This window comes from Herpailurus yagouaroundi, unplaced genomic scaffold, assembly GCF_014898765.1.
Source record: "Herpailurus yagouaroundi ecotype Mexico unplaced genomic scaffold, PumYag 191, whole genome shotgun sequence".
Classification (NCBI taxonomy): Eukaryota; Metazoa; Chordata; class Mammalia; order Carnivora; family Felidae; genus Herpailurus; species Herpailurus yagouaroundi.
Window position 1 is genome coordinate 3,409,536 of NW_024412422.1, and position 72,089 is coordinate 3,481,624.

The 72,089-nt window shown below is 47.2% G+C and overlaps 1 long non-coding RNA gene across 1 annotated transcript; it reads right to left on the bottom strand.

The window, feature by feature from the left end:
• Window positions 1-24,067: 24,067 nt before the first annotated feature.
• On the bottom strand, window positions 24,068-27,138 carry LOC121010210 (uncharacterized). Its single transcript, XR_005781046.1, has 2 exons — window positions 27,013-27,138; window positions 24,068-25,937 (listed from the first exon to the last, which is right to left on the bottom strand). It is a non-coding gene; the product is annotated as an uncharacterized LOC121010210 (long non-coding RNA).
• Between the last annotated feature and the right edge of the window lie 44,951 nt (window positions 27,139-72,089).

The following is a 72,089-nucleotide window of genomic DNA, read 5'->3' on the forward strand; positions in this document are numbered from 1 at the left end:
GGCAGTTCGTGGGTTCGAGCCCTGCCTCAGGCTCTGTGCTGACAGCTCACAGCCTGGAGCCTGCTTCGGATTCTGTCTCTCTCTCTCTGCCCTTCCCCTGCTCATACTCTGTCTCTCTCCGGTCTCTCAAAAATGAATGGAAATGTAAAAAAAACATTTTTTTTGTTTTGCAATAAAATAAATAAAAGGAAGGATGCGCTCTCTCTCCTTGGCTACTTATTCTAGAAGCCGCGCTCAGTTTGGCCACAGTTCCCATTCTGTCTCAGCCATCCGTTTGCAGATTGTAGCTGAGGACTTTCTCTGTGTGTCAGACGGTGCTAACGACACGGCAGCCAACGTCATAGCTGCAGGTCTCCTCTCCGGAGTGGACAGTCCAGGTGAATGCAGCCTTTTCTGCTCCCTTTACAAAGCATCATGGTTTTTGGTTGTGGTTTTTTTAATTTGGGGGCTGTGCTGAGGGAAGGGAAACAAGGGGTGGGCGGGAACACCCTCGCGTGACCCTCAGCACCCGGGTGGGTTCCGCGCAGTACAAGGAGAGCTGCGGTGGGGCCAGCACAGAGAGTTCCGGGGACCGCAGCTGTCCTCCTGACCCCCATCTCCGCCGCCTGGGCAGCCCGCAGGTCCCCTGCAGATGTGACAGCGTGGGCATTACCAGCAATCAGGAACGGAGGCCCGTCTCTGCGCCCGGCGCTCCCGGCAGAGCCCGAACGTTTTCCCTCTGGGCTCGGAGAATAAAGGCCTCGCTGGCAGTCAGATAATCGCCTGGCCGCCTGTCGTTCCACCTTTCTGGAATTTGGAGGGGAGGAGTTCCTTTTCCGGAGGCCACCAGAGCTGACCTTGGGGCCGAGATGCAGCTCTTGATGGACCTGTCTGTGAACGGTGCCAAACGGAGCGGCGTCTTCCTTCCCAGGGCCTCAGGTCTAGCTTCCCTTGGACGCTTGGGGGTCATCCTGTTCTGTTCGGCTTCAAAGGACAGAGAAACAGGACGAATGCCCTCCCCGCGAGAAGTCATCCCGGGCCAGGTTATCACTTCACACACAGCCCACGTGCTCTCCTGAGGGCGCCCAGCAGCCACACTGCGCGGGTCTGTTGCCACGTGACCACGCCCTCACCCTGGCCCCAGCTGATTGGCCAGTGGTGGGCACATGACCTGGGAGCAACCAATCCTCAGGTTGCTGGCAAACCACATGCGCGGTGGCTTCAAAAGGGTGAGCTAGTTCAGTGCTTTCCAAGAGGAAGGGTGGCCGCGCTGGGGGCACGGAGAACAGTTCTAGTTGGTGCACATATGATTTTTAGTTTTTACTTTTGTACACATGTGATTTTTTAAAACTTTAATTGTTACGCTTTTATTTTGGTCTGTATCAGGAAAATGCTGGCTCCCGTTTATGGTACTGAATAAAAATTCCCTTTATGATACATAATATTAAATTCACAAACAATTGATTTTTTTTTTTTTAATGTGTAGTGTAAATTTTAGCCCGGCTTTTAGAAGTCTGTGGCAAATAAGGCAAGAGAGGAAGGCAAATGATCGGCAGGTGATGAAGTCCCAAGGCCACATTCCTCCCTCAGGAATTGGAAGTGAGAGGCAGGGGTAATTGGTGATGGGTGTCCTTGGGGTTGAGTCAAGGCCACAGCAAACCAAAGCCATGTGCAGGCTGCAGCTGTGAGGGAGAGGGCAAAAACGAAGAGGGCGGGAAAACTGGTTGGCGGTAAACGAGATTTTAGTAAACGTGCATCAGGAGTTGGGAGACAGAGAAACAATGGAAACAAAGGTAGAGATGGAGAGACTGAGACAAAAAGACAGCTGGATGGAGAGAGAAACTGAGACAGGCAGAAATGCCCTGTTACCTACCTCCCGGGACTACCTGGGTCTGCCTCCACTCCGCACATGTCCTTCCAGTGAACCCTGCTTGCTTCTTGAGATACCCTGAGTGGGTCTGCATTCACATCAGAAAAGCTAACATAAATGGATGGATAGGAAAAAATCGTAGTTTAAAGATTCTTGGGCACCGGCCAGCACATGTAAATCGACAATGGCAGGCAATGAGAAGCCATTGAGGGTTCTTGAGAGAGAAACGGGGAGGTACTTGGGTGAGCTAGGTAGGCTTAGGGAGAAATTTAAGGAGATACTGACTTGTAAGCTCAGATATCCAATACCAGTAGATGGATCATTTCCACTGCTCCTCTGTGAACTTCATGGACTTCACCCAGCAGAAGAAGTACCAACAAGGGTATGAGGTCCTACTCTAGCCAAACCCCCAGGTAGCCATCTCTAGAACTTTGCTACTCTGGAAGCAAACCGAAAGAACCAGTTGGTATATATAATTTAAATTCTGCTAATGTGTATTTACTATCTGCACCCAATTATCACCAATCAATATAACAGTTATTACTTAATGGGTGAAAATTGTAATTCCAGTGCCCCAGATCGGCATAGGGCGTTGCAGCTAATTGGGACAGAACTTAATTCAGCAGTGTAATGAAAATGTAAATTCCCACACATTAATCAAACAATTATTTCTATAACCGCTAGACAGCTGATCCTAAACCTAATTAGGAAATAAACAAAGTTAATCAGTGAGCAGACAACACTTACTAATCATATATGTGTCACAAGAAAAGAAATATAAGGCAGTCATTCATTAAAACATCCCAAACCCAAACCATTCTGCCATCTTTAATAATACGGCCTCTCGGCTTCAAAGAGGCAATATACGAGTTTTTATTAGAGCATTTTTTCTGCTTTAGGGTCTAGGAGACACCAGGAAACAAAGATATGTATTACCATGTACGATAAATAAGGGTGCCCCTTTAAATAACAGAACCAAGAGCTGGAAATGTACTTAAGTGATATGGTGGACACAGTGGGCTCGCTTCGAGCTTAATTATCAGAGTGCAGTTCTCTTTAAGTGAGAGGGAGGAAAGGAAGCTCATTCCATTAGAGACATAAAAACTGGAAGACGCCGTAAACCAAAGCCAATGGCACTTCTCTGTCTACACTGCACATCTTTAGCTTCTTGTCAAAACTGCTGCCCGGTACAGTTCTAGGCCCCAAACACGGATTCTTCCCCTCAACTTGCCTGGGCTGCTGATTGGTTCTTGGGGCTTTTACTGTCCCGGATGCCTCTGTGAGGCTCTGCCCGACCATCATGTGGATCTGAGGCTGGTGCAAGCTCATCTGGAAATTTCCCAAGGGAAGTTTGTGCTCGCCTCTTGGAAGCAGCAAATGCACAGAATGGAGACATTTGGGAGGCTGCTGGGTGAGGAACACCTAATCTGAGAATTCCCCTTGGAAGAATCTGGATTCCCTCATTATCACACTGCACAGCTGAACCTAACACCAGCTAACACAGACGGAGGGTTGCCAGTGAGCTCTGCCAGTGCCCTACATGGTGCTATGGTCTGAATGTTTGTGTCCTCCCAAATTCATATGTTGAAATCCTAACCCTCAAGGTGATGGTGCTAGGAGGTGGGGACTTAGGGCTCTTATAAGAGAGACTCCAGAGAGCTCCCTCGCTCCTTCCGCCACGTGAGGACAAAGCCAGAAGCCTGCGACCCAGAAGAGGACCCTCACCTGGCCATGCTGGCCCCATATTCTCAGATTTCCATTGTCCAGAACTGTGGGCAATAAATTTCTGCTGTTTATAAGCCACTCCCTCCGTCTGTGGCATGTTGTTATAGAAGCCTGAACAGACTAAGAGACTTACATTAATGTGTAATATCCCTCACAACAACCCCATGGAATAGGTACCATTGTTATCAGCTCCATTTATACGGATGAAGAAACTGAGGCACCGAGAGTTCAAGCAGCTTGGCCTATCATGCAACTTGCAAGTGGTCGGTAGAGCCAGAATTTGAACCTTTGTAGTCAGCTTCCACAGCCCACGGTTGACTACGTTCGCTGGCTGAGTTTGGGTTTCCCTACATGCCCCATTTGTGTTCCCAGAACACTTTGTGTTGCTCCAATTGTATCGTTTATCAATTGGTGTTACTGGGAAATTGTTTGTCAATGGGTATCACTTCCTACAGCGCACGCTGCAAAAGATGCCAAAGGTTCTATGATGAAAATCCCCCTTGTAACTCCTGCCCTCACCTGCCCAGTCCCCCTCCCCTAGAGGCTGCCAATGGATCTTTCAATCCAAATACAAGCAATTACATTGTTTCAGTTGGAGTTTCCTCCAAAACAGACCTTAAGGTCAATATTGGGTGCAAGCAGTTCATTTGGGAGATCATCCCCAGCAGCAGAGTGAAAAAAGTGGGGGGATGAGACAGAAAAGCGAGGAAATCCAAGTGTGAGTGAAGGAGCAGGTTTGCCACTGTGGGTAGCTGAGGCTGAATCCACATCTCTCAGTTGTTTCAACTGAAGGCGAGGGAACTGAGGTATTTATCCATCGATGCCCACCTGTTATTGGTTGAAGGACACTTCAAGGTGTTAACCCTCCAGAAAAAGCCTCTGTGTGCACTGGAACAGCCTGCAGACAAATCTTATATACATATATGTTATGGTCTCAGTACAGGTGGTAAAATAATACACACACTTCTCTGTATCCTTCTTCAACCTAACAATAAATGGTAGTGATCTTTCCGTATCAGTACATAAAGAACAACGTGATATTCTTGTGTAGATATGCTGTCATTTATCTGATCAGTCACCTAACTTTGGTCACTTGGGCAATTTCCAAACTTTTGCTATTACCAATATGCTAAAGTGAATAACTCAGTACACGAGTCATTTTCTCCATGGATGGTTACATCTGCAGGTTACTTTCTAAAATTGGAATTGCTGACTCAAAGGGAATTTGCAGTGACAATGCTGCGAAACTGCCCGGTTAAGGGGTTGTACCTAAACTCCAGGCAATGAATGAGAGTATCCTGCTCTGTGATAATAAACAATGTACTTGTCTTTCTTTCCCTCTATATTTTGAGCTATTTGGGGATAGCAACCATTTTGAAGAACACATAGTAACTCTCCATAAATATTTGGATGGGTGGAGAGGTGAGTGGATGGGTGCGTGGATTGGTGGGTGGGTGGATGAGTGGAAGGAAGGAGGGTAGGAAGGAAGGATGGATGGATGGATGGATGGGTGGATGGGTGGATGGGTGGAATAGTAGATGAGTTACCCCAAATGTTTCATTCTTGTAGGGGCCAAGACTCAATGTAAATAAATAAATAAGAACTAGAAATTAATTACACTGAATTTCCTTTATTATATACTCTCATAGCACCTTTTGTAATCTCTGGAAGTGGCAGGAAGAAATTCAGCCGTGCTTGGCCGGAGGCAGGGCACTCACAGTGGCCGCGTTAGTATAAGCCAGGGCAGCTCAGCTTCCTGAGACGTACTGGGCTGGCCATTGTCAGCTGCTCTGCTGCTTGTTCATGAAAACAGAGCTGTCCCTCACTCTGAAGTCTGCAGAATTTCAGTAGGGGGAGGTTCAAGTACACTGTTCTTACTTCAGTTTTATTTTTTTTAACGTTTCTTTTTTTTTTTATTTTTTGGGGGGGACAGAGAGAGACAGAGCATGAACGGGGGAGGGGCAGGGAGAGAGGGAGACACAGAATCGGAAACAGGCTCCAGGCTCCGAGCCATCAGCCCAGAGCCGGATGCGGGGCTCGAACTCACGGACCGCGAGATCGTGACCTGGCTGAAGTCGGACGCTTAACCGACTGCGCCACCCAGGCGCCCCCTTACTTCAGTTTTAAATTACAGATCCACTAAAATAGCCAAATTGTGTACAAATGCCTTTATCCACACCGTACATCACATGGAGAAAATATCGATTGTTCGTAGCAGAGAAGAATACTATATATAATTTGGGGTGTGGCTTTGAGATGATGGGAAGGGAAAGCCCACCCCCACCCTTGGCCTGTGTCACCATGCCCCCACACCCCACACTGCTTCACTGCTTCTCTGATCAACTTTCTGTCTCCAGAGCCCAAATCCGTCCTTTTTGAAAGCTTTGCTGCTTTATTTTTCCAAGGACACGGGTGGCTCAGGGACTGGATGAAGAATTTGGCTCCCCTCCCTGCTTATGCCTGAACAGATCTCCTTAAGCTGCGTTTTGGGTTTATTTCTTGGAATTTTTGTCAGCCAGGCAGACCCCAGGGAGGAGCACGTGGGAGCTTCGGGAGAAGAGTGGAGTCCCACGTTCAGAGCCAAAGCAGCTCCATTGTTAAAACAGCATACAAAATGACATTCACCTTTCCCAGTGTAAGCCTAGCATTTACATTTCTTAGTGCAACTTCAGAAAATGCCAGTAAACAGGAAATGAAAGTCACCCAGGCCCTCATACAGAGATTGTAACTCTTAACATTTTGGTCAACAATTTCATGGTCTTGGGGCACCTGGGTGGCCCAGTCAGTTAAGCGTCTGACTCTTGATTTTGGCTCAGGTCATGATATCAGGGTTTCTGAGATCAAGCCCCGCTGTCAGTGTAGAGCCTGCTTGATTCTCTCTCTCCCTCTCTCTGTCCTTTCATTTCTCTCTCTCTCTTTTTTTTCTTTTGTTATATTTTAGTGTTTTTTTTCAATATATGAAGTTTATTGTCAAATTGGTTTCCGTCTCTCTCTCTCTCTCAAAATAAATAAGCATTAAAACAAAACAGAACAACTTCTATCCATGTGGCCATTGTTCATCATGAAAATGGCGTCATATTGTGCAAACTGTTGGGCCCACTTTTCTTCTGTTCGATGTGTAATGACAGCCCTCTCCTCTCTTTTTCGAACAGACTGCTATTACTTTTCACCACCGCAGGATAGTCCGTTGGATGGCTATAACTTAGCTGATTTAACCATCTCCTCGGGTTGGCTATTTTTTTTTTTAATTTTTTTTTTCAACGTTTATTTATTTTTGGGACAGAGAGAGACAGAGCATGAACGGGGGAGGGGCAGAGAGAGAGGGAGACACAGAATCGGAAACAGGCTCCAGGCTCTGAGCCGTCCGCCCAGAGCCTGACGCGGGGATCGAACTCACGGACCGCGAGATCGTGACCTGGCTGAAGTCGGACGCTTAACCGACTGCGCCACCCAGGCGCCCCTCCTCGGGTTGGCTATTGACGTTGCCCCCTTTTATTATTCTAAAATGTACGGGTGGCAAGAATTATGGTCTTTTCAAGAGCTTTTCCTTCCCCCAAACATCTCTGAGGTTTCTCCAGGGCAACCACACCGTAGCTGGTGCCTGTCATGAAAGAGGAAACACAGCCTTCGTTGCAAAAGGACATGGGGTGCTCCTCCTTCACGACTGCTCTAAGGGGAGCCCGTGGTACCCTGGGAGGTGATCTGGGGCTTTGCGGCTGCCCTGATGCCTCCTGGCATTCTGGTCCTTTGCAATTCCCACTGTGACCTCTACCTTGCGCTTGGCTGATCTGTCCCCATCTGGGAACAAACCCTTTCTTTAACTCCCACGGTGTAGCCAAGACAAGACCACCAAGTTTGCCAAGAAGTTGCTGAACATTCAGGAGGGATTGACAACCAAGGATGCAGTTTATCTCTGCTGTAGAGGTGGCTTCTCTCAGAACCCTCCCCTCCCCCCACAAGGCTGCCAGCCCACCTTCTGGGCCTTCACCGGCTGCCCCTCACCCACCTGCTGTCCCGCCTCCGGGAACCAGAGGCCGCTGATCCCGCCCACCAGGGGGTGCCTCAGAGCTTGCCTGCACCCCTGGATGGGGCTCCCCTTGTCAAAAACAGCCAGCTGCACTGGCCGCCTTTCCTGTCTGCAATTTGACAGTGGGAATTGTGGAAATAAATGAAGACCACCCAAATAAAAATAAGCAAAAGCTATTTATTCAGAGTTGGCGATAAAACAAAGGAGTCGGCCGCCATCACTTGCCGTCGGCAGAAACTCAAAGGCAGGCAGAGGAGTGGGAAAGCTTTATAGTGGAAACAAGGGATGGGCTCAGGTCTACCCCTTCCTCAACCCCCACCCCCAGAGTGGAGGCTGTTGGCACAGGAAGCTGGAGGCAGACTAGCTGGAAGGGAGTTTTCTAAGTGATCGGTTAGGGAGGTTTGTTTGTTTGTTTTCCCCCTCTGGTTGGTCCTCCTTTGCAAGTAGGGGCAAAGTTAGGGAAGCTGGACATAAGTTTTTTTGTTTTTTTGTTGTTGTTGTTGTTTTTAAGCTGGCAGTTCTTGATGAAGTCCTTACGTGTGAGGCTAACTGTGGCAGAGTTTGTATCCCCGGCTGGTGACTGCAGAGATTGTGAATCAGAGTCCCGTTTTTTTTTTTGTTTGTTTGTTTTTTAACGTTTATTTACTTTTGAGACAGAGAGAGACAGAGCATGAACGGGGGAGGGTCAGAGAGAGAGAGGGAGACACAGAATCTGAAACAGGCTCCCGGCTCTGAGCTGTCCGCACGGAGCCCGACGCGGGGCTTGAACTCACAAGCCGTGAGATCATGACCTGAGCCGAAGTCGGACGCTTAACCGACTGAGCCACCCAGGCGCCGCCAGAGTCCCGTTTTTTGTAGACGCTCTGATCATTGTTATTTATAAGTTCGGCCTCCGAATTGTCCCACTGTGAGAAGCCTCACTGGGTACCAACGGGGCGGGGAGGCCAGGTTCTTTGGCCCCAACACAAGGCGGTGGCATCAGAGTAAGATCATGCCGCATCAGTCCCTTTCCCAAAGTCTGAGTGATTCAGTCTTCGGGAGTACTGTAAGAAAGAAGAATTTCTGCTTACACCAGCACTTGCCTAAACTGACATTAGATACCCAAACTGATTGTCCTGTCTCATCGCAAAGAGTTGTAACCAGCCGCAGCTGATCCGGGACCACAAGCTCTAGTGACCCTGAGCACCAGCCCTCGCTAGAAGTGACTGAAGACTTTCCTGACCACCAGATCTGTGTACGGACCAAGGAACCCGTTCTCCCCGTCCACAAGGCTAGCTTCCAATCCATGAGTAGCACATTCCCACGAAAATCCCTCCCTGACACTAAACGCTTCTGACTCCATCCCCTCTGTGCGTAATCTGCTCAGGGAAATTTCTCACTGGCGTTTCTGTTTCAGTTTATTTATTTATTTATTTATTTATTTAGAGAGAGACAGAGACAGCGTGAGTGGTGGAGGGGCAGAGAGAGAGAGGGAGAAGAGAGAACCCCAAGCAGGCTCTGCAACGCCAGCACAGAGCCTGACACGGGGCTCGAACTCATGAAACTGGGGGATCATGACCTAAGCTGAAACCAAGAGTCCGACGCTTAGCCCCCTGAGCCACCGAGGCGCCCCCTCACTGGTGTTCTTCTGCATGACAGGTCAATAGACTCAATTTTGGCATTTTTTGTAAACTCTTGCATTTATGTTATTTTTGACAACACCACCTACATGACCTCAACTACACAGTCTAGGTTGGATTTCCCCCGAGCTGGACCAGGTTCTTTTGGAAGCCGGAAGTTATCCTTCCTGCAGCCACCGCGACCTGTGCCCCAGCTCTCGATCAGCAACGCTCATCAGAAGCACACAGCAATCCCTGAAGGTGTGCAGTGCCATTCAGGCCTCCTGTAGGAGCTGGCTAAACCCCCTACTCACCCTAAATGAAGCAAAGTCTCCAGAGAAGGAGGAGGAGCTTAGCTTGACCATCTGTGTTCAGGATAACAGCTAATTCACAGGTTTCCCTGTAACAATTGACATCCAATTGGGTTGCTCTCGTGTAGCTGGCGGGCCTGTTCAGGTGGTGTTTCCAGAACAGGGGGGGCCGGCTTGCCCCAAAGGGCATTTAAATCCCCACCATTTGCCAGGCAGAAGACTTTCTCCAGTTGCGAAATGAGAGTTTTTCCAGCTTCCGCTAGTCCCAGCCGCGTTTTTAATCTTTGTGAGGATCAGGCAGGGCACTCTATGAAAGTAGGAGGGTGTAATCCCGCACTTTTCGATGGATAGATTTTCCTAGTACCTTTAAAATGGAGTTTTAGGGGCGCCTGGGTGGCGCAGTCGGTTGAGCGTCCGACTTCAGCCAGGTCACGATCTCGCGGTCCGTGAGTTCGAGCCCCACGTCGGGCTCTGGGCTGATGGCTCAGAGCCTGGAGCCTGTTTCCGATTCTGTGTCTCCCTCTCTCTCTGCCCCTCCCCCATTCATGCTCTGTCTCTCTCTGTCCCAAAAATAAATAAACGTTGAAAAAAAAATAAAAAAAAAATAAAAAATAAAATGGAGTTTTAACTGGCCTACAAAAAAGCAAAAGTTTTACATAAGATGATATCGTAAATCGTATGAGATCAGGAGACAGATTTGTTCATCTCTCATTTGGACAGAATAGTTTCCCCAGAGCCTTGGTAATAGTGGATACCCAATAAATACATTCGGACTGAGTGAATGAAGTTGATTGCTCGGGAGTGTTATAGATTAAGAGAAAGATTTGGGGACCGGGTACTCAAGAACGGCTGAGCATACATGTGTAGAAGGAGACAGAAGGGGAGGAAGGAAGGGGAGGGGAGGGAAGGTGAGAAAAGAGGGGGTGGGGAAGAGAGAGAGGAAGCTACATGATAGATGATAGATGGATAGATAGATAGATAGATAGTAAGGTCTTCAAAGGAAACCCTGATCTAATTTATCAACACACTGAAAGTTCAGAGAGGATAGATGAGAGATGAATTCAGACATGAGAACAAAGAAAAAGGCGGGGACCTTTCCATTGCTGTGTGGCCTTAGGCAAGTGACTTCACCTTCCTGACCTTGGTTTACTCATCTGCAAAATGAGGATCACTTCACAGAGTCTTACGGAGCTCATCCATGTAAAGTGCTAATCAGAGGAGTTAGCACAGAATAAATCCATACAAATATGAGCTGCAAAAAAAAAAAAAAAAAGATCATATTTCGCCAAATCTACAATGCCATTGGTTGTAAGACGCGGGTTATTTCGTGAGCTGCTAGAAAGGAGAAAATGGTGCCCATCACCCTATGATACAACATTTTCATGTCATTCGATGGGAAGAGACATCCTGATTTCAGACATGTTAAAATGTGGGAGAAAATGTGCAGCTTAGAACCAATGAAGTAAAATACAAAGATAAAATTCATCTCTTTCTCAGTTACGCTCTCTGGGACAATTTTGTGACTCTGACAGTCTTTCTTAAGCACCCCTTCATCCACAAAGCATAGACCCCCCCCCCAACAGAACTTCTAGAACCTTCTCACATTAGAGAGAGCCAAGGCCACCTGGCTTTCTGGCACAAAGGCTGAAGGAAAAGTGAGGTGAGTGGACCTTCTCCTCTGACCCAGACTGAGGACATGATCATCCAGCCACACAGCCTATGTTTACACAACTGGCTGGCTCACTGAGCTTTTGGTATTCATCCTACAGGACTCAGACTTGTCGCATTAAGGAAAGAAGCCAGCTTTACAAGACACTCAGATCCTGACCCCGCTCTCTGTGATCTTTGGCAACTGCCCAGGGTCTGGATTCTTAACCTCCCTGGAAAGCCATGATTCATGCCCTTCTTCTCAGAACTTGACATCAACCTCCCAGAATCTGCTGAGGCCTCTCCGGCGGGAAATCAAAGAGTGTGTGCTTTTCAGAACCGTGACCTTCTGCCAGAAACAGAGGTTGAGGGCCAGGCCCGCCAGCAAGGAGATGCGCGAATGGACACATCCAGAGTGACCGTGTGGGGATATTCGTGGGTCCCAAAGTTTCCCTCCAGGCATAGCACTTACCCTATTTTCTCCACAGGGCATAGCAGGGACCAGGGATTATTTATTTCTCAGTCTTTCCTGGGCACTGCCATTTCTCCTACTGCCCTACCAGGAGCACATTCTGTTTATTAAAAAAAAAAAAAATTTTTTTTTCTTAAGTTTATTTATTTTGAGAGAGAGAGAGAGAGAGAGTATGTGTGAGCAGGGTAGGGGCAGAGAGAGAAAGGGAGAGAGAGAATCCCAAGCAGGCTCCGCACTGTCAGCACAAAGCACGATATGGGGCTTGAACTCATGAACCGTGAGATCGTGACCCGAGCTGAAACCAAGAGTCGGGTGCTTAATTGGCTGAGCCACCCAGAAGCCCCACCGGGGCACATTCTAATGAGCTGAAATTCCCCTGCTGATTGCTACCCATTAATCCAGGATGAAGAGCAGGGCATCAGTGGCTCTCTCTCCCTTGTGAGAGCCCTGGCTCTCTCTCCCATATCAGAGGGATCTCAGTGCTTGCTGCTTGGCTCTCAAGCTTCCACAAGCTGCTTCCTTGCTCCACCCTGTGACATAGGATATAGGCGCTGGCCTGGGTTGGGGATGCGTTTGAGCATCGATCGTAATACCATGATCTTTCCACTTGGCATCCCCACGGTCCTGTGACATCTCAGGCTCTGCCATTGGCACAGTGTCATCATGCCAGGCCCTCTCTTCCCTTTGGGTGAGTTCTCTCCCAGAGTGATGGCAGGGGTCCCATTCTAGGCTCAAGCCCAGTGCCTCCTTGCCGATCAAATTAAAATCCACGTCTATAGGAAATTATTTTGTTTGCAAGAAAATAAGTTACAGATCAATCCAAAGCATGACCAAGGGGAGGGGATGTCAGGGAATTCGAGCTGGAAGCAGACACGCTTATGCCCGAGCCAGACCCCTAGCACAGCCCCAAAGGCCCTGGAAAGTCAATCTTTCCATGATTTGTGATTAGATTTCCATTTGGAGTTAACATCTTTCCGACCGCTGAGATCTAAAAAGGCCTCTGGCCCAAACAGCGGGAAGACAGGGAACAATCAGCATCGTTATTAATGCCCTGTATGTAATTTCAAGAGAAAATGGTCAGGAATTGGTGGTGAGGAAGGAGGCGGCCACACAGACCAACACCCCCATGTCCTTCGCCAGTGGCTGTGATTGGTTATGTCCCCGGTTTGAAAGAGTCCCGAGCGCACCCCCTCCCTAAGGCAACCCTCTCCCTGCCTGCAGGAGCCAGGGGGTGCATTAACAGGAAACCGAGGTGATTAGCACAAAATTGAAATATCCCTCCTGAGATACCAGCAGAAACTACAATTCTCCCGCACTTGACTGATTCTGGCCTGAGAACCATTGACTTTTCACTCCTCACTACGTTCTGCTACAGGACGTTCCAGCCCCATCTGGCCGCTGAGCCATAAATACTGTTCTCTACCACCTGACCACGAGTCCCAGAGAGGGCCTGGGATTCCACATGGAGAGCTCAGACGATGTACAGACTGTGTGTCCTTCTCAGGGCCCTGGGAGCCAGGGACATGTGAGGGACCCACTACTGAAGGGATGCCACACCCCGGGAGTGGACAGAATCTACAGCAAACCACGAGATACCTGGGCCCGCATTTCTCAGGGCGCAGAGCTCACATGCAGGTGGCTTGGGAGCAGAGTGGGGAAATAATACTGAGAAAAAGCCACTCCCTTTTGGGGCTGAAAGTGTAGTGAGAAAATAGTTTCCCTTTTCAATTAATTCCCTTTCATCGTCCTGATGCGGTCAAGTCCGAAGAGTCTCTGGTGATAATTGGTCTCCAACACCTAACACCTGCCAATCTGTCCTGACTTAACCCAGAACCACCAGGCCCCTGGGAAGATCTTTAGGCAGGCAGCGGTCTCTAGCCAGAATTCGGCAACTCTCTTTTAGTTAAGACTTAACACCTGGAAATGGCTCAGCATCTGTTGGTTAAAGGAGTCTCGGGGCCAGCCAGGTTCTACGGGAGAAGACCACACAAGGGCGTAAATATTGGGAGCGTGGTTCATTCAGGTCTGCTAATACGCACACATCTGCTGTGTTGTAGAGTCTGATCCACCCACTTTACCGTACGGTCAGGGACCCCCTTTGCGGTTTAAAAAAAAAAAAAATGTTTATTTGTTTCTTTTTGAGGGAGCGAGATCGGCAGAGAGAGAAGGAGAGAGAGAGAGAATCCCAAGCAGTCTCCCCACTGTCAGCACAGAGCCCGACGCAGGGCTCGAACTCACAAACCGTGAGATCATGACCCGAGCCGGAGTCGGACACTCAACCCGCTGAGCCACCCGGGCACGCTTCCCCCCACCCTCTTTGCAGTTTTTAAAAACTGTGTGTCATCTGTTCCAGACATGTCTTTAAGCAGCACGTAGCATCCCAGCCTGACTTTGCACTGGGCGCAGAAATCATTAAGGCACAATCTAACGGAAGGCTGCCGAGACCCAGAGTCGCGGCTGACTCTTTGGCCCCCGTTGGACCCCACCTGGCACCAGACGCGGAGCAGTGACCCTGGGCTCAGCCGGTGCTCAGCAGTGGAGGGAAGAAAGTGGGGAGAAGGAAGAAAGAGGGGTGGAGGCCCACACATGTGGGCTGGCAGCCTTTGGGGTCTCTCGATAGCCAGGGTGGTGACAATGACAATGGCGACAGCTATGGTTCTCTTGTTCTTGTGGCACGCCAGCCTCCATCTTTAGCGTGTCATCTGCCTTTCCGCATTTAGTCCCAGGAGACAGGTGTTTTGAAGCCCGTTCTTCAGAGGAAACCAGCTCATTGGGGTGAGGGAGCTATCCTGAGCACCCAGGGCTATTAAATCAAGTAGATAGGATCCCAACTCAAGCTTGTCTGGATCTGAAGGCTGTGCCTCTAAGTAACACACCAGGGAGATTTCTCTGACTCTCAGACCCCCTACCCCCAGATTCCCGTTGGTCTCATTCAGCCCTCTTTGGGTGTGACAACCATACACGCGAATTTAAAAGCCCCTTCTCCGAGTTCTCAGAGCCCCCTCCCACCTCCATCCCTTGCTATGGTTATTGCCTATTTCCCTGCCCGTGATCCCTCCAGGACATAGGCTCCCAAAGACAGGACCACGTCTACCGGGTCCCCATTGTCCCCATAGCCACAGAGGCATTCCATTCACACACGTGGCGCATGAACGAGTGGATGAGTCCGCTCAGCTTTGCACGAGGGACCCTGAGGAATGAGAACGTAGGATCGCGTCCCTTGCCTGCCCTCAAGGAAGTACAATTTTAGTGCCAAGCTCCGGAGTAGTAGAGATACTAGGATCAAGGTCAGAAGTCTGAGGGGTGAGTCCTGCCCCACCAGTGCTTCCGGCTCTGAGTTGCAGCAGGTCAGTTAACAGGCTGCAACCTCCACATCCCCATCTGTGAAAGGGGAATGATGTTTTCCGGGCGGGTTCTCATGGGCTCAAATAAGATAATATATGGAAGCATCTAGTATGAGCCAGTGAATGAATGAATGCGTCAATGAGTGAGTGATTGAATGAACATACCCAACGTCTCTCATGTGCCAAGCACTGGGTGGAGAAGAAGGGGTTACAGAGTCGAGGGGCTAAGACCTTGAACCCTAGGGTCAGAATATATGTATACCTGAACTCCAGCTCTGTAACTCGCTTGCTGCATGACCCTCTCCAACTCTGTTTCTTCCTCTGTAAAATGGAAATAATGAGGGGCACCATCTTCCCAGCCTACAGAAAGCGTCAGCTGTCATTAGAGATCCAGAGCCGGCTAAGTTAAGTTCGCACAGGGCAGTGGAGAGGTAGCCCTGGGCCCCCGTTTTCCTGCCCCCAGGGCGCTGGCCTTGAGAGGCTGTGAATGCCCCTGTCTTGGCAACTGCTAATTCTGGAAGGTCTCCAAGTGTAACTCAGACCCCGCGCGGAGAGAATCTGCAAATGAGGCCTCCCATAAATCACAGCTGACCACTCCAATCAGCCGCCTTGTGCCGCTTTCAGTTCCAATAAAACCAGGCCCTGTCGCCCGCCCCATTACTCCATCCTCTCTCCACGATCAGTGACCCTGGAAGTGAGATGGCTCTGGGGCTAATGTTCCGAGACCCGTGTCCCTGCCGTCTCTGTAAATGAGTTGTGAAGAACTCACGAGTCTCTATGCCACTGTGAGTCCGCCCTCCGCCTCCCCATCCACTTAGACCAGTTGATTCACCTCTTCGATTTAATAAAAACAGCGTCCTCCCAGGCTCCCTCCAAGGCCGGAGGCAGGCAGGAGCCCTCCAAAGTTTAAACCAGGCCAGCCCTTAATTAGTCGGCAACATCAATATCACTTTTTCCCTGAGATTTGCATTTCAAAGTAAATTCCACATCTTGGGCTGTCAGCATCCAGGAGCCTGGCAGAAGGTTTGTTATGTGCAGCAGAAAAAAAAATCTCACCACGGAGTGCCTGGGATTCCAGAGACTCAGCAACTTTGCCGAGGCCTCTTCCTCTCAGCTGCTGACTTCATGCCAAGGCCCCCGATTGGCTCCGTTTCTCCCCATTCCGTCGGTGGGGCTGATCTGCACACTCCGAGGCCTGGGTGGACAGGAGGCCACATCCCTACAAATTGTAAACTGAGGGTCGACTTCCCTAGCAGATGTGTTTGTCTAGACAAAAAAAAAGGTACACAAAAATAAATCTCCATTTCTGGGGGCACCTGGGTGGCAAAGTCAGTTGAGCATCCGACTCTTGATCTCAGCTCAGGTCATGATCTCACGGTTGTGAGTGCGAGCCCCACATCGGGCTCTGCGCTGATGGTGCGGAGGCTGCTTGGGATCCTGTCTCTCCTTCTCTCTGCCCCTCCCCTACGTGTGTGCATGTGCACGCGTTCTCGCTCTCTCTCTCAAAATAACTAAATAAACAAACTTTAAAACAATCTCCATTTCTGGCTTCTCCTGGAAAATGCCTGACCTGGCCACACCAAGGCTCACCTTTTCTCCTGTGGCATCCGTGTGAGCTGAGCGGCCGCTGCTTTTAGATGGGCCTGGACCCTCTGGTTTTGCAAAACCGTAGGGAATGGTGCCTGCCTGGCCCTTTCATCTGCTGTGCGTCTGGCCCCCGTGCAAACTCCATGTTTTGTCCCTTCTTATAGGGGCTGGATCGGAGGAGGCAGGGCCGGTTCCGAGAGGTGTTGGAGAAAGAGGCAGGAACTTAACGATGGCCCATAGACCGTTCAGAGGTGAGACAGGGGTTACCCCTTGAGAAGAGGAGGGCAATGGAGGTGGGGCAGGGAAAGCCTCATGGGGTATAAAGGAAAAGCCTACTCGAGACACTCAAGCTGTGCCCCTCCCTGCTGCCTCCCCATCCTCTCTCTTCCTCTGGCTCAGACTTCGGGAGAATCTACGAGGGTGGGGGTAGGGTAGAAGGTGCGTGCATGAGTGTCCCTGCCCGGATCTGTCATTCGCCTGATGGTCACCCTGGACAAGTCTCTCTGGGCTTTGGTTTCTACTTCCGGAAAATGAAGTCATTGCATTGGGTTACTGACCTCTGAGCGTCCCTTCAGCTCCTTGTCACTTGTCCCAAAGAGGAGGCTGAGTGACTAGAGGGTCTCTCAGCTCTGGAGGAGGACAGAATGGCCCTGCCCAGTGGATTTAAATACCTCACCCTCCAATATCATCTCCGTCACCCGTCTCCATCTGTGGATAGAAGTGAACATTTTCTGAATCTGAGGTAAAGGACTTTGCCCATCGTGCAGCTTCAACGTTTATTTATTTTTGGGACAGAGAGAGACAGAGCATGAACGGGGGAGGGGCAGAGAGAGAGGGAGACACAGAATCGGAAACAGGCTCCAGGCTCCGAGCCATCAGCCCAGAGCCCGACGCGGGGCTCGAACTCACGGACCGCGAGATCGTGACCTGGCTGAAGTCGGACGCTCAACCGACTGCGCCACCCAGGCGCCCCTCCCATCGTGCAGCTTCAAGTCGAGCACCCAGCCCATGGTGCCAGGAAACTGCACCCCTACGCCCACGCCCCCGCCCAGAGACATTTTGGCATTAACATTGAGCTCCCTGCTGGGGGCTTGGACCTCCCCGTGCTCTTCCACCTGCTAGTCCACCAACAATTCTTAACTTTTCACTCAACACACATGTATGAAATTTGTTGTAAGTACCTTTTATGTGCCAGAAAGTATGCAAGATCCTAGGGCTTTGGTGTCTACGGGGAGGGTAGAGAGAATTTCGTTGCTGATGTCCCCCCCCCTCTATGCCACCCCCACCCACCCAGCGCTCCCCACAGTCAGAGGAAAGGATGGAGGCAATGATCATTTACTGAGAACTTGTTACGTGCTTGATGCTTGACCTGCTCACTCTTCCACTGATGTTTCACAACCGAACTTCATAGATGCTATGATCATCCCCATTTTGCAGATGAGGAAAGTAAGGCTCAGAGAGGTGAAGCCTCTTAACTGAAAGTCACCTCGCTCTCAAACAGTAGAGAATGAGTCTGTCCAGTAAAGTCCTTGTTCTTGGGGACTAAACTGCATTGGCTTCCATCATAGTAAAAAATAAATAATAAGTTAAAAAATGAAATCAGAATTCTAAGAGTCCGTGGTTCCCTCTGGTTCCACTGTGCTTGAAACATAAGCATATTGATCATATTGATTGTTTTTATTGATTTTTAAAAGTAATTTCTACACCCAACATGGGGATTGAACTTACAAACCTGAGGTCCAGAGTTGCATGTTCTTCTGACTGAGCCAGGCAGGCATCTTTCACATTGACTGTTTATAAGTCACTTTCAAGTCCTTAAGAGTAAAGATGGGGACTTGTTCGTTTATGAATCCCTATAACCCAGTAAAATGTCTAGTGCATATAGTAGGTGCTTAAAGCAAGTTGGATGAGGGGTACCTGGCTGGCTCAGTCAGTGGAGTGTGTGACTCTTGACCTCGGGGTTGTGGGTTTGAGGCCCACACTGGGTGGAGATTACTTAAAAAAATAAAACCTAAAAAAAGAAAGGAAGAAAGAAAGCAAAACAAGCAAGTTGGATGAATTGAGTTGGACTGAATCTAACTGAACAGAGGCAATGGAATCAAATGGGATTGAATGGAATGAAATCGAATCAAATCGAATCGCATCGCATTCTTGCCAAGAGATTATGGAGCAGAGAGACCACAGAAAATGCTATGACCTCTTGCCTACTGGGCCTGTAATCAGCGAGGATTCTTTTGAGTTGCAAGTGATGGAGAGCCAACCCAAAATAACTTCAACAAAAACTGAAATATATTGGCTACTGAAACTGGGGCTTCCGGATGGACTTTGGGGTTCAGACATAGCTGGGCCTGGGAGTTTCAAACTGGACTCTGTCAGGGAGCCCGGCTTCTTCATCTCTCTTCTCTCTTTGGCTCTCGTGATGTGATGAGGAACAACTGTTGGGAGCCCCGGATTCATACTGTTCTGGCCACCTGTCTCAGCGGGAAAACCGTCTTTCCCAAGAGCTCCGGTAGAAAGCTCCGAGGAAGGGCTCTGCTTGGCCAGCCTGGTTCACCAAACTCACCATCGAACAAATCCCTGTGGCCAGAAGGAGAGACTCTAATCAACTACACGTGGCCACACGTCCCTCGTTGGGGGGGGACCAGAGTGGGGTCGGCCCAACCGAGCCGCATGAAGTCCACCCCCCACTGCCCCAGAAAGAGGAGTTGGGACTACAAGGAGAAGAAAGCCCGGAAGCTTCGAGCAGGAGCACATCTAAAAAGTTCACACTCCAGTGAACACCCCTTTCGGGTGGCTGCTTGAAATACAAACCCCGGGGCGCCTGGGTGGCTCAGTCGGTTGAGCGCCCGACTTCGGCTCAGGTCACGATCTCGCGGTCCGTGAGTTCGAGCCCCGCGTCGGGCTCTGGGCTGATGGCTCGGAGCCTGGAGCCTGCTTCCGGTTCTGTGTCTCCCTCTCTCTCTGCCCCTCCCCCGTTCATGCTCTGTCTCTCTCTGTCTCAAAAATAAATAAACGTTAAAAAAAAATTAAAAAAAAAAAAAAGAAATACAAACCCCACCTTTCTGGGAGCTTGCCGAGTCTGTCTGCCTTTGGTCACTTCTTTCTATCTAGGACTGTCAACACTGTGTTAAAGTGACTCTGAATAGAGACGAGATTGTGAAGCCCCTCCCTCCTGATGCAGGTGCCAAAGAAAAATGATTTATTTCCCTTCATCTGGAGGCCGAAACCCAGACATTGGCTTCAGCTCCCATTCTGCAGAGGAGGGAGCCCCATCCTGGGGCATGTTTCTTTCTGCCTCTCCGGAAGCCGGTGGCTATGGTTAGGAAATTGCCTTTGGATTTTTCCAGAATTATTCCCTAGTTCTCAAATATCCATCCAGAGCACCTTCACAGTTGGTGAGGATTCCTGACACTCTTCCACGCAGAGGGGTTTTTTTTATGTTTATTTATTTTTTTGAGGGAGGGAGACAGAGCGTGAGTGGGGGAGGGGCAGAGAGAAAGAGAGAGAGAGAGAGAGAAGGAGGGAGACACAGAATCCGAAGAGGGCTCCAGGCTCTGAGCTGTCAGCACAGAGCCTGACATGGGGCTCGAACTCACAAACCATGAGATCGTGACCTGAGCCTAACCCACTGACCCACCCGGTCACCCCACAAAATAACAAAGCTTTTAAAATTTAAGTGTGATAGGGGCGCCTGGGTGGCGCAGTCGGTTAAGCGTCCGACTTCAGCCAGGTCACGATCTCGCGGTCCGTGAGTTCGAGCCCCGCGTCGGGCTCTGGGCTGGTGGCTCGGAGCCTGGAGCCTGTTTCCGATTCTGTGTCTCCCTCTCTCTCTGCCCCTCCCCCGTTCAGGCTCTGTCTCTCTCTGTCCCAAAAATAAATAAATGTTGAAAAAAAAATTTAAAAAAAATAAAATAAAATTTAAGTGTGATAGATGAAAAATATCTTCATGTTTGATTGTTTACATCTTTTACCCTCTTCCACCGGCTGAAGATAATCCTGTGGTTGCCTGTTTAACATTCTGTCTTTCTCCCCCACACTAGTAGAAATACTTCTGTGTTAACCATCTGGATTCTTGAGTTTTTACAGAGCAAAATTGTGTATAAAAAGAACCGGATAAGTAAGGACAAGGGATTCTCATTCTTGTGAGAGAAAAAGAATAAAGATACAAGGAAATGGGGAGGAGGAGGAGGAGGAGGAGGAGGAGGAGGAGGAGGAGGAGGAAGAGGAGGAGAAGCAAGGTCCTCAGGCAACTGAGTGTCAGTGGAAACGGGGTGGTTCAGAAGTATCAGGAAAACATGAAGATGCAAGAAAATAAAAATGGGGAAAGAGGACTTTTTGAAGGGTTGCTAAGGATTACAAAATCGAGTCCTCTTTGATGGTCTCTGAGAAGCTCTAATGAAGATTTGTGTTGCCTTCAAGATATATATAAGAAGATGGGGCGCCTGGGTGGCTCAGTCGGTTAAGCGTCCGACTTCGGCTCAGGTCATGATCTCAAGGTTGATGAGTTCGAGCCCCGCGTCGGGCTCTGTGCTGACAGCTCGGAGCCTGGAGCCTGCTTCGGATTCTGTGTCTCCCTCTCTCTCTCTCTGCCCCTCCCCCATTCGTGCTCTGTCCCTCTCTCTCAAAAATAAATAAACATTAAAAAAATTTACAAAAAGAGAGAGAGAGAGATCACAAGATTATATGTAGTATTCCCGTGTATCTCTTGTTTACCTAACCAATTCCCTATTGGTGGAAGTTTGGGTTCCTTTCCATCAATATCATAAATAACATTGCAGTGAACATCCTTGTAACTAAATCTCTGTACCCCTCCAAGGGGATTTCCTTGGGGATCGTTCATTGGGTCCACAGTGGGCCCAAGTAAGCCACAGACAAAGCCAAGGCCTGAGGGACTCAGCCCCAGTATTTCCTAAGAATATGACTTTATGAAATCTATGTAACCTGAGCCTCAGTTTCCTTATCTGGGAAATGGGGCTAGACATTCCTACTTCACCAGGTTGCTGCGAGAAGCAAAATAACATGTAGAATTGCCTTGATAATCTGAAGCAAGCTCTGTAGGTACGAGCACCTCTTCTCCCCCACCTCCCTGCATTATTTGGATGTTCAAACTATATTCACGGATTGTCTTGATGATAATAGAAATTAAATGTATATTTAAAAGTCTGAATCGTGTATTTGCATTAGCTATTAAAGAATTAATTTGAAAAATCAGGCAGTTTCTCAGTCTCCACCAAATTCTCCTGTTTCTGTCTCATTGAAGCCCTTATCACTACATGGTTTTTAATTATTTAGCTGATTATTTTATCTTCACTCCAGAATTTCATCAGGTTTTTGAGAGCAGGTACCTGTTGAGTCATATTCTCTGCCATATCCCCAGTGCCTAGCACAACCTGGAATGTGTTCCATAAATATTTGGTGATGTATGTGCAGAGAGAGAGGGATTGAGAGAGAGAGGGGGGAGGGAGGGAGGGAGGGAGGGATGGAAGGATGGACGGATGGACGGACGGACGGATGGAGAGAGGCAAGAACTACACAGATCAAGTTCTTAACCACGTCCCTGACCTTCATATTTCCTTTTCTCTTACTGTCTCGTTGTCTCTCATATCCTACTCTCTTCCCCACCCCCCCACCCCCACACCCCTCCCCCACTCCCCATGCTCTGCAAGTCAACTGGGCAGAATGGTTCAAAACAGGGACCTGTTCATCACCCTGTTCTCATTGCTCTTCTGGGTTTGGAATCTGGTCCCACTTTCTGGGATCATGGACCACTCTGCCCTGGCCTTGTCCATGTGTCCACCTGGGGCTGCCCGGGAACCCTTGCCGGTCCAACCCCTCGCCCCGTGGAGCCGGGCAGCGCCCCTCCCACTGAGAAGCCCGCTCACCAGTCACCGAGGGGACCTCTAGATTCAGAGATGGGTGGGAGGGAAGGGGGAGGGATAGTGGAATTGAGGATGCTTTTGAGACCTCAGCAATGGCTGGGCTATTGCTGGAGACGGCATTTTCATCCCTCCTTCCAGGCTCCAAGCGCTCTTCTGGGAATATTGGTTTTGGCATCTACAGGAAGCTGGCAGCAAGCAATGGGCCTAGAAGGCTGCTGGAGGGCACGGCCAACAGGCAGCTACTTTCCCAGAGAGTCCAGCTCCTCCCTGCTAGCTCACAGTCTCCTGGCGGAGGGGCTTCCTTTACTCTTGAAGGGGAACAGACTATGCTCCCCCTAAACAGGCCTCTTGGGTGTAAGTCTATTTTAGGCTGTGTTAAAAAGAAAACCACAGGCCCAAAATGGCGTCACTTATGCTGAGGCCCCACATCAGCAAAGCAAGACTTAATACCTAACCTAACTGTGGTTTCAATTTTACAGGAATGTGACGTTTAACCAGCCAACCTGGAAATTCCTGGTCAGCACTGGGAAACTGATTGATAGATCCCTTTCGTTCCCCTTAGGAGGGCAACTTTGCCTCAAACAACGCATTCTTTGCTCATCTTTTCCTATTCCCCTACCCCAATCACCCTCTGCCTTTCAAAACCTTTCCTTTTGTACAGCTCAGTGGAGCTCCTTTCTACTTGCTGGATGGAATGCCGCCTGATTCAGGAATCATTTCATAAAACCAATAGATCTTCAAGTTGACTCAGCTGAATTTTTGTTATTTAACAGCTGATAATTTTTAAGAAACGGCAGATGTAGGAAAAGCTTTAAAAACTGAGGGAAGTGGAAATCACTCTTCCATACGAGACATTGACGTTTGTGGGGGACATCTCCATTTGTAAGGGTATCTCTCAGCATCAGGAGGAGAAAGGTGACTGGAAATCTCTAGAAACTCCTATCAATGGAGAAAGCAGGGACTTAAATCTGCACGACTACCTCACCCTTCTTTCCTGTGCCTTTTCTGGTCACCTCCCATAACTGGCCTCCCTCCCCTCTCCACCTTTTGTGCTTAGCTGGAGAGGTTGTTTACGGTGGTGGTTTGGGCCATTTGGGGAAGTTACTCCGTTTTCCTGGGTTGATCCCATGTATGTAGGAGGTATGCATGTGATCAAACTTCTGCTTGTTTTTCTCCTGGTGATCTTTCATTGCAGGGAGCGTCTCAGCCGAGAACCTCGAAGGGTAGAGGGAAAATTATACTTCGTCCTCAACGGTCTCCCCAAGCGTCTGTCCACTCCAGTCAGTCTCATTCTCCTCTCTCCTCTCGTATTATCTCTGATCTCCCTCCCTCTACTGTCCTCTCTTGTCTTCCCGTGCCTCTCCTAGCTCACATATTCCTCCACAGGTGGCACAATGTCACCCAACAGTCTGAGAAACCTCCAGGTCAAGGGACACCCCCCCCCCAGCATCTTGGGGAGGCCACCTGGCTAATGGGTCCAGTCTCAGTCCACCCTGTCCTGTAGATAATCATGAATGGATTTGGAGATCTGTGAGCACCCCACTCCCCATATAATATATCCACTTTCCCGAAGAAAATCCCATTGCATTTCTCACTTTACCAACGGAGGCCATGGAAGAATCCTAGAGTCAGGCTTAACAGTCTTTTATTAATGCATGAATGACTTGGGATACGTGACCTTACTCCCAACCAAGCCTCAGTTTCCTCTTCCGTAAGAGTAATGACTTTCAAACTCTACTTTTCAGAGCCCCAAGCTCCTGGGTATCCGCTCAGATGAGAAGACAGTTCTGGGAGTCAAGGGCCCAGATCCCACCTCTGTTTCCATTTCGGGGATGCTGTGTCCATCTGAACCACACACATGGAACTTCCAGGACGAGTTTCAGTGGCCCAAGTGACTCTGCAGCTTTACAGAAACGCTGAGGTGTTTGCTCCCGTTGTCTGAAATGTGCTCTGAAATACATCATAGTTAAGACACAGTGTCCAATGAGACAACCATCTCCCGAGCCATCAGCTCCAATCTGGACCAGGACAGGCAGCTCTGTGGGACGACAGCAGCCCTCCGTCGATCTTGTTCTCTCTCCCGCGCTCCTCCACCTGGACGGGAGCACTGTTTTTCCTGGATGATTCCGTGCTCCCTGGCTCCCATGCCACCTCCATCGGTGACAACCTCATAATCATGACAGTAACAATAGTAGCTAATTGTTACAACGGGGAATGTTAAACCTAGTGGGTCACAGCCGTGCTAAACTCTCCAGAGACACTCGACGATTTCACTCTCTGCCCGGTCCATCAGCCAGATAGTGTTGTTCTATCATAGTCACACCATTTACTCCCTGTGTGGTCTGGGCTATTTAGGTAGCCCCTCTGAGCCTCCGTTTCCCCGTCTGTAAAATGGGAATCATGAAGACACCTGCCTCATGGGCTGTTGGTGGGGCGGGTCTATGCGTGCAAAGGGCTTGGCCCAAAGACTGGCTCGTGGAGGTGAAAGCTAGCTCTTCAGAGAAGTTAAGTGATTTGTTCAGGGACACACAGCCAGCATCAGGGCCCAGATTTTCCTGCACCTATAAGTGCTCTCAGTTAGTATGCTATGCTTAAAAATCAGAGCTCTCTGCAGCTGATAGCGCCAGGGGAAAATCTTTGCCTTCCCTTAATTAGATTAAAAGATCCATCATGAGCATGTAAACCAGCAAGCCATAATCCACGGACGCTGCTGCATTTTAAACAGAAATTCAGAGCGAGCGGTTCAGATGGGACTGAGCAGCTGGTGGCTGCTGATGGCTCACACTGTCGTTAACCAGCAGATCAGTCCTTCCTCCGGGGAGGGTGAGGGCTGATGGGCATTTGCAGTGCAGGGGTCGGGGGGCGGGCTGGAGGCTTAGTAAGGCCCCCTCCACGTGGGCGAGCCCCCTTGTATGATGTGTGCACGCCACATCTCTTAACTCTGACTTCGAAAGCAGGGAAAGGAGATGGATCTCTCAGCAACATGCTTCCCAAAGCTGGCTGAGTATCACGTCACTTGGGAGACTTGACAAAAATGGACATCGTCGGGCCCCCGTGTCAGACCTGGTGATTCAAATGCTTCAGCATGGGTCCTGAAGACCTGTATTTCTAGGGCGTCATCACAAAATGTATCAGAGGCAGCAGAGAACTACCGTGTTGTGTTCTTGAGTCCTCACATTTCTAAGGGTTTGGGATTTTTAAACCTATTTTGTTGAGGAGGTTCCTGAGACCCAGGGAGATTGAGCAAATTTGCTCAAGGCCACACCACTAGTATATCAGGATTCATTCTACCCTGAGAAAGAGAAAACTCAAAATTTAAAGACGGCTTAAACAAACACAACGGGAGCGTCTTTCTCGCTCACCGAGTCAGAAACTGCTGTGAAGGAGTCCAGGGGCCCAGGTTCTTTCTAGCTCGTTGTTCTCATACTTTAACACGAGGCTTCCTCTTTGTGGCTCAAAATGGTTGCTCCAGCTCCAGTCATCACGCCCACCTTCCACCTTCCAGGAAGAAGGAAAAAGAAGATGCTTTCCATTCCAGACACTGAGGGGCTTCGGTCGCTTATGACATGTGGGTGAGAGGGAAAGGGTACAGGATAAGGTTGGGGAATAGACAGCAAAGCAGGGTATTAGACTGGTCTTGTTTTTGTTTTTTTGGTTTTTTTTGTATTGCACTTCAAGGACTTGGTGTGTTCTTTAAGCCTTCTGTGAATAGTCATTTTTACAAACAAGTATTTACTTGGGGATCTGGTCATTTAATTTGTAAAATAGCGTTGTAGATTTTTAGGTCCTTTTGAAAAGAAATGTGTATTCATCATAGAAAAAAATTGAAAATATCATTGGGCACTAAGAATAAAAGAAAACTTCATCTCTCATCCATAGACCATAAGAACCACCTCTTTGATCTTTATCCTTTTCATTGCTTATATATTATACGTTAAAACATTTTTTTTATTGCAAAAATGGGATCATATGGTGTCCACTGTTTCATAGCCTGATTTTAAAATATTAACTGTGGACATGATTCAAAAAAAGAAGAAGTTTTTTTTCTAGGAATTTAAGGCACCAGTGCCTCTTATATCTCATTGGCCGTAACAGACTCACATGGTCATGTCCAGCTATCAGGGAGATCGGGAAATATAGTCCTTATCCCCCATTTCAAAATCGAGAGTAGGGATTTCAAGTAGCAACTGGGGATTTCAGGAGCAAAACTCGTGTTTTGTTTGTTTGTTTTTGCATCTTAATAACACTCAACGAGACAGGTGCTGTCATCTCTGTCCCGTCGATGAAGAAACTGACACTCAGAAGAGTGAGTGGCTTGCTCGAATCTGACGGCTCTCCCATGGTCAGAGTCAGGGTTGAAACCCAGGAGGGTTTCCTCTGAATTCTGTGACTTCCCCCTTCCCCCACGTGACACTCTAACACCAGCAGAAGACACGGGAAGAAGCCCCTGTGAAGGCTTCGCCACAGGAAGGACACCTTCTTGCGCCCACACATCTGGGGAAAAACGTCACCGCTTCGCCATCACCCAGGCTCGGGAAGGGGAGAGGTGGGCTGGTCTGCAATGTGAACCAACCTCTGGCGATCGCTGGGGAAACGCCAAGATGGGACGCGTGTCCCCCAGCTCGCTGGGACCCTCAGGCTTGGCTACCGTCGATGGAGGCACCCTCTGGCTTTCTTTCCCCGAGGGCTGTTGCTCCTCCGGTATGATCTCGTCAACCTGAAAACAAGAAGCAAATGAGCATCTATTTTAATTCCGCGAGCACCGATTCGATTCCGGTAGATCCCCAGGCTGTGCTCCCACTTGGAGGGTGGAGGCAGGAGGTTTTTACGCGGAAAAGGAAAAGGGTTGCCGATGACACGAGTTAAGAGGGAAGAACGTGGTCAGTCTGAGGCTGACAGGCTGAGCTGCTTTGGGGGTACACGCTGATGGCTCTTTGCTGCTGTTAACAAGTAAAAAGATTGCCGGGATGTGTGAGTTCACTGTCCTGTTGACTTCTCTGAACGATGGCTCGCGAAACACCTGTTTTTCCCAGTATGTCAAGTTTTCATAATCTGAAGTAGCCGCCCCTCTATTGTCTGTGACAGAGAGAATCCCAGGGGGCCAAAAATCACATGCTTTCTCCATGGACATCAATACCTTCTGCTCACTTGAAAGGGACATTCTTTCCCTCAGACAACGCCGTGGGCTCGCTTGTGGAAGAAATTCTCGGCTTTCCTCCTTCGCCTCTCCCTCCTCCTCCTCCTCCTCCTCCTCCTCCTCCTCCTCCTTTTTTGATCCACACACTGAACTGGATGACACATATTCCCAAGCTGTGTGACGTGTCACCTGCCTCCACGAAAGGCAAAGGAAGAGACAGAGAAGAGAGACATCATTGTCTCGCACAGGGGTTGTGCGAACTTTGTCTGTAAAGGATCAGATAGAAAACACCTGAGGCTTTCTGGGCCACAAGGTTTCTGTTAGGACTGCTCAGCTCTGCCGGTAGAGCATGAAACAGCCGTAGACAAAACGTCAGTGAACGGCTGTGTGCTGATAAAACTTTATTTACCAAAATAGGTGAAGGCCTGATTAACCCACGGGCCGTCGTTTGCTGACCCCTGACCTACTGGGTACACGCGCAGATTGGCATCCATCAACGCTTCCTACAAATCCCATCTTCTAGGGTGGATGGGAATTATCTGTCCAATCTCCTTGGGCCTCAGTTTTCTCAGCTCTCAAAAGGGAATAGATAGACCTGCCCCCTGCAATTGCGGTAATAAATTCCCTCTGTTCCCCACACGGGTCAAACTTGCTCTGACCTCAGGGCCTTTGCACTTGCCGTGCTAACCTTTCTACCCCTAAGTGCCCTTCCTTCCAGCTCTTGTATGCTGGTTCCATCTCACCATTCAGTCTCTTAATCTTAGAGGCTTCCCGGGCACCTCTGTTCCAAAGTAGTGAGTCTTACAACCTGGCACGTAGCAGATGCAGAAGCTGACTTGTGTAAAGGACCTTGATTCTTTTTTGGATGAGGAAAGATACGATCTTTGCAGCCCAGGAATTTCCCACACTGGGAATGCTATCTTTTTCCCTTTTCCAGAATCTTCAGAGCAGGTCATAGGTGGGATCTAAACCTCAAGGCGAGGAAGAATCAACAACCTTTTTCCCAGCCTGCACTTTTCAACCATGGGCACTTCCTCCTTCAATTGGAATGACTGTGTGGGCTGGCAGATCAAAGAAAATGAAGGAGCGATCTTCAGGGCCCTTCAACCAAACCAAGAGTATAGAGTGTTCCTGTCTGGTGACCCATCCCGCCCCACTGACGAGCCTTCCTGAGTCACCCAGAATTTTCCACCTAGATTTATGAAATCCATTTTCCCTGAGACAGACTAAGCAGTTTATAGAGAACCAATATCATTAGGTTAATGATGCCCCATAAATTATTACCCACGCAGCCCAGTTAATCCCACAGATGGGGCATTAGTGGTGGAGGGTCAGTTGCTGGCTTTTCAGAGTTTCCTGGGATGACCTTGGCTCAGGCAGATGGCACATCCTAAGAACGGCTTGCGTCCTCCACATCCAGGGTTCAATCCCCACTCCATAATAATCTTCCATCAGCCACTTTGGGGCTCCCACCGCAGCCTGGGTGAGATGCCCCAAATGAGCGTCACGGAATAGGAATGATTTTCTGTCTCGTTTTATCCTTGGCCATGACTTTTCACTTCCCGCTGATGTCTGATTTATTCATCTGTTTATGAAGCGACCCGTTTGGCTGAAAGCGACAGCCATAGGCATTTGATCAAATAGAGCTGCAAATCTCATCTTCCACCATCCTGAATTTTTATTCCGTCATTACTTAACAAAATAGAATTAAGTTGGGGAGAAAGTGAGCTCCTGCATTATGCATTGGCCTCATTTCATTGGTCTTTATGTTCTCTCTTGGGGTTGCGGTGTTTTCATGTTATCCAGGGTTCCCAGAGGAAAGCGGCTCTGTCTCCAGTGCCTGAGTTCCATCTCATCTCCAATAACTGTCATCCTCCGTGCTGATTTGCCAGGGTTCAGAAAGTCGGCAGAGATGTCCGAGGGGCATGGATCTCACAAGCATCGGATTGTCTTTAGCCAAGGTGGTTCCCATGGGACAGCACTCTAGAATGGTTCTCCGTAGACTGACAGAGCTCCCTGAATTCTAACCTCCTTAGAATCAAGTCTGTGTTTTCGATCCACCCTGTACATCCGGCTATTCCTAAGCCAAGGAGGCATGGAGCTGCGTGGAGCAGACACTATCAGTACCATTGTCACGGTCAAAATTTTCAGAAACTGATTATCAAAGTCTTTGCCAGATGCCAGGCACTTTATTAAGGGTTTTTACATATTTATCCCCACTCTATGGATAGGAAAACCTACGAGGAGGCAGAATAGGATTAAGTTCTCGTCTACGTGCCCCCAGAGCCAGGTTCTTAACAACTGTAGGATCCTGCCTCACAAAAAGCTACTGTCTTTCTTGCAAAGGAGGAAGAGAAAGTAATTAATGTCTACTGGGCGTCTGTGGACCAGCCACCTTTCCGCATTATCTCATTTCATTCTTAAAAGTCCCCTGTGACATATGCACTAATCCATCTTACAGGCAGGCAAATTGGGGCTTAAAAGCATGAAGATAATCTGATTCTAAATCCGGATAACAATGATACGCAGCCACATCGGGGGTCCTTAAAGGAGAGGTATCATCACATAATCTGTACAGCAGAGGGCTAGGTCCTGAGATGGCCTTTGGGGCACTCGTGAATCTTAGTATGTAAGACACGGTGCACAAGTGTGCATGGGATTATTTTCTAAGGAAAGCTCCACAGCTTGGACCAGACACGTGAAAGGATTCGAACCCAAAACTGGTTAAGAGATAACTGGTCTGGAAGGTGGGAAGCTACGCAGGGGATGACTTTAAACCCTTGTTAACTTTAGGCCGTCAGCCATCAGTGCACATATTTTCGGTACTTACTCTGCATGAATGCCATGAAAAATACAAAGACTGTGACCCACCTGTGTCTCAAAGGAGACAAATCACAGGAGGAACAAGATCCGGGTCTGGTCATTTCCCTGCTTAAACCCCTTCGCTGGTTTTTCCAGACTTTTCACTGTGACCCACAAACAAGGCTCAGAGTTGGTTTTCTCTCATCCTTCAGGACTCAGAATGAAGGTCATTTCACAAAGACTCTTTTGGAACTTGTGTGACTCTAGCAGATGGTGGGATCCCCCATTAGTTCTTATCACAGTCTATGATCGTTTTGTCTGTGTGTTTACTTACTCACCGTCTGTCTCCCCAGCTAGAAGAAAGCTCGTGGCGGCTGGGACTCGTCCACCCTGTTCACCACCTGCACGACTTACCACCATGCCCGACACAGAGTCGGTGACCAACAATATGGAATGAATGAATGGGCACGTCATTTACCCCCTCTGAGCCTCAGTCTCCTCACCCACGAAGTGAAGGCTTGGACTATGGGTGGTTTCCAAATTATGCTCCCCAGGTCCCATATGCCTCCACAAAATGCCTCAAGACCCCAAAGGAGAAAAAGAGGTACATAAGGTGGTGTTCCCAGTCTCCTAGCCCCACCCCATCTATGTATCTTAAATATTGCCACTTGGGGGGGCGCCTGGGTGTCTCAGTCGGTTGAGCGTCTGACTCCGGCTTAGGTCATGATCTCGCAGTTTGTGACTTCGAGCCCTGCATCGGGCTCTGTGCTGACAGCTTGGAGCCTGGAGCCAGCTTCGGATTCTGTGTCTCCCTCTCTCTCTGCCCCTTCCCTGCTCATGCTCTATCTCTCTCTGTCTCTCAAAAATGAATCAACGTTAAAAATAAATAAAAAACAATAAATAAAATAAAATAAATATTGCCACTTGGGGTAGGATTTCATGTGAATGAAAAAGAAATCTTCAGCTTAAAGGTAAGGTTCTAAACTGTTGGATGCTGAGGATCTTTTCGGCTCTATGGTCTATGACCTGTGACTATCAACCACTATGGGTGTCACAGAGAAGGAGCCCCAGCATGTGGGAGAGGAAAGAGTTGTCACCTGGCTGGGCCATCAGGAAGACCCGATCAAGGGAAGACTTGAATCAGACCTCGGAGGACAAATTGGGAAAACCGGAACAGGCAGGCATGGCATCTTGAGCCATGGCAGTGAACGGTACCTAGAGGGGGGTAGAGGAAGAATAGCTCCCTAAGACCAGAGTCTCGAAAGATGCTCCCTGGATCAGCAGCATCATCATCAACTGGAACTTGTTAGAAATGCTAAGTCTCCAGCTCCACCCCAGGCCTACTAAACCAGAAACTCTGGGCACTGGGACCCAGAAATCTGTATTTTAATAAGTCCTCCAGATGATTCTATGCACCCTCAAGTCCTAAGGTCATAAGGGTAAGGCACAAGGGTGAGCTGTCTGCCCAAATCCAACTACAGAGCGATCGCGACATAGTCCCAGGGGATAACCTGATTCACCTTAATTTTCTCAGCCCTGGCTGCCCATGACAACCACCTGGAAAGATTTTCGAACTCCAAATGCCGGGCCACATGAAGAGCAATTAAGCCAGAATCTCGAGGGATGGTGCCAAGGCATCTGTATCTTTTTAAACCTCCCCTTGCAATTCCACTGCACAGACATGGTTGAGAAGCATGGCGTCTGTACTTTTTTGTAGAACGCATGGCAAGGGTAGCCAGGACATAGTATACCTGGAAATTCTGCTTGATAACTAGCTTTCTGGGGTTCACTGAGCTGCTGCAGAGAGGTTGATGGTGATAGTGCTCAGGAAGGGGAATTAATGTATTACAAAGGGGAGAGGCATTGAGTTAATTGGTAAATGTATCTCGTCAGTAGTTCTACGTGAGGGAGAGAGAAAGAGAGGGGGTAGGAGGAGAGGAAAGGTATAACCTTGTGGTTGGGTAAGTTATCTCTTGTTGCTAGAAATAGAATGTATTCTCTTGGGAGAATTAGATGGAAAGTCTTAATGGTAAAGAATAGACTGAATGCCAAGGACATCCCAAGAGAAAGGGTTTTGAGGGGAATTGGGGAGGATGTTATGCAGAAGACGAGGGCAAGATCAAACCTGTGTCACAGAGGTCAGGACTCTGAGATCTGGGGTTCAAATGCCATCCCTCCCATTTCATAGCTATGTGATGCCCCTCCATTCCAGTCTGTTCGTTTGTAAAATAGGGGTAACAATAATTTCTATCTCACGATTAAATGGGTTAATCCGTGCAATGTGTTTACGGCAGTTGTAATAGTACTTGTTGTTGTTGTTGTTGTTGTTGTTGTTGTTTTATAGGGTTATGGATAAAAAGGGATGCACTGAACCAGGAACCTCAGGATTTCTTGGCGTGGGGCATGCATGCTTCTTTTCTTCCCCCAAGAACATGGCTGTGACTCTGGCAAATAAGCCATGGGTACGTGAATCCATGTAGTCTCACGGATTCTACCTGTGTTGACTTCTTAACAGGTGCAGTGATTGTTGCTTCAACTGCTGTCCAGCTTCTGGCCATCATCAAAGAGCGTCAAATCAGCCCTAAGGGTGTAGGAAGAGCTCAGAGACTGCCCGCCAACATAGTGGCTGAGTTGACATCAGAACCCTCTCCACACTCCGAGCACATAGGAATGCTGGATAAAATATAACATCAAAAGCTTCAAATACATAGCTTGGATCAAAAATAAACATAAAGGAAAAGAGAATCCCAGGTGTCAGAAAGGATGAGCAAACGAAATGAGCCATACGGTCCATGTGGTATCAGAACTACATATACCTAGAAAGTCATAATACCAATGCCTGGAGAGCAGAGTTGCATCCACAGGATAGGAGCTAGTAAAGCCCAAAGCAGGGAAACATAAAGGGCTTTCCATCCGTGAAAGGGACACTGGAAAGCTCTGCCCACTGGCTTAAGCACATGGCTGGCAGGCAAGTTGGCCACCCCAGACCACAGGGGGTAAAAGAGTCATGGGGAGAAATTTAAATATCAAGGCTGTGCCATGAGCTTCCCCAATCTTGGCCCCTGGGAATCCCAAAGAAAAAATTCCCACTGAAGATGAGTTCGCAGTGAAAAATTGTAAAGCACATAGGAAGCCAAGCCCCCGTGAGAGTCAGAAGATACAACTGATCAAGGAATTCACACCATAGGAACTATATGAACAAGTCTATTTAAAAGTCTCTTTGAGGGGCGCCTGGGTGGCGCAGTCGGTTAAGCATCCAACTTCAGCCAGGTCACGATCTCGCGGTCCATGAGTTCGAGCCCCACGTCGGGCTCTGGGCTGATGGCTCGGAGCCTGGAGCCTGTTTCCGATTCTGTGTCTCCCTCTCTCTCTGCCCCTCCCCCATTCATGCTCTGTCTCTCTCTGTCCCAAAAATAAATTAAAAAAAAAAAGTCTCTTTGAGGTTATTTGAGGATATGTTCAACAAAATAAAGGGAAGAAATAGAGTCAGCAGCAGCTACAGATCATTAATCATGAGACACAAAGACTGCATGAAGGAGATTTATGTGGTAAGCACTGGGTGGTCTCGTGTTTGGTCTCTGCCTGCTGACTTCAAGGATGTGAGGCAGAGGAGTGAGGAAAGGACCCTCACACCTGTGTAAGCGGATACAGTCTTTCCAGAAAAGGCAAGTTACCGGTATGGTTCAGAAGCCTTGCATTTTTTGTACACACTTTGGAGAGATTCACTTTTAGGGATTTATTCTAGAGAAATAATAATGGGTATGAGCAAAGATTAGCTATGAGGATTTTTTTTTGGTGCTAAAAAATTGGAAACATTCTAAATGTCCAACAGCAAGAGATTTGTCAAATAAATGAGGATAGATCCAGATGTTGGGATTCTAGGCAGGCATTAAAATGGATAGTGTAGAAGGATGTTTAATGGCACGGAAAGATGTTCATAACGTTGGAAGTAAAAAGGCAGACTTTTGTTGTGATTGCATGGGCAATGAAAATTCTATGTTTATACATGTAAGATAAATACTGTGGCTTGATATTTAATTGTGGAAACTGAATTACGAGAAAAAGATATAATACTAGAAACAAAAGTCACAAATAGAATTCTCTTTGAGGGGTAATATGTCAGTGATGGAAAGATACTACTGGCCTCATTGAAAAATAAAAATTGCCTTTAATGGAAAAAGATAGGGAACCTTTGGAGACGTTGCACGATGCAGAAAATAACAGAACCCCTCACTGATAGACAGGGATTTCCAGTTTTCCTGACGTTCTCCTTGAGGAAGGCAGCTGTCAATAATAAGACTGTGTGGGGTAAAGTGTCTTCCTATGCATTGCTCCCAGCCTCCCCTGTGTCCCTTCTGGAGACTCTGGCTACCTGTCTGCTTCAAGTCAGGTGACAGTAACTGATTCAAAAGAGTCCAGTTCATTCCTGGTAGTTCACTGAGAGGCTGGATTAAGAGATGGAATCTTCAAGAACATTCCACAAAGTACCACGGCTGCCAGAGGTCCCATGGCCAGAGGCCGACTGGACTATAGATTTTTTTTTCTGTCCTTCTCTGTTTATATCTTCCAAATATATTACTCTGTGAAGTAGTCATGACAAGCTCTAGGGTAACAAAATAAGCCCTAACTCAGCAGCATGCCACAAAAACCTTTTTTTTTTTTTTTTTCTAAACTAAAGCCCTGACGCCATCTTGTGACTATTTCCATTTAGCATACGTGGCTCTGAAGGTTGAGGCAGCAGAAGAAGAGAAGGCACAGAAGTGGCATGCCTGCCCCTAAATCCCTTACGACAGAAGACACACATGTCGTTTCAGCTTACGCTTCATTGGTCGAACTAATCCCATGGCAAGGCACTGAGAACTGTGTTCTTTACTTGCACCGGGAAGTCTACTAAACCACATGTAGAGGACACTGGTAATCCTGATCTTTCTCTCTAACGAATACGATTTTTAACACACACGCCAGGGTGGGGGCTGTTGTCCCATTAGAGCTAATCTCTAAAGGAAAGTGTGTGCTATCTCTCCAGGGAACCATTCACGAAGGTCACTGGCTTCTGTAAAGTAAGTGGATGATTTTCTAGGTCTTAGGAAGCTGTCAGCAATCCCTTTGCCAACCGCCTCCCGCAGACACCTAAACCTCCCTGTTCTGGAAGAAACCAAATTCAGGACACAAATCCCTGTATTACACGATGGGCGTGGGCCAGTTGGCCCTGAAGCACAACAATGCTACCCTTGGCCCCAGAAACTTCTCTCCTTCTACACTGCCACCATCCATGTGGCCTCAGGATGGCTGCTTCTGCTTGAGACGTCGGCCTCCCATGAGGTATTTCTCTAGTGCAACAACTTTATCAAGAAAGAACCCCTTTCCTCACAACTTTCACACCCAGCACACTTACCTTATATCTCATGGGCCAACGTTGCCCACATGTACACACTTAAACCGATCACCAGCCAGAGTTGTGAAATTACCGTGATTGTATTGAAATAACCAGCATGCATCCCCCTGGAGTTGGGAGAGCGGCCATGAGTGCCCAATATCTAGATCAAACCGGGGTTCTATTAGCAAGAAAGAAGGGAGAAGTGGTTGGTGAGGGAAAATTGACAGTCTTCTACAGACGGAATAGGCAATGCTTGTTGCAGGTTGGGTTTCATCTACACAGTCACTCAATAAATGTTTCTTGAGTGACTACTCGGTGCCAGGCGTCATGATGAGAATTCTGGAATCAGAGAGGATCCAGCCACAGCCCCTACCTTCCAAGGATTTTCAGTCCAGGAGAATTGATCAGATGTGTAATTAAATAATCACAACAGGTGGTGATAAATGTCTGGCCATCTACAGAAGCATGGAAGAGAGCATGGAGGAGAGACTTGAAGGCAATCAGGGAAGGTTTCACAGAGGAGGTGACATTTAAACTGGACCTTGAAGGCTGAGGAAGAGTTCACCAGTTAGACAATAGAGAAAGAACAATCCAGGGAAAGGCAGAAATGAATGAATGAATGAAAAAGACAATATAAGAAGATTTTTCAAAGAAAAAGAGAGGGCAGGGTCAGCTTTGTGAGGGCCTAACCAGAAAGGGACTTTGAGAATGTTAAGAGGAGTCCGTGAGTTGTACCGTCTATGATTACACGCACTACTGACTGTGTAACTTCAGTGTAATTGCAGGGAAAGAAAATGAAGTACAGGAAACCCTTCCAAACACAGACCTCTATGGGCATGAAGTATCTTAGGAACAGTCAAAATCAGGTACAGTGGTACAGTGGGTCCTAATATGGTAGAACTTAGGAACCACCACCGTCCCATCTTGGATCTTTCCAAAGAGTTAACTCTGGGTGGCCAGTCCTCTTTCAGGCTATGGGGGAGACTGGAGAGGCTTAATAAAAGCAAATGGGAAGAGCTGGAGGAGGAAGCTGGCCAGTCCCCATGGAGAGCGCATAGGGATTGCCAGGTGGCCCTGGGAATCTGGAAATGCATGACTACAGTGTACTGACTGGGGGCTCTACCGGCCTCTGATATTTCCTTAGCTTTTTTTTTTTTTTTTTCTGAAAATGATAATTAGCTGTCTCCAATGATTAAAATACAAGCTCACTTGGAGGCAGGGGGATGGATAATTTGACCTCTTAAGACCTTCTTTCAGCCTTTTATTTCAGGAGACAGTATGGTAGGCGGAAGGGGATATCATAAGGAATATATTTGCTTTGCTCCAGGTTCCTGGCTCAGTGCTTCAAAAACCCTTGACGTTTCCTGAGTGATGACAGTATCTCTTGTTATTGATAACGAGCCCTTTTGGCGGGAGTGGGAGGGGGGTGCCAGGAGGTGGAGAGCTGGTTGACAGCGGAAACATCCAAGTGATTGGACCTTTCAGGCCCACACCCCACCTCTGGAGAGGGGACAGGGGCTGGAGATTGGGTTCAACCACATGGTTTAAGTTAAATTAGTGATTTAATTCATCATGCCCACATAATGAAACCTTGACGAGAGCTCTTGGGCGCCAAAGCTTGGGGGAGCTTCCAGGTTGGAGCACACATCGATGTGTTTGGAGGGTGACAAACCCGGATTCCAGGGGGAGAGAGCAAGGAAGCTCTGTGCCCCCCCCCCCCGCCCCACCTACCTCACCTTACACATCTCTTCTATTTGATTGTTCTTGAGTTGCACCCCTTGTTGTAAAACTAACTGGAAGTATGATGCATTATGTGAATTCTAGAAACCATCTTCATGAATCACCAAACATGAAAGGTAGTCGTGGGAGCCCCCAAATGTGTCGTCGAAGCATGGGTGGCTAGGAGACGCCTGGGGGTTGTGGTTCGTGTCTGAAATGGAGGCAGTCTTGTGGGACTGAACCCCTTCACCCGTGGGGTATGCACTAACTCAGGGTGGCGTCAGAATTGCATTGAACCGTAGGACATCTGGCTGGTGTTAGAGAGTTGTTAGAACCTAGGGAATGATGGTGATGGCAGACATTTATCGACCACTTATTAAGTGCCACGTGTGTACAAATGCTTTCATGTGCACGTTCTCAGACAAGAGCTCAGACCCTGCCCTGATCCCAGCATAGATGCCTGTAGGTGTGCAGCTCTTTACCTCAGGGGTAGATCCCTCCACGTGCTGGGCTTGAAGTCAGGTCACACATCCCCTAGAATGGCCTTCCATGGACCAGGAATTCTGCAACTTTTGTTTTCGGTTTCCCTCCCCAGCTGCAGCCCTTCCAGCAAGCAAGTTACAGATCTGTAAACACTCCAGAAACGCTATTTTAAGGCGGTCCTTTATAAATCAAAGAGGGCTTCTGAAACACAAAAGGATGTAATCACCCCCTAATTTGCCTGGCTTGTGGGTTTGGATTTGCTCGCTTGCTTTATTTAGACTGTTTCGAATCCTGTTGTGGGCTGAGAATCAACAGGCTCAGCTAGAAGTGAGCTGGCTCTATTATGTTTTGTTTTGTGCAACACCAGGTGCGATGCCAAATGAGCGATTTTTTTTTTTTTTTGCCAATGCTATCAAGTTACCCATTCAAGTGAACATTGTTCCTCAAAGTTCTCATCTTTAAAATTTTCTTTTTTTTGAACGTTTATTTATTTTTGGGACAGAGAGAGACAGAGCATGAACGGGGGAGGGGCAGAGAGAGAGGGAGCCACAGAATCGGAAACAGGCTCCAGGCTCTGAGCCATCAGCCCAGAGCCTGACGCGGGGCTCGAACTCACGGACCGCGAGATCGTGACCTGGCTGAAGTCGGACGCTTAACCGACTGCGCCACCCAGGCGCCCCTCAAAGTTCTCATCTTGAGAAGGTGAAGCCTTCTCCCACCACTTTGCCTTGAATACCTGAAGCACCCCTTCAGCATCCCACTCCCTTCGCTGAGATCCTGAGGGCTTTTCCAGTGAAGGAAGTGTGCTGTTTGCTTTTATATCCTTATGCATAGCACTGGGTTCGACTCCCCCCCACCCTCCCCCCCGTGGGTCTCCTCATTTCGGTCAATGAGCAAGAACGTAAGCGAAGAGAAGAGGGTTGTGGAGGTTCAGGCGTGAGCTGAGGGGGACTTGGACTAAGGAGGTGGCAATGGGGATGGAGAGATCCTGATCTATTTTTGGAGTCCACCGCTCGTTGGATGTCTGGAATGTGACATGAATGAAAAGCAGGTTACTCCTTATAATCTCTCACCAAAACTCTTAGTGGCCATTCAGAGCCTTTGTCATACTTTGGAACCAGAGGTCTTCGTGATTGTTTTCCCATTTCTAGACTGTGAGCTCCAGAAGGGCAGTGGGTAGCAGAGGGCTTAGCACACAGGAGGACCCAATGAATATTTATGGAATGAATAAATGAAGGAATATCTTCTCTCCCTGATAGAAGCCTGCACACAAACACACGCTTCCTGCATCCAGTGGTTGGCCCCCCTACTTTGGCTTTGAAGCTTGGGAGGTGAGAGCACTTGTGGTTCCCGTAGGCTCCCATCAAGAGCAGTCCAGGTAGATACACAACTCTCCAGACTCACGGAAGACACTAGAACCACGGTTCGATTTAGGATCAAACTGAGACCTAGCAATTGTCCATTCCAGGAGTTTTCCAGCTTCGGAGGTCATGGACACTTTCGAGAATCTGATGAAAGCCATAGAGCCCCTTCCCTTCCCTAAAGTGCACATCTAAAAAGAATTTGGCACAGGATTTCAGAGATTCCACTGACCACACATGGACCACCCAGAATACTTGGTTAAGGATTTCTGAATTCTAATCTAAGGCTCTGGTTTTACAGCTGTGCCAGAGGGGGGGAAGTGACTTGCCCAAGATCACTCAGCTGGGCAGAAAGAAGCGGGGAAAAACCTTCTTTGAGCTGTGAGTGGTCAGGACTTCCTCAACATTTCAGATCTCCTACTTCCTCTGGGCAGAGACAACCAGCACATTTATCCAGAGCTGGACTTTTCCATTTAGAATTCCTCGTTTAGAAACACATCTTCAGAAACTTCTTTGTACTAAAATCCCCCGAGACTAGGTTTAAGGTTTGGAAGAGAGAAGATCTGCACGCTGATGTGTGTGTTGAAGGAGTCTGGGGAGAGTGGTTTCTGTTGTTAGTGGAGGGGAAGTGTTTTTCCTTTTTATTCTCTTTTTACTGTTTTCCCAAGTGTTTTCTCACTCAGAGGTGAATCAGAGCTCAGTTCTGCTCCATAGGATTAGTTAACAATCTTTGACAGTGCTGCATTCTCACTGGAAGTCAGAACCCCTGCAAAACACTGAATTATTCACACCAAATAGGTCACATTTGCTGATGGAGCAAGTAGCATTTTGTGTGTCAGAGAAAGACTCATTAAACTGAGTGCTTCAGTAAAGCAAGCATCACTGGGGTCTAATTTATTGGTGCCGCTTGACTGCCTTCCCAAAATGATAGGGGCTGCCTCTGTCCACATGGAGTAAGCCCCTTTCTGCCTGTGACCAGGATGCACGTCTCATGAGGGCCTGCTCCAAGGTCTCTTCTTAATCCACACCATCAGCATCTGGATATTGGAGGCTTCCATGCCCAAAACTCTACAGGGCAGAAAGACAAGACTTGTCATTTATTGGATAAGGGTTCCTAATCCAATGATGCTGTCTTAGTTAGGAAGCATTTAGTTGCAAGGAATGGACACCTCCTTAGACTGACTCAAGCAAAAGGAGATTGATTGAACGGATAAAGGGGAATCTTTTGGATCCCTTTTGTTGTAGAGAAAACAACTGGGCCTTGTAAGAATCTTGAGTCATCAGACAACTGTTTTCTATCCTTTCTTCTCTTTCTCTCTGAAGCCAGATGACAGAATAAATGAATGAATGGTTATATAGGAATCCAAGTGCATCAATTATAACAGATGGCTCAACAATTTGTTTCCACGTGGCTCCCGACAACCTCGGAAGGGCCATAAAGGAATGTAACCTGATGATGTGGTCTAATCACAGTAGCCAAGGGAGGTGGAAATGTATGTTGCTCTCCATGGTCCTAAACAACCACCAGGCACCGATATTTTTGCCACTAGCATTGGGATCCCAGAGACCTCATCCAAACTGGCCCAGGACATCTTAATCAGATTTTGAAAGATAGTAGAGAAGGTACAAAAGGAAGAGCGAAAGAAAAAGGCTATTACAGGCAGACACACAGGGCTACAGTCTGCTAGCAGTAACAGGAACTAAGCATGACTATTGGAGAGTCCATACCAATGCACTCATGGTTGTTTTGTTATTATGACTGTTTAATCTCCTATATCGATGAACACATCCTTACAGATCTCCTGTGCCATTCTGATGCCATACTCCGAAGTGTCAAGGAGCTCACCACTTTATAACAGAGCCTAATCCCATTGGTATCGGAATCTCTGCTTTTGAAAACATTTCTCATGCCAGATTCAGCCTGCTCTCTTGTAACCATCACCCCTTTCCACCAGACGGCCTTTCAGAAGATTAAAATCTGCTCTCACCTCCTCCCAGGTCATCCCTTCTCCACCAGCTCCCTCAGCCACTCCCTGCTGACCCTGGGACTCCGGCTCTGCTGTACCAGCACATCCTGACTGAGCATCAGGTGGCCCGTAGAGACTGAAGCAAAACCGATGAAGTGGGACTCTGAGCTAATGACAGCATCTGGAGGCTCAGTTCCAAGCCGTCCCAAGCCCTGCCCAGTCAGAGGCTGCAAGAAGATGCTCTGAATAGGCCCAGGGATCAAATAACCCAATTAACCTGCTTTCGGTTTCGTGTAATTTGCCAGTTTTTACGAAAGTGCGTGTGCATGCACTCAGCACCTGGGCATTCGAAGGGTAGCCTGCTGTTCATGTCAGCTTGTCTGCAGGCAGAATGCTCCCACCTTGTGAACGTCTGCCTCCCAATTCACAAGGAATAAGCTGAAAAGTTTTGAAATCCAGCGTGTGGGTCTCACTTCATAGAGTCTTGCTGCTGACTCCAGGATCCTGTGGCCCCGTCAGCCGCGCAAGTGGGTCCAAGGAGGGTGGTGTTCGGTCACACCATTGCTGTCCTAGATTACAGGCTTTGGAGGTTGGAATACCCAGGGCGAAATATCAGGGTGCTTTTCGTGACAAGCTGTAGCAAACACTTGGAGGTCACTTGCCCCACCTGTCTTCCCTCTGCTCTGAGAACTGTAGCCAGATTTGTGCTGTTACTCTGCTCCCTACGCCCCTCCCCCTGCCCCTGCTGATTGGGCCAGGCATGTACACCTGACAGTTGAGCTGAAAAGGCTGTCCTTCCAGAAGGTTGGAATTAGGACTGAGGGCTGCTGGTCACTCTGTGCTGCACATTGGCAAGGGCGTGAGCTGGGCAACCATGGCTGCGCTGGAGAGAAGGGACGTCCTCTTCTGGGAAGCCAGTCGGCAGACAGACTAAGAGAGAGAACAACGAAATAGAGAACAGAGCTGGCCTAGGAAGCTTGGGCCAAGGTAGAGTCAGAGAAACAGAGAGACCTCCCTTGGACCTGGAGTAGCTGGGCCCCGCAATTCAGGAGAAGTTGTACTTTGGAATGCCCTCTTGCTTTCCTGGAAACCTTCCAAGTTCCCCTCTAGAGCCCGGAACGTGCTGGGGCTGGCAGCACCATCCAAGCAGAGCACCCTAAACCCGGACCAGCACCTATTATAAGCCCCAGTCTCTGCTCCTCCCCTGCAGGGATCCTTCGCCACATGTACTTGGTTGACCAGATGTCCCAAAGATCGCGGTTGTCCTCAGCCCTGGAGCATGATGAGCTGATGGTTCGCTCTGGCCAGCATGGTATTTCTTTAATGGCACTGTGTGCAATCAGTGCACAAAAATATGACAACACACTGATTTATTTGTTTTTATTTTTACTTTTGTTTTTATTTGCCAACATGCCGATTTGGATCGACTCACGTTGTTCGTATAGACAGGAGACCTGCGAGAAATATTTGCCCTGGGACCTGCACACCCTAGTGACAGCTCTTCCCTGCAGGTCGTGACAGCTTCCATTTCCTTCTTCCCGTCCATCTGGAGGCTCTGGCCTCTAGAAGGTGTGCAGTGCCTCCCTGTAAATTCCTCTGTTTGCTCCAGCCATGTGAAAGAACTGTTTTCTACAGTTCCAGCAGCCTGGTACAAGAGCTAAGCTAGGCAGAGCTTCAACAAGCCTCTCCCTGCTCAGAGCCTCCACCGTCTGATCTAAGAAATGGGATAATAATCCCAATATCTGCTTCACAAAGCTGTTTGAGAGGCCCCGCGTTTACTTATTCATCAAATGCCGAGTGCCTCCTGCATTCTAGGTGCTCTGTCAGACACTAGAGATACAAGAAGGGACAGACGCAGCCTAAGCTGCTGTTCTCACAAGCCTTACACCCAGCAGCAGGGAGATAGACAAGAACACATTTAGAATATACATGTCTGTGGTGGTAAGTGTTGTGGAGAAAAACCAGGCAGAGTGAGAGGACAGGAAATTTCTGGAGTTGTGGTCTTACTACTCTACATGGGGTGATTGCAGAAGGCTTTTTTGATAAGATGACATTTGAGCAAAGACCTGAGGCGCTGAGGAGATAAGCCATGTGGACATCTAGGGAAGGCTTATCCTTGCAGAGGGCATAGTAAGTGCAAAGGCCCTGAGGCAGGAACTCGTTTGGCGTAACGCAAGAAGAGCACAAAGGCCATGCGGTTAGAACACAGTGAAAGAGAGAAGGGAAGGTCAGAGATGCTTCAGGAGGTGAGGAGAAGGTCAGTCCTATAGGGCCTTGAGATCCATCATAAAGACTTTGCTTTTTCCTTTGATTGAGATGGAAAGCATAGGAAGTTTTGACAGAGGAGGAATGTGACCTGAATTACATTTTCATGAGATCACTCTGACTTCTGGGGTCTAGATTAGCCTGGAGGGCAGAGAGGTAGAGGCTGGAGCATGCATAGAAGCACAGATTCACTTATGGGGCTATTACAGTCCTTCCGGCAAGAAGTGGTGGGCCAGGGTGGTGACAGCAGACGTGGTAAGAAGTGGTAGGATTCTGGAAACATTCTGAAGGTGGGGCTCATAGGTTATTCTAGTGCATTCTGAGAACTCTACCCATAAAGTACATATCTACCACTGCACAAGCCAAGGGATCGGAGATCGAGGATCCCCACACTGTCTTCAGATGGCAATGTTTCATCTGCTCCTGGATGTGGGCCATGGCACCAAGACACGAGCTCTAGTCTGCCCTGTCTCCCTAAGTTTAGACAAGGCAGGTGACGCTGTCCCCATAGCAGAGAGGAGGCTAAAATGATGATTTTCCTTTCGCCCTCACTGGGTCTTATAATCTATTCCATCATGCCCGTGAATTAGAAAGCACAACTATCTTGGTGGTATCCAGGGACCTGTGGCCCCTGTCGTAACACATCGTCTTTTATCCAGACAGTGGACATTTGCTGAGCTGCTTTTGTGGGCCAGGCACAGACGATGGAAAGGTTACTAACATCTGGACTCTGCTCCAAAGAAGCCCATGATCTGGTGAAGGAAACAGAAACGTATACAAAGGAATCAAACAAACAAAGGAGTACCATAAAATAGTCCTTTGAGATAAAGACCAAACTGGACATATAAACAAGGTTCTTGGGGGCATGATGTAGAGAGGACAAGTCCTACTCAGTAGATCAGAAAGAAACTTTGCAGAAGAGAAGGCATTTGGTCTGAGTCTTGAAAGGTACCTAAGAGTTTTCCAGGCACTACGGGATGAGAATAAGATCCCAGGTGGCATCTTCCAAGGCACATGGGTGTTAGAATCCATGGAATGTTTGGAGAAGGAGTGATGGGCCCGTGGGGCAATGATGTTCCTTAGACCCTCCCATGGAGATGCTTCTGTGACACCCTGCCTGTCCCGAAGGAGCACCCATCACTCTTTGTAGCTGTTATGGGGTGATTTGTATGGCTCTCCAATTAAGCTATGAGTTCCTCAAGAACAGAATTATTGTGCTTTTACCTCTCCCACATCCCTTACGCCCAGCATAGTCTCTGGTACATAGTGGCTACTCAAGACACATGCAATGAAAGAATAAAAGAATAAATGAATGCAAAGGTGATCGGACTACTTTGTGACTGGCCTGTTTTGGCCCCCAAGCCTCTTGAGGGAAACTATTACAATTGATTGTAGTCCGTGCAACAAGGCAGGAGTTTTAAGCTGCAATAAATGCGTTACTCTAACCCAGGATGGGATTAAATACGGCCTTTAACATGAGTGATTAAAAATGCTTCACATCTCCTGCTGGCACTTAGAAGTCAGCTCTCCTCCTAAGCCATTCTCTTCCTTCATTGACTTCTCCTTATCAGGGACGTCAAGATCATTGGCATTTAGAAAGCACATTACGTTGGCTCTTTTCTTTCCCCGCACTGCAAAAAAGAAGCAATTTGACCTTTCATAAGGAAAATGGAACCTCAAGCTTCCCCTACATGGCGGTGGTGTCTGGGATTTCTTATCTCCGTGTCAGGAGACCTTCTCTCCAGCCTGGCGGGAGTAAGGCTGGGGCGGTAGATCGAGACTATCTGATACTGTTTCCTCGAGAGAAAATGCTGAAGGGAAGGTTTATTAATAGTGCAGACCAGCCCTGCCAAAGGCGACCACGAGGAGGAGATGGACAGTGAGGAGGGGAGCACCCGCCTCCAGGGTCACCGTGAACTCCGCTGACATTTCCTCTCTGTGACATCTGTGCAGAGAACCCCAGGCTGTTGTCCTGGGGGGGGGGCGAAAAAGAACAGAATGGCTGCAATCAGAAAATTTAAACGGAAAAAGTGGACTGACCCAGCAGCCAAAAGCGACAGAGCGAACCCCCTCTTGTTGGAAAGGACAGGTCTCAGTAAGTCTCCTGTTTGGCTGAGAGAGAGAAGAAATACAGCTGTTGCCGTCATCTGACTGGAGCTCTCTTTTGTGGTTACTTTTACACCTCGAAGACTTGGAAGTGCTTGAGCCCTTGGAGGAGACTGCCAACGCTGCCTCCCTGTGCCCCTGCCCTTCGCAATGAAACTCTGCTGGGGCTCCCGTCAAGGGGAGGAGCCTATTCAGCTGAGATGAGAAGGACCACCCAGCTGAACCAGCCTAAGTTGCCAATGGCGGAATTTTAAGCTAAATAAATATTTGCAATTTGAAGCCACTGGGTTTTTAGGGCATTTTGTTATACAGCAATAGCTAGCTGATACACTCCTATTCTTGTCCAAGCACTCCTAGAGGACAGGAGGATTTAGCACTTTAGAAGATACTGGAACCCTAAGATAGAATGTAAGTCCTATGAGGGCAGGAACAAAATGGGTACAACACGTGACACAGAGTAAGTGATGAATAAATCTTGTTGGGTTGAGTTTGAAGGCCATGCAGAAAACTGGGCATCTTTAAGAGGATGCTGTTGTGAGAATTTGTGCAACTTGCCTCTTTGGAATAATTATCACTCTGATTCAAGCTTCAGTAAGAATGGCTGACAAGTGGGCACCTGGGTGTCTCAGTCAGTTAAGCATCTGATTTTGGCTCAGGTCATGATCTCATGGTTCATGAGTTTAAGCCCCACATCGGGCCCTGCCCTGACGGTGCAAAGCCTGCTTGGGATTCTGTCTCTCCCTCTCTCTCTGCCCCTCCCTGCTCACTCTCACTCTCTCAAAATAAATAATAAATACACTTAAAAAAAAGAGAGAGAATGGCTGATAATATCAATTGAACTTCTTGAATTTAATCGAAAGAGGTATGTGGTCTGGTTAAAAGCCAACTAATAGTTAAATGTCTCTATCCACACACTCCCTGCCTCATAAGATGGCTCCATCCACCATCTGCCTGGTTCCTAAACCTAGAATCAGTCTTCACATCTCACCTCCTCCTCTCCACTCGTTCTCCATGTCCTGTTGTTAATGTCTCTTAACTATATCTCGATCTAGTCCCTTCTTGTCACCACCTTAGTTTAGACTTGAAAGACCATATCAGCCTCTTAAACCAGTCTCTTAACTAATCTCATAACCCCCAACTGACGCTCTGAAGAGCAGCAAGTGTGATCTTTCCAAAACACCATTCTGACCACCCTTCCCTCTTAACCTTCAATGGCTCCCCATTCCCTATTCCATTTCCCAGCTACTTCCTCCCTTCTTTTTAGGACTTACCCTAGATGTCGGTTTCCTTTTCTGATCCCCAGGCTGGGCAGCATTTCCTCTGCGGCCCTGCAGCTTGCTGTCCACTTCTGTGACTTCATTGAGGCGTCCGTGCCTGTTTTTGTCTCCCCTCGCCCTGCCACTAGACTGTGAGCTCTGTGTGTCTGGGGATAGTTCTTTCTTTTTTTTAGTTTATTTATTTATTTTGAGAGAGAGAGTGTGGGTGGGGAGGGACGGGGAGAGAGGGAGAGTGAGAGAGGGAGAGTGAGGGAGGGAGAGGGAGGGAGAGGGAGGGAGAGAGAGGGAGAGGGAGAGAGAAAGAGAGAGAGAGAGAGAGAGAGAGAATCCCAAGCAGCCTCCACAATGTCAGTGCAGAGCCCAGTGTGTGGTTGACCCCACGATCGTGAGATCATGACCTGAGCCAAAGCCAAGAGGCGGACACTTAACTCAACTGACTGAGTCACGCAGGTGCCCCAGGGGCACCTGTTTCTTTCATCTCTGTGCCTCCTTCAGGCCTGACTTACAGTAAGCAGTCAATTGAATGAAAGAATGAAGAAAGACTTTGAGCAACCCCTCTGAGAATGAATCAGACTTGAGTGGAAGCTTACAGAGAGAATTGCAAGAACCAGTTTCCACTTGCAAAAGACATGATCTTCTGGGAAGTGCAATACAAGACGGGCAGTAATGAACGTCTGTATCAGGCACAAACATGGAACCAACTCACGAATTGGTGGTTCTCATTAGACTTTCGTCATCAGGGGTGAGATTTGCCAAGTGTTGGTGTTTATCACGGGCTTGTCCCGGGGGGCTGTGCTAAGGGATTTACAAGTCTTATCTCACTTAACTCCCCTCAGCCACAGGTTAAAGCAGGTTCTATCACCATCTCCCGTTTTCAAATGAAAATGCAGAAGCACAGAGAGGTTAATGACCTTGCTGAAGGTCACTCAGCCAGTGGATTAGCTGAGGTGAAACCATTTTGCTTGAGTGAGGGCTATATAGTCTTTACATGATCCCTTGCTAGGAGTCGCAGGATATGAGAAATTCAAAACAATGGCAACTTTGTAACATATTTTGCTTACTTACTGATACCGATTGAGATAAAGCATCACATTTAAATGATCAGCCCAGTCAATACAAGAGTCAACAGGATCCCAGTCAATAAACATGGTTTCTTTTCTTTGTGAGATTATCATCTTCAGTGCGTATTTCTTACCAAGACATAAGCATTCTATTTCCTGCCATCAGATGCCTAAGAGTGAAGAAGTGAAATTATATATGCATTTAATGTGGCCAATGAGCACATTCTCTGCTTGTTTCTAGTGTAAGATTAATGTTGGTTTCCCTCGTATTAATTAGCTTTTACTATGAAACTAGTCACTCCCCCCTCCATCCCACAAACTGTCCCCTCCTGGGCCTTCACCTATGTGGCTTCCCTTTTCTGAAAGCCACCCTCATGTAAATCTGTCGTTTAAGGTCAAGTCTACGCCCCACGTCCTGCTGTCTTGCCACATCTTCCCATGATGTGGGGCTCCGTGCTCTCTCCGCTCCGACTTGTACCGATCAAGAAAGCATCCACCTGCACACATGTTTTTGTTGGGCCTGCGTGATTTGGCTTCACAGAACTTGTGTTTTAATCTGAGTTCGTTGCCCACTTTAAAAAAATCATGGAACTCTACATGAAGATCCACCTTCTGATTTTTCTTGGGAGGCAACAAGAGTTGGTATCTCCGTAGCCATATTCTTTCATGGCTACAATTACCCAGAACTGAGTAGCTGCTTCCCGAGACAGGAGACCTCGAGACAGGAGATACCCACCGGATGCCGTCACCGCGCACCGCTTCTGTGCACCCAGACGACTGATTTCCAACCACCCGCTGATCGGGTTCCTCGTGTAAAGTCTCCCTCCGCCCGTGGAGCCTGCTCTGTCTCCCTGGAGGACAGGAAGCGCCAGGGAATAAACACCTCCTCGCCTCCCTCCAAGGGCAGCTCTCCACCAATGAGGGCAAGAAACTCCCCCATCCTCTAAAGATCTCAGAGGACTAACATCCCGGTGGTCGGCTTGTGATCCAGTGATGTGTAATAATCACCCCCGAATGCAGTGGCTTAAAACCCTGTATTATCTCTCACTGTCCTGTAGGTTACCTGGACAGTTCCTCTGCTTCACCTGGTGCCAGCCGGTCACTGGGGGGCTGAGTCACGTGCAGCCTCATGTACGCTGGACTGTCCAAGGTAGCCGGAGCTAGTGCTGGAAGCCAGCTGGGAGCACAGCAGGTCTAAGAGTAAGCATTCCAAGAGACCCGGACAGGAACTTCTCAGGAGATGAGAAGCCACACAGCATCCCTTCCCCCATATTCTATGAGCCGAGCGAGTAAGGCGACCGGTCCAGACTCAAGGGAAGGAGGATTACAGCCCACCTGTCCAGGGAGGCATGATGGAGAGTTTGCAGACGTCTTTAATGCCGCCCCTGGTCTCCTTGAACAAAAAAGACGCTGGCTGCCATGTCATTATTGAAATCACTCATTCCTCCTTTCATTCAACATTTAGTGAACATGGGAGAAAAAACCCGAATCAGACAGGGTATCTGCCCTGGAGAAGCTCATTTGGTGGATGGGCTTGTGACCATAACAGGTTGAAGCCCGCCCCTGCATTCATCACGGATCGCGTGCGATTGCACATTAGAATCAGCCGGACTTTGCTGAAAAAAAAAATACGGACACTTTGGCAGTGGTCTTCAAGGGCATCGTGCATTAAAACAGCCTCGGGTGCTTGCTAGAGTCCGATGCTTGGGCTCCTGCTCCCCAAATACCTGGATTCGTAGGTCTAGGGTGGGGATAGAGAGGCTACATTTTTATTAAGGATTTCAGGGGGTTCTGGGGTGAACGGTCTGTGGACGTCGTCTCGCTGTGTTTTCCAAACTCCGCACTTTAAAAGAAGCGTGTGTGCACGTACCCCGTGTGAACACCTGTGATCGGTTGGGTTTAATTGCACCACAGCTGGTGTTGATTGCATAGTTTTGAACGTGGCTTTTCAGTACTCACTCCCCTAGCGGAGTCTTTATGACTGAAAAGCAGCATTGAGCCGAACCCTGGCTGTCGATTTTTAAGGTTTATTTAGAGGCGCGTGGCAGCTGAAGCCGTTCATTCCTTAGCAAATGTCGCCACATTCGGACTTTGGAGTTCAGGGGCAGCGGGCTGAAAGTGCAATTTCCACTGGGATTGGGCGGCTGTCCCAGCTGGTGTTTAAAACTCTGAGCTGCTTGTTGTCAAAGTCAGCCTGGGCAGAGTATGTCACGACCCCAGCCCGGCAGAAGGTTCTCTCTCCTGAAAATAGTCACCAAGGCCGCTGCAAGCCTCGATGGGTCTCTGTACGTGAAGTGGAACAAGGTGTCTCTTCCCTCGGGCAGAAACAGCGTACCCTCGCTTAATGAGTGGTATGAAGGCCGAAGGGTGAAGGCGCCTAACACAAAACAAAGCAAACAGGGCTGCTGTTCCTAAAAGGGGAAGTGTGAGTGTGTGTGTGTTCACTGCCACTGGAAAAGAGAGCTCAGGATGTTGACTTCGTGTATGATCCACTCACCCTCTCGGCCAGGTATCCCTTACGTCGTGCACAACCCATACAACCGCATATGACAGGCATGTAGGAGTTAACACAAAAGTCTTGTTCAGAACTGAGGAACTGGTAGATCTCCAAACGGCAAATTGGAGGCTGTGAGTGTTGGTAGAAAAATTAAAACACAGCAGCAATATTCTGTTAAATGAGCCAGATGGCGAAGGTCTCTTTTATGAAGGGTGACCACACACAGAGAGACCTGTGGTGGCATTTATCCCTGAGCAGCCACGTGGGTTCCCCAAAGGCCACAGTGGATCACCTGGACTCCACCCGAGAAAATGTGTTCTCCATCAGAGAACAGCCTGTGGAGGCCTGTGTCCAGCAGAAGCGGACAAGCATGCCCTCCTCATTTCGGGTACCAACATCTTCAAAGTTGTCCTTTGAAGAACTGCCTCCTTCTAGTCCAGTTTTGATGATTTGGGTACTAATGACCCACAGCAGCTCCAGACACAAACAAACGACCCAGATTTAGCAGTCAGGATAAATCTCCCAGGAAAAGCTTTGCTTTGGATTTGGCAGACTGTGGAATCAGCTGACCGGACAGCATAATACGAAGAGTGTGGCCTCTCCAGTAAGATCCCAACTTCATCAACAATTAGCCGAGTGACCTTGAGGGTCTTAACCCTGCAGGGCCCCCATGAACCCCACCTCCCGATGACTCACGCTCTGTGTGACTTCTTCCGCTTGGGTACGGGCAGGATCAGAAGGGACTGGCTTCTAACCAATAACTACCACAAAGATAGTGGGATGGTGTCCCTTCTGTGCTTAATGCTACATTAGAGTGTACCATCTGTCTTGCTCAAAGACTCTCTGTCTCTCCCGGGGTTGGAAGAAGTAAGTAGCAGTGTTCGGAAGGCCCGTGTACCAAGGAACTGAAGGCGATATCTGGACAATAGGCGACCAGAAACTCAGGTCCTCGGTCCTCCCATCCACGAGTAAAGGGGAGACGCCAACCACCAAACGAGCTCAGAAGCAGATCCTTCCCTGGTTGAGCCCCTGATGAGACCACACCCCTGGCCAGCACTTTAATTGCAGCCTTGTAAGCCCCGAGCAGCCCTGAGCAAAGGACTCCGTTAAGCTGCATCTAAACTCTTGACCCACATAAATGGTGAGGTAATAAATGTGAGTCGCTGTAAGCTAAGCGTGTGATAATTTATTATGCAGTAACACATAACGAATATACCCTCGTTAGGGAATGGAACGGCAGTCACGTGGTGGAGATCAAGACCATCGATATGAGCTCAAGTTCCCTGCCCACTGTCATGAGGCTTAAAATAGAATATTGTAGGGATGTGCCTGGCACACAGTAGGCACTCAATAAATTGCACTCCCCTCTTGCTCCTCAGCTAGACCAGTGTTATAAGTCAGCAACCTCAGAATGCCATACATATTGGAAGTGTTCAAACCGAACACAGCGTTGGGGCTCACCCCGGGAAAATGCCGGAAGAAGTTTAAAAGCCAAGTTTCCTTTGTGGAGGGTAAAATCACTGTACATCATCTGAGAGGCTGCGCACAGGCAAAAACTGTTTCATAATCCTGCCATGTAAACCAGCTGGGATTTTCCTTCACATAAATTGGATTTTGATTTATACGTCAATAAATGCCCCCGGAAACCTCATCATTGCAAAGTTCATCAATCTCCACAGGAGCCGCAGATACGGCCCTAGAGGTACCTCCCAGGGAAATACGGTCCACGTGCACCAGCCCCACGTGCTGATGGGGCACGTGCAAGAGGAGGGGAGGCAGGAGGAGTGGGGTCACCTCCCGGGGCTTTGCAGGGCCAGGCTGAGGACTCCATTCTCTGGAAGAGCCTGCGAGAGCCTGGCACTTTGCACGAAGGTGCGGTGTGGGTGGGGCAAGCGACAATAGCAGCCCAAGGATGGGTTGTCCGGGAGGGGCTGGCTTGCGACAAGCACTGAATGCCAGGACATAGGGTTTGGGTGAGGAAGCAAGAGAATGGCGTATCAGATTTGAATCTTCTGAGCGGCTTTCTGGCTCCGCTGCGGAGAACAGGATGCAGGATGAAGAGGCAAATCTAGGGGCAGGGACACCGGTCAGGATGCCATTGCACAGACCTTGTGTGAACACCATGGCACTCTGGGTGGTGGTGGTACATCCCTGAGACAGCAGGGATGTACGATCTCTTGGCGAATTCGTTCCAGCAAGCTTGGGGACGGACAGGATGGGACCAGGAGAGCTGCTAGGGCAACATTGGTTTCTGATTGAAGTGGGAGAAGAGTGGCAGCATGTTCAGCTGGAATCATGGTCAAGAAATACCATAGTCTAGGGGCACCTGGGGGGGCTCAGTCGGTTGAGTGTCCGACTCTTGATTTTGGCTCAGGTCACGATCTCATGATTTGTGAGTTCGAGCCCTGCATTGGGCGCTGTGCTGACAGTGTAGAGCTTGCTTGGAATTCTCTCTCTCCCTCTCTCTCTGCCCCTTCCCTGCTCCTTCTCTGTCTCTGTCTCTGTCTCTCTCTCTCTCCAATAAATTTTTAAAAATTAAAAAAAAAAAAAGAAAGAGCATAGTCAATGGCCAACTAGAAGACTCAGAATAGTCCCAGAAGAGGTTTTCACTGAAGAGAAAGGGCCATCTGAAAAAGTTAGGAGAGCACAGCTTCTAGCTAGGAGTAAAGTGTCTCAAGTCGGCTACTTCATGCATCACGCTGTGCGGAGCCCTCACCACAGACACGTCTTAGAATGTCCTCTCAGGGGACATTACCACCCAGCTGCGAATGAGTCATGCCGTCCCCTTTAAACCTGATAAGGCTCTTCGTCTACAAGCCATGACCACTTTGGCTGTTGGGACATAAGGGATGAGACTGATGTGGTTGAACATTTTACTGGACTAAGGAGGTGTTTGGCTGACCGGTAAAATGACAGATAATGTGCTACGTGCTGGGAGCTTGTCAATTCCATTTTCGTTGTGCTCCTTGAATTGACCTGTATCAAGCCTCAATATATTCCAATCATTCTGCCCTTCAATCTGACTGGCACAAGGATTCTAAACCTCAGAGGGTCATTGTGAGGATTTAGCAGTTTGGGGGTACAAAGGAAGAGCTCAAATTCCCCTGTTACTGTCTCCCTGCTCAAAAGCCTTCCCTGGCTCCTTGCTGAACACAAGAGAGAATCTACACTCAGCCTGGTCATCGCCACACGACAACATCGTATTGTCCAGGTTTAATCACCTCAACTCTCTCACACATGCCCCTGTGACAGGGAAGGGAATTAGACATGAACTAGACAGTCTCTGGACTCATGACATGCTCTATCTGCAGATTAAGACACCCTAATGAGAGTCTAGAGAGAGCTAAATACGGGACAACTTTATAACTAACTGGGGGTTTAGTTCCTAACCCAGATACACTCCAGTGGGGATATGTCCTGATGACAGAAGAGAAGTCTGTGGAAAATCCCCTTGACTAAACCCCATATAGGGCATTATACTGGTCGTCTCACATAATCATCATTCAGTTTGGGGCCAGGCACTGTTGTAGGCATTTGGCATATTATCGTCTCATTTAATGAGTCGCAACTCTGTGAAGTGTTTGATTGCGTCCCCGTTCTGCAGAAGAGGAACCCAAGGCTCAATGAGGTTCAGTAACTTGCCTGAAGCTACCCAGTGAATAGATGGCGTGATGCCAAACCAAGTCCAGATATTTTTAACCACTGGGGTGGCTTCCGGATTCAGGTTGTCACTGAAATTCACAAGACGCGTGGTAGGCTCACCAGGCACAAGGTTTACTTTGCCTTGAGAAGGGATACAGAATAAGAAGCAGAGCAACACGTTAGGCTAACAGCACCATAAAGGCCTTGGACACTCAGAGCCAAGGTCCAACTTCCCAATCACCATTTTGGTCTCAAGGATGAGCACTGTGGGTCACATCAGCATAGGGAAGCTTCAGGGACTTGGATCCCTCAGTTTGAATGCCTTGTTAGTGACATGGGGCCTGGAAGGGAGCACGCCACACTGTCACCCTCCAGCTGCTGCACTCCATAAACCACAGGTCATGTGATAAACCCAACAACCAAGTACAGTGTGCTTGGGTACATTGTCGGGTCAGCGATCAGCAGGTAGCCACCCCAGCAAGACGATCGTTTATCTCTAGTGGATACACTCCTTCTGTTGATGTCACATCTAAGAGTCCAGCTTCCTTCAGGCATCCCTGAGGCTGGAAGATTTACAGCTTGCCTGTTAACTCCTCCTCTTCTTCCTGATGATGGTGATGGCGATGATGACAATGATAAACAACACTTATTAACTCCCTACACGCCAGCCCTGTGCTACCCTTTCTTCTGCATCGCATCAACTAATCTGCACAAGCCAATACAATAGGTCCAAGTAATACTGTTCCCCTTCTATACTACACATGCAGAAATGGAAACTTAGAGAGGTTTGATAACTTTCTTAAAGTCACACTTCTAGAAAGTGAAGGTGCCAGGATTGAACTCTGGTGCATTTGACTCCCGAGTTGGTATTCTTCAGCAGTCTACAAAAGGGGTCATGGATTCAAAACTGTATTTGTCCCTAAGAGTTAAATTGGTTGTGTCCACAAGTCTTAAACCAAATAATAAACCAATTCAAGTGGGAAAATATTTTCTCAGACTAGTAGGTTGTCTAATTTGGTTAGTTATTAACTCAACGGACAAGTCATTTCATTTAAAATAATTGAGCTAACAATCACGTGTATAGGTGATATCGTGGCTTAGTGACAGTGATTAACAGCTTTGCTCATTTTTGTCACTTACAAGTCGTATTTCTGAAAGGATTCTCTGAGGCACTAGAGTTTTGCATGTGCCCCACTATGGTCAGAAACCAGGAAGTGAGCAGAAGTAAGCCATGTTGAGGGGGTCGCCTTACCTCAAGAATCAACACAGCCATGGGGCGCCTGAGTGGCTCAGTTGAACGTCCAACTTCAGCTCAGGTCATGATCTCACCATTCATGGGTTCAAAGGTCGTGATCTCATGATTCTTAGGTTTCAGCCCTGGATCAGGCTCTGTGCTGACGGCTCAGAGCCTGAAGCCTGCTTCGGATTCTGTGTCTCCCACTGTCTCTCTCTCTCTCTCTCTCTCTCTCTCTCAAAAATAAATAAATAACTTAAAAAAATAAAATAAAAAGAACCAACACAGTCTTGAACAGGATCCCATACACCATGAATGCCCCATAGCAGTCAGAAGTGCAAGGATTGTCCGAATCCTCTTCCCTTGGGCCCCTCTCGGGGTGGGCACAGAGAGTTCCCGTTGCACACTGGGAAACCCTGCTACAACTTTCTCCTTCCTCCCCGTGCCCCTCTTGGTTGCTCTCCTCCCAGAACCGAAGCGCTTCCCTCGCCCCCATCATTCTGCCTCACGTCAGCTCCCAGCTTCCCAGAGCCCCATCTGCAGCACAGCCGACATCGAGAACAGCACAGTTCCCCGGGGAACGAGGGCATGGGCTTCACTTTGCATGACGTAGGCCCGGCCCAGCCGCTGTTGAGTACATCAGCTCAAAGAAATGATTTACAAAGGATACGAGAACAAAAGAAATGTGAGCGTGTGCGTGTGCACGCACACATGTAAAATGCTATCGGGTTTCATCCGTCGAGATGCCTTTGAACAGATCTCATAAACGTAAAAAAAAAAAAAAAATGTTTATGATCGTGAACAATGCACTTTAATGTCTCCCGAATAATTTGTGTTGTCAGGAGCGCCCACTGCAATATTTTCTCGTTTTTGTCCTCCCTGGCCGCTGCTGGCCGCTCCGAAAGAAATGAGCTTCCAACTGTATTAATAGCATTTTCATCTTCCTGCCACTGCTCCCTTTAAATGGCTTGCTGTTATCTATTCATGAAATAAATAACCGCTACCTTTCATGTCTCCCAAATTCTCCTTGTACCTGGCGAGATTAGAGAAATTGAATCTCTCCAAGGGCTCTCCAAATTCCCATGTTGCCCGGAGGCTTGAGAAGGCTGACTCTGCATGGAGTGGGAACCAGGGACGTCAGGCCATCTTTTTGTCACAGGGGAGTTTCCACACGGCCTCAGCGTAACGTACTTCTGTGTGTACGTGTGCACCAGTTGGGTGAAGCCTTCCCTGGGTTCGTCATCCTTCCTACCAATTCCCTGTAAGTTTTATAGCCACCTCTCTCTGCGGAACGCGGCGGGTAGACATTACGTCCAACAGACATGGGATCAAGTCCCAGCTCTACTTTCTAGCTCTGTGACCTTAGGCAAGTTGTTTTGCCTGCCTGATGCTGAATCTCCTCTATTTGATAAAAATAACAAAAAGCTGTAACTTTTTTGTTATTTATTTTTTTAGTTTATGTATTTATTTTGAGAGGGAGAACGCAGGGGGAGGGCAGAGAGAGAAAGAGAGAGAGAGAGAGAGAGAGAGAGAGAGAGAGAGAATCCCAAGCAGGCTCCATGCCGTCAGTGTAAAGCCCGACACGGGGCTTGATCCCATGAACTGTGAGATCATGACCTGAGCCAAAATCAAGAGTCAGACACTCAACCAACTGAAGCACCCAGGCGCCCCACTTTTTTGTTATTTAATAATAATTTATTGGGGTGCCTGGGTGGCGCCGGTTGAGTGTCCGACTTCGGCTCAGGTCATTATCTCACTCTCCGCGAGTTCGAGCCCTGCGTCAGGCTCTGTGCTGACAGCTCAGAGCCCTGGACGCCACTTTGGATTCTGTGTCTCCCCCTCTCTCTGCCCCTCCCCTGCTCATGCTCTGTCTCTCTCGGTCTCAAAAATAAAAATAAAAATAAAAATCTATTATCCCCACTTCAGATTTGAGCAAACGGACCCAGACAAGTTCAGTAGTTTGTTCATGCCCACAACTGAGTGTGCGTGGCAAGGGCAGAAGTTGAATCCAGTTTTGTCTGATGCCAAAATCTGTGTTCATTCCAACTAGATGGTCAGCACCAGGTTATCAGTTTATTCCTGATAACCAGAAAAGAGCCAGGTCCATAGGGGGTGCCCAGGTATAAGTCTTTAATCAGCTCTTGTGATGTGGCAGGTACTGTTTTAAGAACTTCCTACTTATATGCTCATGTGATCCTTACTACAATCGTATAAAGTGGGTGCTGGCATTATCCCCATTTTACAGATTGAGGAAATGGATGGATGGATGGATGGATTCTATTGCTCTATTTCCCAGATTAGCCTAATCATACAAATCATCTAGGTTCTTATTAAAACTCTGATTCCTGAACTCCCACAACCCCTCTAACTCTGGGAATTCTATTTCAGTATGTTTCAGTGGGCTCCAACCATGGAATGAATATACAATAGAGTCCTCTTATCAGGTCTGATGAGGGTGTTTGTTTGTTTGTTTGTTTGAGCTGAGCAAAGGTCTGCTTCTCAAATAGAAATTTTGGCCCAAGGATGATAATCATAAGCAGCTGCTGAGAATGAAGCCAGTTTCCATAATCTGATGAGGGGACTGTAGCAGATCAGGGTCCACGTATAAGTAACTACTGTACTCGTGAACTGCTAAGACCGGTAGCCAACGTGAATGGCAACGTGAGAACAACCTACTGGCAAAATTCTGAGCCCACCTGAGAGATGATGTGGGTGGAGTGGGCCGGGAAGTGGCCAACGTTTGGTGTCAGAGATACTTGGGTTGAAACATGCGCTTTGTCTCTTGTTCTAGGTGAGCCTCTCTGAGCCTCAACATGTCTGTCTACAAAACAAGGGTGATAATTCTTCCCTTAGAGGGATGTTTTGAAGATAAAATAAGGTAGTGGATAGAAGACCCTTAGCACAGCACTCCTCTTCCTCCTCATTATTGTCACTAGTGACAGATAAATAATATGGCACACTTAGCAGAGGGCCCCGCTCACCCTCCTACTGACAAGAGTCACAGTGATCTCAGCTGCTGTCTGGTAGGAGGAGGCCAAGGAAGATATCCTACAGCAAATAACCAGATTGGCCTCATAAATGTGCCCAAGTTCCTGCACCAGAGATCACCAGAGTGGGGCGTCTCCACCCCAGGATGCAAAAGACGATGCATTCACCACAACACGTCGTAGAAAGAAATTAAAGAGGGCCTCAATAAATAGGAAGATGTTTCGTGTTGATTTAAGGTTTTTAAGTGGCAATTCTTCTCAAAGTGATTTACAAATTCAATGCGATACCTATCAAAATCCCAGCTGGATTTTTTTTTTCCCTTACAGAAATTGGCAAACCCGTACTAAATTTCATACGGAAATGCGAGGAACCCAGAACAGCCAAAACGTTCTTTAAAAAGAACAAAGCTGGAGGACCTTCACTTTCTTATTTCAAAACTTACTACAAAGCTACAGTAATCGAGGCAGCGTGATGGTAGCAGAGGCTAGACGTAGAAGCCAATGGAACAAAACTGAACCCAAACCCCTTCCGTTTTTGGTCAACTGATTTTTGACAAGGGTGCCAAGATCGTTTGATGGGAAAAGACCAGACTTCTCAACAAATACCGTTGGCTATTTAGTATACTGCTCACATACCTGGATTTTCACAAACAGGAGAATGAAGTTGGGTCCCTTCATTATGCCACACACGGAGATTTACTCCGAAAGTATAACAGACTAGATCAAAGGGCTAAAACTATGACATTTTGAGAAGAAACCATAGGAGTAAATCTTTAGGACACTGGATTAGGCAAAGCCTTCTTCGATCTTACGCCAAAAGCAGAAGCAACAAAAGGAAAAGGCAGATAAATTCGACTTTATCAAAATGGCAAATTCTTTCCTTTGAAGGATGCCGTCAAGAAGCTGAGAAGAGAGCTCACAGAAGGGGAGAAAAAGATCTGCCATCATATGTCTGATAAGAGGCTAGTGTCCTGAACATGTGAAGAACTCTTACGATCCCATAGTGAACAGACAAATGAGCCAATTAAAAGTGGGCAAGGGATCCAGACAGACATTCTTCCCAAGAAGATAGGCGAATGGGCAACAAGCACACAGAAAGACGCTCAACAGCGTTAGTCATTAATGAAATGCAAATCAAAACCATAGTGAGATGCCACTTCACACCTTAGAATGGCTAGAATTTAAAAACACAAGATAATAACAAGAGCTGGAGAAGCTGGGAGTGTGTCAGAACCCTTGTACCTCATTGGGGCAGCCACTTTGGAAAATAGTTGGCCAGTTCCCCCAAAAGGCCAAACATAGACTTATCATTGGACTCGTCACTTCCACTCTTCATTACTTGGCCAAGAGGAATTTAAAACATACGCTCACGCAAAACCTTGGGAACAAATGTTCATGGCAGCACTATCTGCAATAACCTTAAGTGGAAACAACCCAAACGCCCACCAACGGATAAACAGATCAATGAAAGTGGTCTATTCATGCAGTGATATTTTATTCGGCAATAAGAAGGAGCACAGTGTGGGTAGATGCCACAGTGTGAAACGTGTTGTTTCACATGATGTGAAGTTGGAAGAAGCCAGTCACAAGAGCCCACAGACTATATGATCCCATTTATATAAAATACCCAGAATGGGTAAATCTACAGGGACAGAAGGTACATTAGTGATTGCCTAGGGGGGTTGAGGGAAAATGAGGAACCACGGCTAATGGTATGGGGTTTCCTTTGGGGGCAATAGCAACAATCTAAAATTGTGGTGATAGTTGTACCACCCTGTGAATGTCCTAAAAACCATTGAATTGTACATTTTATTTTTATCTATTTATTTTTAAGTAGGCTCCATGCCCAGTGCGAAGCCCAACGTGGAGCTCGAACTCACGACTCTGAGATCAAGACCTGAGCTGAAATGAAGAGTCGGACACTCAACTGACTGAGCCATCCACGCACCCCTGAATTGTACATCTTGCATGGGGGAATTGTATGGTGTATGACTTGTATCTCAATAAAGCTGTTTTTCAAAGCACAACCTACTGCAGGTTTAGGAAGAAAACATTACAATACATATTTCTATTTATCTTATACCTTTAAAACCTCAAATTCATACACGTGTTTATGTATGTTTCATAATCTTCATATTATGGGTTACGTTGTGCCCTCCCCCCAAATTCATACGTTGAAGTCCTAGTCCCCAAGATCTCAGAACATGATCTTATTTGGAAATAGGGTCATTGCAGATGGAATCGGTCCAGATGATGTCAGACTGGAGTAGGGTGGGTCCCGCATCCATTGTGACTGGCGTCTTTACAGAAAGGGGAAAACTGAAGACAAACACACGTAGGGAGAAGGCGGTGTGAAGAGATATCGGGGGAAGACCGCCATCTGAGCCACGGAGAGAGGCCCGGGACAGATTTTCCTCCGAAGGAACCATCTTTCCGATACCTTGATCCCAGACTTCTAGCCTCCAGAAATGTACAGCAATAAATTTCTGTTGTTTAAGCCACCCCTTTGTGACACTCTGTGATGGCAGGCCCAGAAAATGAATACAGTCCAGATGACATCAGTGATAGTGGTACATCCATTCACTTTTACTTGCTTAAATACATTTGCGTGTACTGAGCCATATTCCTTTCCTCTGTGAATGAAGCACGCCTCCTGCAGTGCACTGGCTGGGGAAGGAGAGCAGGTCTTGGTGTCCAGCTGACCTACATCTGTCTCCCGATCTGCCCCTGCTGTCAGTCTCCTCAATCGCAAAGCCCGGATATTCATCCCTTCCGTGAAAGGTTACTATAAAAATCATTAGCGATATATTTATGTTGCCTTCAAGATGGCTAGAATGTAGGGGCGCCTGGGTGGCTCGGGCAGTTGAACATCTGACTTTGGCTCAGGTCATGATCTCATGGTTTGTGAGTTCAAGCCCCACATCAGACTTGCCCCAGTGAAGAGCCCGTTTCAGATCCTCTGTCCCCCACTCTCACTGCCCTTCACCTCTTTGTGCTGTCTCTCTTAAAAATAAATACATTAAAATTAAAAAAAAAAAAAAAGATGGCTAGAAGGTGGGAGGCATTCATAAATGATAGGTCGGATCATAAATTGTTTAGGATTAGCAGTGTGATATGTACAGGATGCTTTTGAGCCAGGCGGACCTCATGCATTTATTCAGCAAATATTTGCTGAGCACTTTCTGTGTGTCAGGCACTGTGCTCAGACCAGTGAATACAGCAGCTAACAAAATAAATACAATTCCCTCGCTTAGAGACAAGGAGGAGGGAAGCAGGCAATAAAATACATGCATAATAAATAAGTAAATTATATAGCAAGATAGTGTGTTGAAGACAAAAAGTGCTTTGGAGAGAAGAATGGACCCAGACATGCAGGGAGAGGTTGGGATTTTACAAGGATGGTGATGATGCGTGGCATTGACATAGGGATGTCCGATGCGACTCTATGGAAGTGAGGCCTTGTTCTCTGCCATATCTGGTTTTTCTATTTCCTTTCTGCATGATGCTGGGAAAGCCTTCTTATTTCTCTAAGTCTCTGTTTCATGATCTGTAAAATGGGAATAGTGGACCCACTTCACAGAGTTGTCTGTTCACATAACAAGTTATTTTGGGCATACGACTTTTTTTAGTTAATTTTGAGAGAAAGAGAGAGCCTGAGTGGACGAGGGGCAGAGAGAAAGGAAGAGGGAGGATTCTAGGCAGGCTCCAAGTTGTCACTGCAGAGCCCAACGTGGGGCTCGATCTCATGAACCGCGAGATCATGACTGAGCCGAAGTCGGACGCTTCACCGACTGAGCCACCCAGGCACCCCCAACTACCAACTTGCACAGGATGAACATGAATTTCCTACAAGGTGAACTTGAATCATCCTTTTCATTCTCTATCTTGTTCTTGACCTTTCTCCATTGAGTCCAACGTCTCTGACAACATGGTAAAGAAACAGACAACGTTTTCCGGTACTTTTGAATTGAACGTAGAAGGAAGCCAAAGGCATTTTCTTGGTCGAAAAGGAATCTGGTTCTCTCGAGGATCACTTAATGAATGGCAGTCCGAGAAAGGCAGAGAAGAGAGAGCGTTCCCCAAACTGCTGACTCAGGGACCTGTCCATCTCAGCGAGGGTTTCCTGATTTACAATACCACATGCCAAGGAGACCACAAGAAAAGTACACTAACCAGGGAATGCACCAAGGAAAGCCAACTCCCTTCTACCCTCAGAGAAGAAGGATTTATACAGGAACTTGCTAAAAATAACTCCAGGGTGTTGATGCCTAGGGGCACTTGTACCCCAATGTTTACAGCAGCACGTTCAACAATAGCCAAATTATGGAAAGAGCCTAAATATCCATCAAGTGATGAATGGATAAAGAAATTGTGGTTTATACACACAATGGAATACTATGTGGCAATGAGAAAGAATGAAACATGGCCTTTTGTAGCAATGTTGGTGGAACTGGAGAGTGTGATGCTAAGTGAAATAAGTCATACAGAGAAAGACAGATGCCATATGTTTTCACTCTTATGTGGATCCTGAGAAACTTAACAGAAGACCATGGGGGAGGGGAAGGGGGAAAAAAAGTTAGAGAGGGAGGGAGGCAAACCATAAGAGACACTTAAAAACTGAGAATAAACTGAGGGTTGATGGGAGGTGGGAGGGAGGGGAAAGCGGGTGATGGGCATTGACGAGGGCGCCTGTTGGGATGAGCACTGGGTGTTGTATGGAAACCAACTTGACAATAAATTTCATATCAAATAAATAAATAATAAAAAGAAAAGTAACTCCAGGGGTGACAGGCTGCATTGCACCAGCCACCTCTCAATTACCACCGGCGGACACATCCTGGAACACGGGCAAAGTGAAGAAGGCGAAACCCAGCAATCCTTCCTATTTAGTCTTGGGGTTCAGTGCAAAGGCTTGGGAATTTCCGGCAGACTTGAGTCTGAAACTTGTTTGGATCACTTCCTGCTGTGTGACCTTGGGCAAGTCCTTTCCCCTCTCCGGGCCTCAGATTCCTCACCTTGACAGTGGAGATAGTTACATACCCTTCCCCTGGCATGTATGGTAAGGATTAAATGAAATACATAGCACTTGAGTGCACTTACTGTTATCGAGATGAAGAAGGAGACCATATTTCTACTTCTTAATGAGTGTGCTGTGAAGATTAATACTAAAGTGAGTCAGAATCCCTGTATTAAATGTGAGAGATGTAGTGGGGAAAGCTGCTGGCTGAGAAACTGAGTTCTCACTCTGTATTTACTTGCTGTTCAGCCGTGGGGGTTTTAAGCTTCTCTGAGACTCAGCGCCTCAAAGGTCACATAAAAAAATGGTAGCACAGGGTGTAAGACACCAACCCGAGGTTCAAGTCCCGGCTCTGAATTTTCAGTCTGTTTGGCACATCTGACAGCACCAGCTTCCCAGTGAAGATGAACCAAAAAAAAAAAAAAGTACCCAGAATGCATGCAATACTAATTCTTAGCTTCTTTAATTATATAAACGTGCTTATGTTGTTGTTGTTGTTATTGGTATATCATTAGATGATTATATCGCAGGCTCTACCTTGCTTTGAGAAGCCAGGAGCAGCAGCAGGGATGGAAGAAAACCAAAAATTTGTCCCTAGTATGCCACACATAGGGAGCTGAGAATCACATGTTGGCCACCCACACCCGGAGATTCTGCCTCCCTCAAATGCCCGGTGCCCCTTTCCCCTCCAAAAGCAACCAAGACTGATGAGAAAGTTGTAACAATGTAAATGTCTCCTTTCCGGAGTTCCGCAGTTCAAATTCTAAGAGAAGGCAAAGCTCCTATATCAGCATTAATTAAACTGCCAGCTAGTAACAGTCCCATTTGTCAACCAATAAATCTAATTCCTATCTGGTCGGCAGGAATCCTTAAGCCACATAAACCCAGGCCAGAATTTTATGTGAGCCTAAAGAACTCCTGAGAGCTTCTAGGGTCTTTTCCTCTCCTCACCCATCTCGCAGTATCGAGAAGGTCTGCTCTGCGTGTTAATGGGAAAAATAGCTTCCCTCGGCACTTTCCCCATCTGTCTTAATTTTTTAAATTATACTTTTATTAAACCCTTAAGGAAAATGGACTTGCAGAGTCCTCATTATAACAGGGAACTATGCAGTGCATAAAACAGAGAGATGAATTTTTTTTTTGAAAGCTACCCTCCCAATTTGCCTTAATGAATTCTCCCTCCGCTGCTATATTACAGAGAGTGTGCAAATAAATAGAGCACTTTGTGAGTGGTGGATGGGCAAATGGATATTTAAGCAGTCGATAATAGTTCTCGCAGCCTCCAATTGGGATCTTTATTCCTAGGAACTCAAAGCATTTGGTGCATTACGGCACAGCCCTCTCTCCCTGGAGACTAACTGTATGCCAGGGTGGGAAGTTAACTCATCCCTGGAACCCATCATGGAGGGAGAATGGCTCCCATGCAACAAGCCTCAGAGGAAGCTGTGGGAATGTGCTTTCTAGAAGAATACACAATGTTTACTGAGCACCTACTCTAACCAGGCATGGCTCTCGGCTCTGGTAAACTGTTTCCACCTCCACATGCCTCCTTGACGGAATTATACATCCATGCTCTTTGCCCCTGTGACTTGTAGGTGGCGTCTACTTCCTCCTTCCACTGTTGTTTGGTCATGTGACTTGTGTTGGCCAATGAGATGCGGGAGAGGGTGATAGCGTCCCTGCTAGAGGTAGTGATCATTCTAAACTGAGCTTCAGGAGGTGTCACGACCTCTTGCCCTCCTGACATCACTATTATAATAAGGGCACACCCCCAGAAAGCTGCTGGTCCCAGAAAGAGACACACAGAGCAGACACACAGCCTAGAGTTACACCCAACTGAACTTGACCAAACTTTAGCCCATCTGCAGACACAGAAGTGAAAAAAACACGTGTTTGTTATTGTAAGTCATTGAGAAGTGGGAGTTTTTTGTTTCACAGCATTTTTGCAGCCGTGGCTGACCAAGAGATCAAGCGTGCCTCAGGAGCAAGCACTTGGGAAACTTTTAAACAATATTGATGGCTAGGCCTGTCCTAGAGATTCTGACTCAGTTGATCTGAGGTGACCTAGGACCAACAGGGGCAAGAAATCATTATAGCTCTGATTGTTAGAGATTTAGCATCCAAGGTGGAATCCCACAGAGACCAAAGTGGATTGGCCGTGACGTTCGTGAGATTTAAGTTTCAGGACCCCTCACCTGAATGGACCTGCCAGATAAATATGTACTTTTATACCGCATATTTATTCATAATTTTGTGGGTTAAAAAAAAAAGTCACCCCAAATACACAAGCTTCAGTCCCCAAGTCGTGATCTGACCCTCTTGGGGCCTTAGGCCAAAGTTCACCAAGACTTTAGGTCCACCAGATGAACCTGCATGTGTCCTGCAAAGTCTGCAGGCAGCTATGTTTCCCCCACGTTCTACCTGCCTTCCCAAGGAGGAAGTTATAGATGTGTGGCCAAAGAACCCTGGAGTGGAGCCAGGCATCTACCTGCTGACCTCAGATGAGGCTGCGCTTCTGAAAGCCTTGATTTCCTCATCTGTACGACGGACACAAGAACAGCGTGCATACAAGGGTAGTGAGGATACAAGCCAATGGCTCCGTGTAGAGCTGGACGTTTAACAGAGGCAGTATGCAGTGATTCAGCACTTGGCCTCTGGAGGCAGAGCTCCCAGATTCAAATCCTGCCTGTGCCACTGACCCGCTGCGTGACTTTGCAGGTTTCCCAACATTTCCAAGCCGCAGTCTCCTTGGCTGTGAAATGGGATTGATGTAGTGAGGCCATCATGGAGTCAATCACTGTGCAGATTAATCAAAAGGACTAGCCAACTCCTTCTTGCAGAGTTGGGCGTTTGTAAATGGGCATTGTTATTATTTTTGCAAACACAGATGCTGGCTCTGTTCTGAAGTATGTAGGGAAGATACCAGAATGCCACGGTCAGGATGATGCGGAAGAACCCCATGACCCTGGAGCTGAGTTTTGCCACCAGCCCACCCAGGGCTCAAACCACAGCCTCGGATTGCAGCGCAGACACAGCCTACCCCCCACAGAGCCAGCCTGCCATGGGCCACCAAGCCTGTTTCCTTCTGCAGAGACCTGGCAGCCACGTGCACCAGTTCTCAATTCGTTCCCGTATCATTTCCCCTAATATCTCCCTGGGGGCTGATTGATGGCGACAGGCGACAATCTATAGCTGTGTGACAGAATGTTTACTACCAGCCCTCTAGGAAATGATTACTTTGAGGTAATTTTGAACCTCCAGACTATGATGCAGTGTCTCATATATTAAACTGCAGCAAGCAGTGTATAAAAGTATTACAAGGAGACCTTGTATTTCACAGCTTACTGGGGAAGGAGCACACAGGGGCAAATTGGTTTCAGGGGAAGGCAAGCAGAGGATTCAAAATCTTTGCATCCAACACTATGGAAGAAACAGAAGACTAAGCTTCAGGTCTACATGGCCAAGGGCAATGCCCATTTTATGCCCCTGGGCTGCTCCAGGGGAGAGTCTACGACCAGTGCCACTGAGGCCCCAGACACTGTAACTCTTACTATCAAGCCTTCAGGCCCCTGCTATAGCTGCCTCCAGAAACTGGCTGGATTTCTTCCACCTCTCCCACAACCATTACCAATAATGAATTCCTGGGGATGTCTCCTTCTTCACAAATCTCTCTTCTATAAGAACGTTTCCAAAACATTAGCTATATAGACCAATGAAACAAAATAGAGTCCACAAATAGACTTAGAGTTGTATAACCACACAATTCATAACAAGGGTTCACTGGAAGCAGAGGGAGAAGGGATGTTTTCAAATGCTGGTAATGGTTCAACTGGATATGGATATCCGTATGGAAAAGAAAATTTCTTCTTGAACCCTACCTCACACCATACCCAAAAATTAATTCCAGATGGATTATACAGCTAAATGTGTAAAGTAAAAGAATGAAACATTTAGGGAAAAACAAGAGAATGTCCTCATGACCTTGGGGTAGGCAAAGATTTCTTAAACAGTTCACATTAAGAGTTAACTGAGGCAAATACCAATAAATTGGACTACAACTACATCTTTTGATAGTAATCAAAACATTCCATGACGGGAATAAAAGATGGCCAGTAGAATGGGAATGGATATTTGCAAATTCAAAATAAACTTCTATCCAAAATATAAAAAGACAGTGGACCCTTGAACAAGACATGTTTGAACAGCACGGGGGTCCACTTCTATGTGGATTTTCCAATAAATAGGATTAGAAATGTATTTTCTCTTTCTTATGATTTTCTTAATAACAATTTATTTTTCTCTAGCTTGCTTTATTGTAAGAATACAGCCTATGATACACATAACATACAAAATATGTGTTAGTCGACTCTTTATGTCATTGGTAAGGCTTCCACTCAACAGTAGCTATTAGTAGTTAAGCTATGGGGAAGTCAAAAGTTATACATAGATTTTCAATTGGGCAGGGAGTCAGTGCCCCTAACCTCTGCACTGTTCGAGGGTAATTTCTACAACTTAGTTAGAGAAAAGACAGATGACCCCAAAGAAAAATGGGCAAAAGTCATGAACAGGAAGTTCACAAATGGTGATATCCAACTGGCCAAAAGATACATGAAAAGGTTCTTAGACACCAAGGAAATACAAATCAAAACTATAATGTAATATCTCTCCCTCTTACCATAACAGGCTAAAATTAAAAAGACAGGGAGGAGTCAAGGTGGCAGAATAGCATGGAAGTTTTTTGTGTATCTCACGTCCATGAAATACAGCCAGACCAACACTAAACCATCCTGCACACCTAGAAAACTGATCGGAGGATTAACACAACAATCTGCACAACCTGAACCACAGAATTCAGCAGGTACATGGCGCAGAGAGGTGAACTTGGGGAGCGAGAAGCCGTGGAAATGGAGGTGCTTTTGCAGGCTGGTGGAGAGAGGACAGAGATGGGGGAGGCAGGGGCGGAATATGGGAAAAGCACCCCTCCCCAAAAGCAGTTGGAGAGAAAGTGGAAAATTGGAAACAGCCGCAGGGAATAAACTAAAAAGTGAGAAAGGAGAGGGTTAAAACTCCATTAAGACTATAAACGAGGGGAATGCAAAGGCTGCAACTCTGCAGCTCGATACCTGGTAGTGCTCTGGTGGGAAGGGCGAAGCCCCAGGAACAGAGTGGGGTCCGGGAGGTTCTCAGGCCACTCGGTGAAAAGCGGTTCCACTGCTGGAAGGACATTTGGTAGAGACTGTTGAAGCCACCTGGTTCCAGCAGACCCCAGAGAATGGCCACATTCGCTGGTGCTGGAACAAGGTCGTTAAGGGTGAAGTCTGGTGCCAGATGTGTGCTGTGATTCTCCATAATCCCGAAAAACTGCTGCTACGCTCTCTCGCAAACTTTTTCTGGGACAGGCTGGCACCTGGCCGCAGTCTCGAGGCACCGGCAGCAGCAGGCTCCAGCAGGCGTTCCTGGGTGCAGCCGACATTCAGCCATTGCTCATTCGGCCACTGCTCGGTGAGACCCTCCCACAGAGGGGTGGAACAGGTCAAAGCCGCAGTCCTTCAGAAGTAAGGGGCCGGGGAAAAGAGCCGCATCGGAGACAAAACTCGGGAGAGAGATACTCCCTGGGGCCTGGTCACGGACAGTGAAAAAGTGGGGAGTGGACAAAAGCTGAAGACAGAGGACGGGCGCCCGATTGCTGATGGGGGAGAACAGAGTTCCGATACTAGAGACCGGGTAGCTGGGTGACGCCATTTTCACCGCTGCCGCGCATGCGCATACGCACCTACGAACGCCAAACACTCCACCCCGGTAGGCTAGCAGCGCCATCTAGTGGAGAACGGAGCCGTTACACTGAGCCCCACCCAACTGAACCAACTTCACTCTTTAGGAACACAAGTCTCACCACCTACTTAGTTTATGGACTATAAAGCACTTCATAGTCTGACTTCTATGGGAAAAGGAAGTAACTTCAGTCCTATTTCAATCTGTTAGCAGGTCCATCTATTCAATTTTTTTTCCCTTTCACTTCTTTTTCTTGAATACAGAAAGAGAAAAAATTCGTTTTTATTTTCAATTTTTATTAAAAATATTTTTCTTTAATTTTTTTACTCTATTTTTTACTTTTGTGTAAATTTTTTCAATTTCTATTTTACTTTAGTCTACTTCAGTAGAAAATTTTCAAACGATCTCCTTTTTCTTTCTCTTTTTTTTCTCTTTTTTGGTTCTTTTTTGTTTCTTGAATGCAGAAAGAAAAACTTCATTTTTACTTTCAATTTCTATTAAAAATATTTTTATTTAATTTTTTTACTATATTTTTGCTTCTACGTAAATTTTTTCAAATTCTATTTTACTTCCATCATTTTATTTTAGTCTACTATAGTGTATTCACGTTTTCAAATTTTCAAACGATTTCTTTTTTTTCCTCTTTTTCCTCTTTTTTGTTTCTTTTCTTTTTCTTGAATACAGAAAGAGAAAAAATTCATTTTTATTTTTAATTTTTATTAAAAATATTTTTCTTTAATTTTTTTCTAATATATGCTTTACCTTTGTGTAAATTTTTTCAAATTCTATTTTACTCCCATCATCTCATTTTAGTCTACTTCAGTATATTCATTTTTTCAAATTCTCAAACGATTTCCTTTTTTAATTTCCCCCCTTTTTTTCTCTAATCTGTCAAACCACTTTCAACACCCAGACCAAAACACACCTAGGATCTAGCATCATTTATTCTATTTATGTGTGTGTGTGTTTAATTTTTTAATTTTAATACTTTTTAAATTTTAATATATTTTTAATTTTAATTTTTCTACCTCATTAATTCCTTTTCTCCCTTCAAAATGACAAAAGGAAGGAATTCATCCCAAAAGAAAGAGCACGAAGAAACGACAGCCAGGGACTTAACCAACACAGATACAAGCAAGATGTCTGAACCAGAATTTAGAATCACGATAATAAGAATACTAGCTGGAGTCGAAAATAGATTAGAATCCCTTTCTGCAGAGATAAAAGAAGTAAAAACTAGTCAGAATGAAATTTAAAATGCTATAACTGGGCTGCAATCACGTATGGATGCCGCAGCAGCAAGGATGGATGAGGCAGAACAGAGAATCAGTGATATAGAGGACAAACTTATAGAGAATAATGAAACAGAAAAAAAAAAGAGGGAGATTAAGGCAAAAGAGCACGATTTGAGAATTAGAGAAATCAGTGACTCATTAAAAAGGAACAACATCAGAATCATAGGGGTCCCAGAAGAGGAAGAGAGAGAAATAGAGGTAGAAGGGTTATGTGAGCAAATCATAGCGGAAAACTTTCCTAACCTGGGGAAAGACACAGACATCAAAATCTGTGCAGCAGAGGAAGCACAGAGGACCCCCATTGGATTCAACAAAAACCGACCATCAACAAGGCATATCAGAGTCAAATTCACAAAATACTCAGGCAGGGAGAGAATCATGAAAGCTGCAAGGGAAAAAAAGTCCCTAACCTACAAGGGAAGACAGATCAGGTTTGCAGCAGACCTATCCACAGAAACTTGGCAGGCCAGAAAGGAGTGATGGGATATATTCAGAGTGCTGAATCAGAAAAATATGCAGCCAAGAATTCTTTATCCAGCAAGGCTTTCATTCAAAATAGAAGGAGAGATAAAAAGTTTCCCAGACAAACAAAAATTAAAGGAGTTTGTGACCACTAAACCAGCCCTGCAAGACATTTAAAGGGGGATTTTCTGAGGGGAGAAAAGATGAAAAAAAATTATTTATTTCTATATATAGAAAGAAAGAAATACCAAAAGCAACAAAGATTAGAAAGGACCAGAGAACCCCACCAGAAACTCCAACTCTACAAGCAGCATAATGGCAATAAACTCACATCTTTCAGTACTCACTCTAAACATCAATGGATTCAATGCTCCAATCAAAAGACATAGGGTAACAGAATGGATAAGAAAACAAAATCCATCTATATGCTGTTTACAAGAGACCGATTGAAAATAAGGGGATGGAGAACCATCTATCATGCTAATGGTCAACAAATGAAAGCCGGAGTAGCCATACTTATATCAGACAATCTAGACTTTAAAATAAAGACTGTATCAAGAGATGCAGAAGGGCATTATATCATAATCAAGGGCTCTATCCACCAAGAAGACCTAACAATTGTAAACATTTATGCACCAAATGTGAGAGCACCCAAATATATGTCAATTAATCACAAACATAAAGAAACTCATCAATAGTAATACCATAATAGTAGGAGACTTCAACACCCCACTCACAACAATGGACATCTAATCAAAAAGTCAACAAGGAATCAATGGCTCTGATTGACACACTGGACCAGATGGACTTAACAGATATATTCAGAACATTTCATCCTAAAGCAGCAGAATATACATTCTTCTCCAGTGCACACGGAATGTTCTCCAGAATAGACCATGTACTGGGACACAAATCATCCCTAAGTAAGTACAAAAAGATCGAGATCATACCATGCATATTTTCAGACCACAATGCTATGAAACTCGAAATCAACCACAAGAAAAAATTTGGAAACGTAACAAATACTTGGAGACTGAAGAATGAATGGGCTAACCAAGAAGTTAAAGAGGAAATTAAAAAGTATATGGAAGCCAATGAAAATGATAACACCACAACCCAAAACCTCTGGGACGCAGCAAAGGCGGTCATAAGAGGAAAGTATATAGCAATCCAGGCCTTCCTAAAGAAG